Source organism: Emys orbicularis, chromosome 4 (genome assembly GCF_028017835.1).
Source record: "Emys orbicularis isolate rEmyOrb1 chromosome 4, rEmyOrb1.hap1, whole genome shotgun sequence".
In the NCBI taxonomy this organism is placed as follows: Eukaryota; Metazoa; Chordata; order Testudines; family Emydidae; genus Emys; species Emys orbicularis.
In genome coordinates this window covers 125,077,611-125,148,213 of record NC_088686.1, presented here as the reverse complement: position 1 = coordinate 125,148,213, position 70,603 = coordinate 125,077,611, and the positions used below count along the sequence as shown (strand labels likewise).

General features: G+C 50.7%; 3 protein-coding genes across 3 annotated transcripts; all 3 read left to right on the top strand.

Moving 5' to 3' along the window:
• Positions 1-3,849: 3,849 nt before the first annotated feature.
• LOC135877827 (olfactory receptor 9G4-like) lies at positions 3,850-4,830 on the top strand. Its single transcript, XM_065403370.1, is given in 1 exon segment — positions 3,850-4,830. A coding segment is annotated over 1 exon segment (981 nt).
• A 41,963-nt stretch (positions 4,831-46,793) lies between these two features.
• Positions 46,794-62,180, top strand: LOC135877569 (uncharacterized). Its single transcript, XM_065403057.1, has 7 exons — positions 46,794-46,852; positions 50,557-50,723; positions 53,309-53,428; positions 54,827-54,883; positions 56,097-56,249; positions 58,023-58,142; positions 58,592-62,180. Exons 2-7 carry the CDS (start codon positions 50,568-50,570, stop codon positions 58,598-58,600), a joined length of 615 nt encoding a protein of 204 aa, XP_065259129.1. The 5' UTR covers positions 46,794-46,852; positions 50,557-50,567; the 3' UTR covers positions 58,601-62,180.
• Positions 62,181-63,870: 1,690 nt separating this feature from the next.
• CCDC86 (coiled-coil domain containing 86) lies at positions 63,871-70,251 on the top strand. Its single transcript, XM_065403369.1, has 4 exons — positions 63,871-64,175; positions 64,537-64,666; positions 67,378-67,452; positions 69,151-70,251. The coding sequence occupies exons 1-4, from the start codon at positions 63,871-63,873 to the stop codon at positions 69,268-69,270; spliced, it is 630 nt and encodes a 209-aa protein (XP_065259441.1). The 3' UTR covers positions 69,271-70,251.
• The last annotated feature ends 352 nt before the right edge of the window (positions 70,252-70,603 follow it).

The following is a 70,603-nucleotide window of genomic DNA, read 5'->3' as shown; positions in this document are numbered from 1 at the left end:
TATCTACCTCTCCCCCCAGCTTAGTATCATCTGCAAACTTGCTGAGGGTGCAATTAATCCCATCATCCAGATCATTAATAAAGATGTTGAACAAAGGATAGGAATAAATGGTAAATTCTCAGAATGGAGAGGGGTAACTAGTGGTGTTCCCCAAGGGTCAGTCCTAGGACCAATCCTATTCAACTTATTCATAAATGATCTGGAGAAAAGGGTAAAAAGTGAGGTGGCAAAGTTTGCAGATGATACTAAACTGCTCAAGATAGTTAAGACCAAAGCAGACTGTAAAGAACTTCAAAAATATCTCACAAAACTAAGTGATTGGGCAACAAAATGGCAAATGAAATTTAATGTGGATAAATGTAAAGTAATGCACATTGGAAAAAATCACCCCAACTATACATACAATATGATGGGGGCTAATTTAGCTACAACGAATCAGGAAAAAGATCTTGGAGTCATCATGGACAGTTCTCTGAAGACATCCACGCAGTGTGCAGCGGCAGTCAAAAAAGCAAACAGGATGTTAGGAATCATTAAAAAGGGGATAGAGAACAAGACGGAGAGTATCTTATTGCCCTTATATAAATCCATGGTACGCCCACATCTTGAATACTGCGTACAGATGTGGTATCCTCATCTCCAAAAAGATATACTGGCATTAGAAAAGGTTCAGAGAAGGGCAACTAAAATAATTAGGGGTTTGGAATGGGTCCCATATGAGGAGAGATTAAAGAGGCTAGGACTTTTCAGCTTGGAAAACAGAAGACTAAGGGGGGATATGATAGAGGTACACCTCTACCCCGATATAATGCTGTCCTCGGGAGCCAAAAAAACTTACTGCGTTATAGGTGAAACCGCGTTATATCGAACTTGCTTTGATCCGCTGGAGTGCGCAGCCCCCCCCCCCCCGGAGTGCTGCTTTACCGTGTTATATCCAAATTCATGTTATATCGGATCGCGTTATATCGGGGTAGAGGTGTATATAAAATCATGAGTGATGTGGAGAAAGTAAATAAGGAAAAGTTATTTACTTGTTCCCATAATGCAAGAACTAGGGGCCACCAAATGAAATTAATGGGCAGCAGGTTTAAAACAAATAAAAGGAAGTTCTTCTTCACACAGTGCACAGTCAACCTGTGGAACTCCTTGCCTGAGGAGGTTGTGAAGGCTAGGACTATAACAGCATTTAAAAGAGAACTGGATAAATTCATGGAGGTTAAGTCCGTTAATAGCTATTAGCCAGGATGGGTAAGGAATGGTGTCCCTAGCCTCTGTTTGTCAGAGGGTGGAGATGGATGACAGGAGAGAGATCACTTGATCATTACCTGTTAGGTTCACTGCCTCTGGGGCACCTGGCATTGGCCACTGTCGGTAGACAGGATACTGGGCTAGATGGACCTTTGGTCTGACCCAGTACAGCCGTTCTTATGTTATGTTCTTATGTAACAAAACTAGCCCCAGGACCAACCCCTGGGAAACTCCGCTTGATACCGGCTGCCAACTAGACATCGAGCCGTTGATCACTACCCGTTGAGCCCGACAATCTAGCCAGCTTTCTATCCACCTTGTAGTCCATTCATCCAATCCATACTTTTTTAACTCCTGGCAAGAATACTGTGGGAGACTGTATCAAAAGCTTTGCTAAAGTCAAGGTATATCACATCCAGCGCTTTCCCCATATCCACACAGCCAGTCATCTCATCATAGAAGGCAATCAGGTTGGTCAGGCATGACTTGCCCTTGGTGACCTGGACCTTGAATGGTTCCTTAGTATATGTGCTAACTACTTATGCTAAATTATCTGTTCTACCTTGTATTTAGCTATGACACTCTGTGTACCTTTCCCAGACCTGAGGAAGAGATCTGTGTAGCTTGAAAGCTTGTCTCTCTCACCAACAGAAGTTGGTCCAATAAAAGATATTACCTCCCCCACCTTGTCATTCCAATGAGAGACAAAAAGGTGCTCAATCTGTTCAGTTTATCAAAAAAGAAACTCCAGAGTTTACTTGATTATAGTGCAGGGGGGAGGCAACCTATGGCACGCGAGCTGATTTTCAGTGGCACTCACACTGGCCACCGGTCCGGGGGCCTCTGCATTTTAATTTAATTTTAAATGAAGCTTCTTAAACATTTAAAAAACCTTATTTACTTTACATACAACAACAGTTTATTTATATATTATAGACTTATAGAAAGAGACCTTCTAAAAACATTAAAATGTATTACTGGCACGCAAAACCTTAAATCAGAGTGAATAAATGAAGGTTCGGCACACCACTTCTGAAAGGTTGCTGACCCCTGTTATAGTGTATAAGTACTTTCATGAGGAGAAAATTCTGGGTACTACAGGGCTCTTTAATCTTGTAGCGAAAAGCAGAACAAGAACCAAGGCCTGGAAGTGAAATCCAGACCTATTCAAATTAGAAATACACCAAATTTTAACATTGAGGGTGACAACCACTGCAACAAACTACCAAGGGAAGTGGTGGATTCTTCAAGCCTTCAGATCAAGACTGGAGGTCTTTCTGGAAGATGTGGGTTAGTCAAACACAAGGCACTGGGCTCAACACAGGAGTAACTAGTTGAAATGCTATGGCTGGTGTTATACAGAAGATCAGATTAGATTATCTTCTGGCCCTAAAATGTGTGACTATTAAGATTAGAGATGTGTTGGTGAATTGTCAAAGGGAAAATGGATGCATATGCCCCACAGATGTCCAGTTTAGGAGAAAGAACAGGAGTACTTGTGGCACCTTAGAGACTAACAAATTTATTAGAGCATAAGCTTTCGTGGGCTACATATGCATCCGAAGAAGTGGGTTGTAGCCCACGAAAGCTTATGCTCTAATAAATTTGTTAGTCTCTAAGGTGCCACAAGTACTCCTGTTCTTTTTGCGGATACAGACTAACACGGCTGCTACTCTGAAACCTGTCGGTTTAGGAGAGCACAGCTGAGGAAATTAATAGGATAGTCTCCTGCTTCCATAGCTTTTGCATGACCATCTCTGGAATATTGGGTTCAGTTCTGGGAACCAAGGTACCCAAAAGATGTTGACTGACTAAGCAGAGTTCAGAAAAGATTATATATATATATTCAATAAGAGTTGGATCAGACCCTAGGTAGAGGCGTGAAATATTTGGGGTGAAATTCTGGCTGCACTGATGTCAGCGGAAAAATTTCCATTGACTTCAGTGAAGCCTGGATCTCACCCTTAGTGGATGAATTTGTAAAGGTGCTGAACACTTGCAGCTCCCATGGGGGTTGTGGGGGCTGAGCACTCCTCAGGGAGTGGAAAAGCCAAAAAGGTAAGGCTTTGCAGAGGGTGACATGGGGGACCATAGATAAGAGTAGCGGGAAGCAGTTTAAGAAGATTTAGGCTGGCTATCAGATAAAATTGCTTAACAGTGAGATGAAGTAGGCCGTGGGGGAAGCCCCATCATTTGTGGTAAGGCCTTAATATCTTCAGAGCACTCTACAGCATGAATTAATTAAACTGGACACTTCTAGGAGGTGTGCATTGATACCCCCAATTTACACAGGGGCAAATGAGACACTGAGAGGCAAATCCAGGACTTGCCCAAGTGACACAGCAAGTCCGGGGCAGAAACTGAAACCAGCTCTCTTTGCTCTCAGTCTCTTGCCCTATCATCTAACCTGCACTCGCCTCTCTGTATATGGGGTTGTGATGGAAACTCTGGACCCAGACCCTACAGCTCTTAGGAGTAGCTCCACTGCAGTCCACACCCCACTCTCTGTTCCATGCTGGGGATGGGGAATGGGCATATCGTGAATGGCTTCTTGAGTGGCTCATGTATTAACATGCTTCTGCCTTCCCATCCCAGTAGGCAATGCCTATGGAGACCACGGAGGAGGGAAGCAACTGCACCCTGGTGACACAGTTCATCCTTGTGGGTTTCACGACAGAGCCACACCTGCGGGTGGCCCTCTTTGTGCTCTTCCTCATCTCCTACAGCCTGACGCTCGCAGGGAATCTGGGACTTATGACATTGATCTTCCTGGACCCGCGCCTACACACTCCCATGTACTTCTTTGTGGGCAGCCTCTCCTTCCTGGATATCCGGTACTCCTCAGTCTACACCCCTCAGATCCTGTCTGACTGCATCACCAAGAGCAAGGTCATGTCCTATGCCGGCTGTGCTGCCCAGTTCTTCTTCTCCGCTGGCTTGGCCTATAGTGAGTGCTTCCTGCTGGCTGCCATGGCCTACGACCGCTATGTGGCCATCTGCAACCCACTGCTTTATGCCTCCGCCATGCCCAGGAAGCTCTGCTTCCAGCTAGTGGCCAGCTCCTATGCAGCTGGCTTTGCCAACGCCATCATGCACACAGGCAACACCTTCCGCCTGCGTTTCTGCGGGGACAACACCATCAATCACTATTTCTGTGATGCACCACCACTGGTGAAGATGGCTTGTGATGACACCCAGGTCTATGAGCTCATCCTGGCCACTGTTATCGGCTGCAACGTGGTGGCCACCACCGCTCTCATCCTGGGCTCCTACACAGCCATTGGGGTGGCCATCTTGCGCATCCGCTCGGCCACTGGCTAGCGCAAGGCCTTCTCCACCTGCTCTGCCCATCTAGTCTCTGTCACCCTCTTCTATGGCTCCATCCTTTTCATGTACGCACGGCCCAGCTCCCAGCATACTCCAGAGTGGGACAAGGTGGGTGCTTTGTTTTACACTGTGGTCAACCCTCTGGTCAACCCCGTGATCTACAGCCTGCGCAGCAAGGATGTGAAGGAGGCACTGAGAAAGCCTTTGGGAGAGCCACAGCATGCAAGTGAATGGCGGCAGCAAAGGCGGGTCTGAATACACAGATGAGTCAGAGTTCTCTGCAGTGTCCTTAGTTATTGATTTAGGCATGAGGGACTTGCCCCACTCAAGGAGGCTGAACTGGCGACCCCAGGTCTCTGGCAGTGGGAACTCTACCATCCTGTGTGCTCCCATGGACAGCTCCTTGCCCAGTTCCCAGCCCACACCTTGCCACGAGCAGAAGCATGGAACAAGTAATAGTAGGACAGCAACACAGAGACAAGAGAATAATAAACATGCCTTGATGCAACTAGTCCAACTGCTTGGTTCTGTCATTCCTGACTTATGAGGAGAGGCTGAGGGAACTGAGAGTGTTTAGTCTGCAGAAGAGAAGAATGAGGGGTGATTTGATAGCTGCTTTCAACTACCTGAAAGGGGGTTCCAAAGAGGATGGATCTAGACTGTTCTCAGTGGTACCAGATGATAGAACAAGGAGTAATGGTCTCAAGTCACAGCGGGGGAGATTTAGGTTGGATATTAGGAAAAACTTTTTCACTAGGAGTGTGGTGAAGCACTGAAATGGGTTACCTAGGGAGGTGGTGGAATCTCCTTCCTTAGAGGTTTTTAAGGTCAGGCTTGACAAAGCCCTGGCTGGGATGATTTAGTTGGGGATTAGGTCCTGCTTTGAGCAGGGGGTTGGACTAGATGACCTCCTGAGGTCCCTTCCAACCCTGATATTCTATGATTCTATGTGTTACTGAAACATGTTGTAAGGTTGAAAACACCCACAAGCAGCCTTTCAGGTACAACAGTAAAAAGGCCAAACAATGTTAATGGCTTATTGAAGAGATGCACACAAGCACAAGGATTACCCAAGGAACTGTGTACGATAGAAACCTCTCAATGGGAACTGTTTGACCCAGGTCATGGCAAAAGAGCTTTCCAGCAAGTGGGAAGAAGATATAAAAGGGGGACAATGACATCATGATGGTATCTCACTTTCCCTACAACAACACACCTGGAAATACCTGAGGAACAAGGACTGAACTGTGGGAAGTGATGATCCCAGACTAGAGGGATTTTTAGCCTTTGTATGAAAACCTGAGACAGCCAAGATAGCTTGTGCCTTAAGAATCCATCACAGGGGGGAATCTGACTCATGATTGGTATCTCACTTTCCCTACAACAACACACCTGGAAATACCTGAGGAACAAGGACTGAACTGTGGGAAGTGATGATCCCAGACTAGAGGGATTTTTAGCCTTTGTATGAAAACCTGAGACAGCCAACATAGCTTGTGCCTTAAGAATCCATCACAGGGGGGAATCTGACTCATGATTTTTGCACACGGGAGGCTGGCAACACTTGGGGTCCCCTCCACGGTGGGGCCTGAAGGAAGCAGTTCCCTCCTGTTTTGTGCTTGCAGGTTTTTCCCCCTGTGCACAATAATTAGGCCACCAGCCCCAACCCCGCAGCCCCCATGATGTACTTCCTACACCTGCCCTTTGCAAGCACTGTAGCTCCTTCCCTTTGAGCCTAACATCCAGGCAAGCCACACAGATCCCTTCCCCAGGCTCTGAGGGAATGAGGTATATGGGGTGCCGGGAGCTGCCATAGTTTTTCAGGTTGCTGCCCCCTTGAGAACCATGTGGGGGAGCTGCCCTACAGCCCCCTTCTTATTCCACTCTGGCTGCAGGGCCTCCTCCCTCAGTCTCTATTGCTTCCTCACAGGCTCTGTGCAGGCCTGTATCCTGCCTTTCTGTGCCTCTCCCAGTCTCCTGCTGTTAGGGTTGCCACCCCTCCAGGATTATCCTGGAGTCTCCAGATGAATCTTTTAATTAAATATTATGTCACGTGATGAAACTTCCAGGAATACGCCCAACCAAAATTGGCAACCCTACCTGCTGTTACTGGATGCTCCAATCTAGACACTTCCGCTCTGGTATACCCCCGGGACAGTCTCTCTGCTGCCATACCCTATCAAACTGTAACCCTAGGAACACTCCAATGCCAGTTGGCAATTGGCTCCCTGATATGTAAAAGTAAAATTCAGCTGGCCTGACCAACTCAGCACACCTCACACACTGTTGTCGTGATATTCATCTCAAAGGTCCCATGTAAGGGATTATATACCACAGTGTTGCGCAAACTTTTCCAGTTGTGCCCCCCATTACCAATAAGGGAATCTGTCTGTGCCCCCACTCCATTACAAGGCTACCTCAGCAGGAGAACTTGGGCTGAAAGAGGAACTGGGGGTGGGAGAGGAGCTGGGCTAGAGGCAGAGCTGGTCTGGAGGCAGAGGGGGAATGAGGGCAGAGCTGGGCTGGGGGCAGAGTGGAGCCGTAGCTGGGGGTGCAGCAGAGTTGGAGGGTGGAGTGGGACTGGAGGCAGATATGGTCTGGAGGTGGAACAGGACTGGGGGAGTTGGGGGTGGAGCTGGTCTGGGGGTGGAGCCAGGCTGGAAGTGTGGTGTGGCACTCCCTCCCCGCCCCCTATGGGGGCTAGCTCTGGCCCCACAGCATGCTCCCCTGGGGGGGTCAGTCTGGAATAAGTGCCCTAGAGCTGAGATGCTCTGTGTCCCATGCTCACCCTTCCCTGCTGTCCCTGCAGTTACACTGGTGACTACGGAAGCAAGGGGGTAGCTCTGATTCTCTCCCATCTGGCACCCTTTGAACATCACCTGCCAGGGACAGTAATGTCCAGGATGACAGCAGCAGTCTATCAGGCCTTTGTCTTTATTGGTGCATCAGTGTCACATGACATTCATTTAACAAGGAGCTTGCCTTTGCTGATGGCCTTTCTCAGGGCCTCCTTTACGTCCTTGTTCCTCAGGCTGTAGATGATTGGATTCAGGAAGGGATTCAGCACCGTGCAGAGGAGGGAGGCCACCTTGTCCTGATCGAGTAAATAGCTGAAGCTGGGCCTCATCTAAATGAGGAGGAGGAACCGTAGTACAAGGCGATGGAGGCCAGGTGGGCAGTGCCTGCGGAGAAGGTCTTGCGCCGGCTCTTGGCTGAGCAGATTAATAGGCCAGCAGCTCCAACATAGCCATAGGAAACCAGGATAATGAGAATGCTGACGACAATAGTGCCACTGACAAAGCCAAAGAGGATGGCCTGGTAGGTGTAGCTGGAGTCACAGGAGAGGGCCAGCAGTGGTGGCACATCGCAGAAGAAATGGTTGATGACATTGGAGCCACAGAAGTCCAAACAGAAGGTGTTGCCTGTGTGGGCCACAGCATTGAGGAAGCCACCCGTGTAGGACCAGGCTACCAGCAGGAGGCAGAGCCCTTTGGACATGGTGGTGGCGTCGTGCAGCAGGTTGCAGGTGGCCATGTAACAATTGTAGGTCATGACCACCAGGAAGATGCATTCTGTGTCTGCCAAGCCAGCTGAGAAGAAGAACTGGGCAGCACAGCCACCAAGGAGATGCCAGGATCCAGAAGGACAATCTGCCAGTGAAGAAGTCCATGGGGGTGTGGAGGTGCCTGTTGGTGCAGATCAGCATGATGAGGCCTAGGTTCCTAGGAACACCAGGAAGAGGACAACCTGCACTTTCCCACTGGTTGTGAATCCCAGGATAAACTCAGTCATGATGTGATTCCTGCCTCTCATTGAGTTGGAATAGGCCACTGCTGTGTTTGGTAGGATCAGTCACATCTGTAGCAATAGTGCTTAGGGTGCCATTGCATTTCTGTGTGAGGGGGAGGATGGTCCATGGGCCATATGTGTCTCTGGGTCACCCATAGGAAATTACACACTTTCTGTTACCCCAGCCACCTAGTTGTTTGTAGCCCCTAGGAACATAGGAACTACCACACTGGAACAGACCCACAGTCCATATAACCTAGTATCCTGTCTCTAACAGTGCCCGGTACCAGCTTCAAAGGAAGGTGAAAAAAAAATCCATGGTGGACAATTATGGAATAATCTATTTCTTCCTAACCCCAGGTAGTTACTATTTGGCTTTTGCCCCGAATCACCTGAGTTAGAGCAGTGTAGGAACTGGAATTTCCATTCTATGAAAAATGTCCCGATTTTGAAATTTGTTTTTGTTCTGAATTGGAACAAAACCAGAAAATTTCCTCTATGTGAAATTTTCAACAACAAAAATTTTCAGGTGAATCAAAATGTTTCGATAAAATGAAATGTTTCATTCCAATTTCAACCTCTTTTTCTTTAAAAAAAAATAGAAATGTTCTAAATGAAAAGTGGTTTTGAAACAAAAAATCGAAATGGTCCATTCTGATAATACTGAAACAGAACATTTTGACATCATCAAAATGCTTTGTTCCAATTTTTTTCTAAACAAAATTCAGTCAAAAGTGAAAGTTCCCCCTGAATCTTTCGATATCAACTAAACAGCATTTTCTGACAAAAAAGAACATTCAATTGGAAAATTTTTGACTGGATCTAATGCGGGTTTTTATCTCATTATAATACTTTTAAATCATTTTCATTGTAACTGTGGACATAATCTCCATATAAATGTCCTTTCCATTTATTGAAGGCTGTTAAGCTCTTGGCTTCTATGTTAGTTCTTGTGGCAATTAATTCCACTGGCTAGTCGCGCATGCTTTTTTAAAAAGTATTTCCTTTGATCAGTTTGCTTGCTGCCTTTCTGTTTTGCAGAATGTCCCCACCACAGGGTGACTGACCCTTTAAACGATAATGGCTCCAACCCCACTTGTGACTCAGTCTGCCCTTCTTCCCAGTTCAGATAATTAGTATTATCAGCATCTGCGCAATGTGCCCAGCTATTTGAAGGCTTCATCATCAGCCAGAAGGAGAGACAGTAGCCAAGCATCAAAATAAGCCCGTGAGCCCTCGTCAAGGATATGTGACAGTCTGAAGCTGACCGCAGCTGCATCGAGGGTCATTAGAAAAACTCAATTTAAAAAGATTGGCCGCAGTTGCCCTGTCTTGTTCTAAACTTGTTCTAACAGAGTTGACCACAGGTGACTTGGCAGATCAAAAACTGGTGGACAAATGGTTGGGTCAGTGATGACAGAGTGATTAACCACCATTGTCACTGACCAGTTGTTGCCTAAGTTCCCTCTAAGCTGCTCGGCCATGCAGCAGCCTATTAAGCGCCATGCAGGCCCTCAGGGCTACAGCGAGGAGAGATGCCTCTCCCGCGGCCCCAACCCAGCCCAGCCCCGGACCTGCTGCAGCCAGGGGAGAGGCACCCAAGCCCAGCCCTGGCCCAGACCTACCACGGCCGGGGGAGAGGCACCTCTCCTGCTGCCCCAACCCTGGAGCTGCCGTGGCGGGGAGATGCACCTCTCCCCTCCATCAGCCCAGGTGCTGCTGTGGGGAGAAAAAACTTGGGGGAGTCCTCGTTCCCCACCATAGCCCTGGGGCAGCCTGCACCCCAAACCCCTCATCCCTGGCCCCACCCCAGAGCCCGCACCCCCAGCCCACTCCCCATGCCCCAACCCTCTGCCCCAGCCCTGAGCCCCCTCCCACACTCTGAACCCCTCGGCCCCACCCCCATCACATGAATTTTGTTATATGCATCAGTATGGAGGTGACGTGTCGCACATCACCTCCATATTAGTGCACATAACAAAATTCATTCCGCACATGCGTGGGAAAAATTACAAGGAACACTGGTTTGTTGCCCCAAGCAGATTCCACTGTCATGTCCTGTGGTGGCATAAATGACATCTAGAAGATGGGTGAGTGATTGAAGAGGTCTGCATCATGCTCCCCATCAGTTCCTGGCCTGGGCCAGGGAAGCTAATGATCATAGAATATCAGGGTTGGAAGGGACCTCAGAGAGGTCATCTAGGCCAACTCCCTGCTCAAAGCAGGACCAATCCCCAGACAGATTTTTTTACCTCAGTTCCCTAAATGGCCCCTGCAAGGATTGAATTCACAACCCTAGGTTTAGCAGGCCAATGCTCAAGCTGCTGAGCTATCCCTCCCCCCAACCAGCAGACCAAATTCAGTGATGAATTCTGGTCACGTGCTGTCTGACTGGAATAATTAGTGTCTCCCTATGACACATAAGTCATGTGGCTACATCAGTCCAGGGCTGGAGACATAGGTGCTGGAACTAGGGGTGCTCCCACACCCCATGGCTTGACATGGTTTCCATTATATGCAGGGTTTATAGTTTGGTTCAATGGCTCTCAGCATCCCCACTATACAAATTGTTCCAGCACCTCTGCCTGGAGATAGACGAGAAACCTCCCGAGAGGAACTCAACTTCTTCCAGCCAATGGGGAAGGGACCATGTTGAAAGGGCCAGCTCAGAGAAGCTGAGGGAGGGCTACCGCTGGCCTAAACTCTCAGCACAGGCCCCAGAAGCAGGGCTGCGGGACTCCTGAGTGAGGAAGGGAAATCTAGTCCAAGTATCACACAGGCCCAAAAGGCAGCCTGTGGGACCCCAGATCAAAGGGAACAAGGGTTGGACTTGACGGATGAAGGAACAGCTTGATCGATAGGTTTGTAAGAGACTTAATAAATGAGGCCCCACAAAGGGGCGGGATTGTATTTTAAGTATGCTTGCTGAGGCGTGAGTTCCTACAAGAGCCAGAAGAGGGAGCTGAGGGCAGTTCACCTGCAGGGCTGCGTCTTACCTCAAAGAGGCGCCGTGAGAAAGCTCCCTGCTTTTGTCTTAGGAGACAGGGAATAGACATTTCCAATCTACCTCCTCTATCCCATCCAGAGGCGATGCGTAGGGGGAGGAACATGGCGGGGGGGGGGTCAAGTGCACTCTTAGATTGGGAGTGCCAGGGGCAGGGAGGGAGAGGGGCTCTACCTTCTCTCCCTGCGCCTCCCCCCACCTACCATTGGCTGCTCTCCCTGGCAGCCGGGAGGGGAGCAGGACAGAGCCATATCTGCCTGAGAGAGCCTGGCTGGGAGGCAGCGGCGGCCTGCTCCCTGCCTGGGCTCAGCTGCAGGGAGAGGGGACTCCAGCTCACTCGGCCCCTGACCCCGCAGTAGGACCTGGGCAGGGGACAGCCTGCTGCCACCCCAGCTGCTGAGGACAGGGGCCAAGCAAGCCAGAAACATGCTGGGGGGGAGGGGACTCTGGCTCGTTCACCCCGTCCCTGGCAACTGGGGCGGCAGGGGGCAGGGGCCCAGCAAATCAGAGCCCCGCTCCCTCCCCCAGCAGCCGAGCCCCGGCTGTCTCCCAGCCAGGGTCTCTCAGGCAGAAGCAGCTCTGTCCCGCTCCCTGCCCGGCTGCCAGGGAGAGTGGGTCGAACGTGGGTTGAATGTGAAGTGGGGCAGGGGCGGGGGAGTGTCAGGGGAGACATGTGGGGTGGTCACATGTCCTCCCTTTTAGCTTGTGCCCCCCCCAGTCATAACTTGCCCCCCCCCGGGGGTGGGGAGGACAGTAGTGGCAGTGTAGGGATTGGATTTAGCCCTCTGAGTTGGAGATAGAGGGTCCACTGGCATTTAACAGAGGCGCTGGTGTCTTAACAGGGGCACATCAACTCCCCTCGCAGACACTTCGCCTCCCCAGAAGGCTTCCATGGTATTTCCTCAGCTGTGCGGATCCCACGTCCTTGTGAGCACGGGAAGGGTGGCTGGGGTTAAAACAATGGAACAATGAATGCTGCGACATTTGGCAGGCTGGGACCTTAACTGTTGACATCATCTCCTGCCTGGAGCGAGGAGAGGAGCCCTTTGTCCTAGCTGCCCAGGGCCTTGAGGAACCAGAAATCCTGAGCGGCATCTACACAGGTGAGGGATGGGATAAAGCACCTCCGAACCCATCAATGAGTGTAATGAAATGTTGGGACCCTGGAAAAGCAGTGTGAGCTCTGCAGAACAACAAAAAACAACAACCTGTCTTAGAGGAGAAGTGAAAGCATCTATAAAAAATACAATACATAACATATGAGCGAAAATATAAATTAGATGCTAGGACTTGTAGAAAATTGCTAAGGGAAGCAAAAGGACACACGGAGTCCTTGTGGCACCTTAGAGACTAACAAATTTATTTGAGCATAAGCTTTTGTGGGCTAAAACCCACTTCATCGGATGCACGCAGTGGAAAATACAATAGGAAGAGATATATATACACCGAGAACATGAAAAAATGGGTGTTGCCATACCCACTATAACGAGAGTGATCAGTTAAGGTGAGCTATTATCAGCAGGAGAAAAAAACCCACGAAGGCTTATGCTCAAATAAATTTGTTAGTCTCTAAGGTGCCACAAGGACTCCTCGTTCTTTTTGCTGATACAGACTAACATGGCTACCACTCTGAAAAAAGGACACAAGGAGCTTATCTATGGCCAGCTGAGTTACGGACAATAAAAACACATTTTAAGAATATTCAGAACAAAAGGAAACCTAACAATGGTATTTGTCCATTACTAGGTGGAAATGGTGGAGCTGACAATAATAACGTAGAAAAGACCAAAGTGTTCAACAAATGTTTCTGTTTTCCATTTGGGAAAATGCCAGATAATGTATTCATGTCATATGATGGTGAGAAATGCTTTCTGTTCCAATAGTGACTAAGAAGGATGTTAACAGCAGCTACTTTTAAAGCAGCAGATCCAGATAACTTGCATCTAGGAGTTTTGAAAGAGCTGGCCGAGGAGCTTGCCCACCCATTAATGCTGATTTTCAATATGTCTTAGTACACTGGGGAAGTTCCAGAGGACTGGAAGAAAGCTAATGTTGTGCCAGTATTTTAAAAGGGTAAATAGGACACCCTGGGTAATTGTAGGCCTGTAAGACTGGCATTGATCCCAGGCAAAATAATGGAATGGTAGATATCCAACTCAATCAATAAAGGAGGGTAATAGAATTAATGCCAATAGCATGGGTTTATAGAAAATAGATCCGCTCAAACTAACTTGATATCTTTTTTTGATGTGATTACAAGTTTGGTTGATAAAGGTAATAGCGTTGATGTAGCATACTTAGAATTTTGTGAGGCATTTGACTTGTTAAGACACAACATTTTGATGAAGAAACTAGAACAGTATGAAATTAACATGGTGGCACCCGTTAAATGGATTAAAAACTGGCTGGGTGACAGGTCTCAAAAAGTAACTGTAAACAGGGAATCCTCATTGATGGGTGTGTTTCCAGTGGGGTCCCACAGGGATTGGAGCTTGGCCCTACACTGTTTAACATTTTTATCGATGACTTGGAAGATGGCAAAAAATCATCACTGATCAAGTTTGCAGACGATACAAACATTGGAGGAATGGTAAATAATGAAAAGGACAGGTCACTGATACAGAGCGGTCTCGGTCACTTGGTAAACGGGGTGCAAGCAAACAAAGTGTGTTTTAATATGGCCAAATGTAAATGTACATTGTGACGGAGTAGGGAGTGGGGCGGATTGACCGGGGAGTGTTGCGGGGGAGTTTTGTTGGGACTGTCTGCATTGGTGATGGGATACCAAGGTGTGACTTCACTTGAGGGATGATACCTGAGCATGTAACCTGAACCAAGGTGGGGGGTTGGGGCCAGGTGACACCTTTTGCCCGGGAAACTGGACAAAGGCTGGAGGAGGAGCCGGGGGGAGGCTGGGTGAGACTCCTGGAGGGGGTTTCAGTTTGGAGCTGGCTGGGGAAACGGAGGGAACCCCAGGACTGGGGTCTAAGCTCCCTGCCCCCCAGAAGGACTTGACTGAGGAGTCCTGGTTGTACCTACAAGTTCTGTTTGGGACTGTGTTCCTGTCGTCCAATAAACCTTCCATTTTACTGGCTGGCTGAGAGTCACGGTGAATCACAGGAAGTGGGGGTGCAGGGCCCTGACTCCCCCACACTCTGTGACATACATCGAGGAACAAAGAATGCAGACCACACTTACTGGATGGGGGGGCTCTATCCTGGGAAGCAGCGACTCAGAAAAAGACTTGGAGATCATCTTGGACAATCAGCTGAACTTGAGCTGCCAATGTGACACCCTGCCAAAAGGGCTAATGTGACAGGACCGGCTCCAGGCACCAGCCTGGCAAGCAGGTGCTTGGGGCGGCTGCTCCGGAGAGGGGCGGCACGTCCAGATATTCGGCGGCAATTCGGCAGACGGTCCCTCACTCCCGCTCGGAGCGAAGGACCTCCCGCCGAATTGCCGCCGCAGATCACGATCGCGGCTTTTTTTTTTTTTTTTTTGGCTGCTTGGGGCGGCCAAAACCCTGGAGCCGGCCCTGTAATGTGATCTTTGGATATATAAACAGAGGAACCTCGAGTAGGAGCAGAGATGTTATTTCACCTCTGTGTTTGGCACTGCTGTGACTGCTGCTGGAATCCTGTTCCCGTTCTCGTGCCCATAGTTCGAGAGGATGTAGAAACATTGGAGAGATTCAAAGAAGAGCTGCCAGAATGATGAAAGGATTGGAAAACCTGCCTTACATTGAGACTTAAGAAGCTCTATCTATTTAGCTTAGCAAAGAGAAGGTTAAGGGGTAACTTGATCATAGTTTCTAAGTACCTACTTCAAAGCAGAAATTTTATAATTGGCTCTTTAATCTAGCAGGCAAAAGTCTAACAAGATCCAATCTTTGGAATTTGGAGCCAGACAAATTCAGACCAGAAATAAGGTACAATTTTTAACAGCCAATGATTGTGGCAGATTCCCCATAACCGGCAATTTTTAAACCAAGCCACTCTCTGAACTGTTTTGTAATGTATTGTGGGAGAACTTGTCTGTCCTCGGCCCGTGTGTAGAAGTGTATTTAGCCCACCAAGTCAGCAAACAGGAACCATGTGAGGAGCTTGCCCGACCCTTGAGCCCAAGGACGCAGGGAGGCCATACCAGTCCAGAAATGGGTTGCCATTGCCATATGGAATCTGGCCACCCCAGACCGCTGCAGGTTGGTGGCTGGTCAGTTTGGTGGTGACAACCAACCGTCAGTGTTGTGGTGATGGAGGTTCGGGAGGTGATTATTCTTGTGGTTTGCACACGGGTGGTGGCGATTACTAAGGGCCCCAAAATACTGGCTGGCTTTGAGCAGATGGCCTTCCCAAGCTGTGTAGGGCAGGGGTAGTCAATTCTTTTTTGTCAAGGTCCAAATTTTTTGGTCAAGGTAGAGTCAAGGTCCACACGCCAGAGAAAATTTTAAAAAATAATAACAATTATAATGATAATAAGTAAGTAGAAAGATTTCAGGGTCTGTTCAAAAGCATCTGGCGGTCCAGATTTGGCCCACAGTCCACCTATTGACTACCCCTGGTGAATGGACCTTTGCTGGCACTCCTGTTCCCATGGTCTGCCTAGCACAAGGGGCACAGGAATTTGGCAGCTGGAAAGGATACTGCTCCCTTGTTATATAGCCTTTGGTCAACCTCAGAGTGGGGTTCACGGACACAGCATGGGATGCACCCGTCAGGCACATGGTGCCAGAGCATTTCAGAGATCTAACCTTTACCAGTTTGGACAAGAAGGGGTCTTGGTCCCCTCACCTGATACGGCTATAGATGGAGTGTCTGTGCCCACTGTTGTGTGGGTGGCCATGCCTAGCCCCTGCCCTGGCTTATGAAGCTGAACCCTGATGAGAGAGCACCTGGCAGCAGAAGGCTCAGCCACTCCCAGAGCAGTTGACGGATGGTGGGGGAATGTGCCTGGGGCAGGCTGAAGGCAAGAGAGTGCTGCCTACAAACCCATCGCTTGTTCCCAGGGGGTGCTGCGCACTGCACAACATACACCAGGTCGCAGGCGACAGCTGTCCCCAGGCAGGGGTCGATGCCTGTGCTGGATTACAGATGCAGTGCAGGAAGCCTGACAGTGGCCTCTGCTCAGTGGGGCTGGGTCTAGGTGAACCAGGGACGTGAGGGACGCCCTGTGTGCCTCCAGCCTTGCTCTGCAGGGGGAGATGAGATCCCATGGAGATACTGGCTCACCTGTACTGTCCATAGCAATGTCTTTATCGTTTATCTGTGGCTCTATTAAACTTCCCACCCTTCAGGAGATATTGGAGTTAGGTGCCGTTTCTTCAAAAGGGTGTTGGGATGGGATGCATCATCAGCCCATCACTCAGGCCCTCGCCTCCCTGGGGTTAGTGGCTCCTGCCAGGGGCACAACGAAGTGGGGAAGGGTAGCCCCAGGGCCGGTCCAAGGAAATTTCGCGCCCTAGGCGACACTTCCACCTTGCACCAACCCCCCCCAGCCCTGCTGCATCTCCCCGCCCCACCCTCCGCCCTGAGGTGCCCCTCTCCGCAGCAGCTCCCCCCCCCCCCCCCCGCGCCCTGAGGCGCCCCCGCGGCAGCTCCCCACCCCCCCAGCCCGGGGAGCCGTGCGGCACCTCCCCACCCCAGCTCACCTCTGCTCCACCTCCTCCCCGAGCACACCGCCCCCGCTCTAATTCTCCTCCCCTCCCAGGCTTGTGGTGCCAAACAGCTGATTGGTGCCGCAAGACTGGGAGGCGGAAGAAGTGGAGCAGCGACAGCGTGCTCGGGGAGGGGGCGTAGCAGAGGTGAGCTGGGTTTGGGGAGCCCTGCGGCAGCTTCCCCCCCCCCCCGCCCTGAGGCACCCCCGCGGCAGCTCCCCACCCTCCCGGGCCCGGGGAGCCGTGCGCCAGCTCCCCACCCCAGCTCACCTCTGCTCCACCTCCTCCCCGAGCACGCCGCCCCCGCTCTAATTCTCCTCCCCTTCCAGGCTTGCGGCGCCAAACAGCTGATTGGCGCCGCAAGCCTGGGAGGCGGGAGAAGTGGAGCGTCGACCGCGCGCTCGGGGAGGAACGCTGTAAAAAAAATTGGGGGCACTGCTTTTTGGCGCCCCCAAATCTTGGTGCCCTAGGCAACCGTCTAGTTCACCTTAATGGTAGCACGGGCCCTGGGCAGCCCCCCTCCCCTTGGCCCTAGACTCTACTACACATTCACAGTGCCAGTCTCTCTGGTGGGAGGGAAGGGGGGAGACGTTCTGACCAGGCCTGGTCTGTCTGATGGGAGGGTGTGATGAAGTGGGAATCTTCTTAATGTTTTGTCTGAATAGTTTGTATGCCTCAGTTTCCCCTGTGTGTTACTCAAGTATCTAGGTGGTGGAACAAGGGTGTGTGATCATTGCAGAGACCCCTAGTGGCCAGGTGTGACTGCCGGCTGGCTGCCTGGACACAGACAATGGCCGACACTCTGTATTCTGGCAACTGAGGCAAGGGCCTATCCTCTGAGAGACTCAGATGGAGGTGTTGGAGAACAAAGCCAGAGGTGGAGGCAGGGGGCCTGCTTTCCCGGGAAAGAGAAGGAGGACGGAGGACGGCAGCTGGGCGTGACTGAGGCTCGGCTGCTGGAAGCTGGTCCGTCTGCAGTTGGGGAACTTGTGAGGGGAGAGCTCTGGGCTCGGAGTTCCCCGCCCTCCCCCCAGGATGGACTTTGCTGAATGTTCCTAATTTCTGTGCTTATGAGCTCTGCTCTACGCAGTGTTCCCGACCACTGTGTTACCCGCTGGCTGGAGTCACTGCACTGCTGACTGTGGAGGTGGGGTGCATGGCCCCTTTGGGGGGGGAGGTGAGGCTTCCCCAGGCGTCCCATCCAGGGGGACTCCCTGTGGGGAGCTCACCGCATGGAGTAGGGTGCTGAGCGCTCTGAAGTCAGACCCAGGAGGCTGCCCTAGGTAGAGTGAGCCCTGAGGAGTGTCACGCTGCAAGAGGGTCCTGCCTGAACCTCATTCAGAGCGGTTCCGGAGCACCGAGCCTGTGCACCGTGACAGAGGGGAGGGGGAAGAGTTTCCGGGGGAAGGGGCAGAGGTCCTGGCCAATCTCCGTCACCTGGGGCTGGCCCTTGGAGATGAGGAAGAAGCAGCAATTGAAGCCACCAGAGACTAGTACAGCAGAAATGGGAGCAGCGGCTCCTCCTGGGGCTTCAGCCCCTGAGAGCCTCCAGACCCGGCTCCCCGTTTCCCAGAACCCTGGGCCACCATCTCCTCATGCTGCTTCCTCTAGCCCTGCTGCAGCTGGGCCCGCTCTGGGAGGAGAGGCAGTGGCTTGGCAAGAACATACATGTGTCACGTGATGATGGGAACGGGGGGGGACCCCTCAGGACACAACACATGCATAAAGCAGGAGCCCACTGAGGAGGAAATTGGGAACGTAGTGTGTGCAACCTAGGTCCTGTCCCCAGGAAAATTTTGGGTGCCATACCCTGGAGCTGAACTTCCCTGACCCAGGACTCCTTGGAGGAGCTGGCAAATGCACACTGGAAGTGAGGGCTGCTGGAGGCCAACGGCCAACTGCACGGGAGGCAGCGCTGGTGTTACCCGATTTCTCTGCGGGGTCTGAGCCCAGGGAGAGCTCCACATTATGCAGGGATAGGGTGATTCTCTCTTTGTGGGGGTGACTCAGCAGAGGCTGCCCTTACTCAGGAGCCGGCATGGTGCTCGGGGAGCTGTGCTCCTGGGAGTGCCACCCTTGGGATGAAACCCTGAGTCCCTGTGCCTGGTAGCTCACTGGGCATGATGCAGGAGCCAGAAGTGCCATAACTACCCAGGGGCAGGGGTGGGGCTGGTTCTGCGCATTGTGGAGATAAACTACGGCAGGGGTTCTCACAACACATTTTTTGGTGGCCTCAGAGTGCGGCCACCAACTCTTGCTGGTGGCCTCTCTGTCAGTTTTTCCTAAAATACGTAATTAACTTTTACAGACTCAATAATACAAATAATGCACAGTTGTCTCTATTCTTTCCTGGACCTACACAAAATAGAAACACAAATAAGGTGCTTTGCACGTTCTTGTCTTTTTTGTAGTTGCTTTTTTGGTTGCTTTTTTTTTTTTTTTTAAGACTTGCTGGCTAGTAAGTCTGCTGTGAAAAGTGATATTAACATACAAGTATCACTTTTCACAGCAGCAGACTTACTCAGCCCTGGCAAGCCCGGGGACAAATTAAGCCCTGGATGGGGAGGTGGGGAGGGAGACAGCAGGGGCCAGGAGCAATAGGAGGGCTGGAGGCTGGGGACGGCACCCGCCGCTGAATGGCTGAGGCCCAAGCCCAAAGCCCCATGGCTGGATTCCAGGGCCCGAGCCCAAAGCCCTGCGGCTGGGGGATGGACCCTGCCACCACTTGGCCGAAGGCTGGGGCCAGAGGCAATGGGGAGGGTGAGCCCGGGGCCAGAGCTTGCCACTGCATGGCCGGGGGATTGAGCCGAAAGCCCATGCCCAGGGATGGGGCCCAGGGATAGAGCCCGGAGACGAAGCCCGAAGCCCCAAGGCCAGAGCCTGGGCCCTGTCACCCCAGGGCTGACGTCCAACTCCACTGCTCCCGGGAAGATGGAGAACTCACTGGCTCTTGACTTCTCCAGCATTTGTGTCTCCAGAGGGAGCAGGGCCCAACCCCTGCTGGCAGCCCTGGGGGAGGGGCCGCCAGGACCGCCCAGAGGATTCAGGGGGCCTGGGGCAAAGCGGGGGAGCTGCGGCGCTTGTACTCACCCGGCGGCGGTCCGGGTCTACGGCGGCACTGAAGGACCCACCGTCGAAATGCCGCTGAAGACCCGGAGCGACTGAAGGGCCCCCCACCGCCGAAATGCCGCCGAAGACCCGGACCGCCGCCGGGCCAGGGCTCACGGGGCCTGGGGCAAATTGCCCCACTTCCCCTCCCCTCTGGGCAGCCCTGGGGGCTGCTGCTTCCCCCCCCCCCATCACCGCCCAGGAGGCTGTGGCCGCAAGAAACACCTGCCCCCACCTGAGAAACGCTGAACGAGGGGATCACGAATTTCATTGCATCTGTCGGCCAAGCTCATTGCCTGCACTAGGTGCGCCTTGCATCCCTCCACCCCTAGCCAGGGTCCCTGGGGACTCCTCTGCCATCTACTCTATTTCAGGGACCCTTGCAACTCCCCCGTCTCCCCCATACCAGTCCTCTGTGCTCCCATCCATGCCATGGCTCCCCCATTGCCCCGCTTACCAGTGGCTCTTGTGGCTCTCCTTTTTCGCCCTCCTCCACAGTAGCTTTCTTGCCCCGCCCTTGCTGGGAAGGGAGGGGCAGACGGCTGGCACCCCCTCTATCTCTCCATCCCCACGGCGCAGGCTTTGGGGAGACAGCGCACTGGGAGGGAGGGAAGAATGAAACCTCCTTTAATCTCTCCTCCCATTGCCCCCCACCCCCTTCGCTGGCTGAGCCTCTGCCCGACAGCTGTCAGGCAGAGCCCAGCAGGGAGAACAGGGAGCAGCAGTTTAAGGCTTCTCAGGTTTTCCAGTTTTCACCAAAATCACTCAAGTTCTGCCCATTGATGCCTAAAACATTTCCCCAAATGGCGGACTGTATCGGCTGGGGTGTTACTGTCCCGGATCCCCGGTGTCTGGGCTGCGCCCCAGCTGTCAAACAGTCCCTTGGAAGAGTCTGTCAGTGTGCCAGCCTCTCACATGGCCCCACTGTTCCTTAAGGGCAGGCCCCGTAGTCTCAGCGTCTCTGAGATTGAGCCTTCGGGCTCCAGCCCCCCTGCTTCACAGCGGGAGCTCTGCCCGGCGAGTCCCACGGCCATAGACTCCTGGTCAGAGACTGCCACGCTCTGCAGGGACTAATGCACCGCAGCAAGTATTCGCAGGAACCGTCACGCCAAGCAGCGTCTGCAAAGCAGTCTGGTTCAATGGGCAGCTGGAAGCTAGCCCGGGAAGTCCCCAGCTTAACCTGGAGAAATGACGCTTAAAGCATCCTCCAGCTGGCCAAGCCACAGCAGGCCGCAGCCAAGCGGGAGTGGCTCCATCTTAGGCTCTGTCCCTCTCTGACAGGCCCAGGTGGGAGCAGCCAGCCTCTTCCAGATGCCCACTCTTGCTGGAGTCTCTGCGCAGCTTCTCTGCTGAGAGGTAGCAGGGAGGGAAACCTCCTTCCTCCCGGTGGCTGGTTGCTGGGTGTGAATATTCTGGGATGCTGATACAGAGTCGCTTTCAGCAGGTTCCAGCCAGCACCTTAGCGGCCCATCCATTGCGCCCCAGACTGTGAGGCGACCCCTACACCTCACGTCTCCTGCGCCAGCCCAAACCAAACTTAACCCTTCTCCCTCAGCTGGGGGAAAGTACAGTGGGAACCTGAGGCATGCATTGGCATCATAAAAATATTCCAGAAAATCCTCACTTTGTCACAGTTCCATCCAGGCTGACAAAGCAACAGAGAAATGCTGTCAAGTGGAGTCAGTATTAACTTGGTCTGTTAAGATCTGTGACCGGAGGAAGGGGATTCAGAAACACACAGAGAGACATTCAGCCTTTTGGGCACATTTAGCCCAATCCCTTCCCAAGGCAGATGCACTCCTTACAAACCAGGGTTGGCGTCTGCGTCCCATGGGGGATGTGTTTGTAGGACTACAAGGTTTGCCTTGGTGGCATTGGCACAATCTCCCTTTCCCCAGAGATGTACCACGCGCACTTACTGGCTGCTGTCCACCCTCCCTGAGGCGGCTGCGTCTGTTCCAGGTGTGGCGATCCTGCAAGTTCCTATGCAAAGAAAGATTATCCTGCTCTGAGCGGTACTAGGCCAGGCGCCGTCATATCCCTGGGCAAAGAGCCCCTGCTGCCCCTGAGCTGACACCTTGTTTCTGGCTCTCCTGTCTCGCTTCTGCCAGCAGGGGGAGCGCAGAGCATAACACACACCCCTGCCCCGCGAGAGGGGAAGCTCTGTCCTGCAGCCACCTGGACGACGCTGCGGAACTTCTGGGCCCGGTCCAGCTCCTGGAATCCTGCAGAGAGAGGGAGACTGAGCCCAGGCTGCTGTTAGACCCTGGGTGGGGGCAGCGGGGACATGGCACCACCTAGAGGAATTTAATGAGCAGGGCGTCATCTTGGGCAGAGAAGCAGATGATGCAGTCACCGCCCTTGGAGAAGCCAGACGTTGTTCCCACTGGGTGGGGCCCAGCTCCGTTCCTGCCAGACAGGGGTCCCCATCTCAAAAGCTTCAACCCCATCTGTGCTAACCACCCATCCTTGGCAGCCTCAGCAGAGCGGCATAGTCTCTGCCCGGAGCAGGTCCCCCAGGGCAGGCTGGTGAGGAGCATTGGCAGAGGGTGAGGCGGGAGAAGTTTGATCTGCAATCAGTTCCATCCCCTGGAGGTCTGTCTATCCGTGGGGCTTGTCCTCCTCCAGCCCCCCGCGGCCTCTCCCTAGACTGCTGTCCCAGATCTTTTGAGCCTGCAGAGTCTGAACAGAGCTCAGACACTGTGGTCCCTGAGCACACACTCGGGGCACATAGCCTCTATTCAGCACCCCATCCGGAGAGCTCTGACCATGCAGCCCCCTGCCCAGCCCCTAGAACAGTGGTCCCCAAATTTTTGAGAGTCACGCCCTCCCTGTCCCCATGTTCATGCCGCCCCCGAGCCAGGGCCAGGAGCAGGGCCAAGGCTCCCAGGGGAGCAGGGGGAATGGATGCAGACAGGTGTAAGGGGGCCGAGGCTGGGGCTGCGGCTGGGGATGAGTCTGGGTCTGGAGCCACAGCCAGGGGCTGAGGCTGAGGACGGGGTCAGGTTCAGGGCTGGGACCTGAGTCCATGGCTGGGGGCAGGGCTGGAGTAGAGCTGGGGGTGGGGAGGACCAGGGCTGGGTGGGTGTTCCCTCCCGCCCCCCCGTGGGGGCTTGGGTTCTGAAACATGGATCCATCTCTCCTCCAACTCACCCCCTAGGGCTGGCCCATCCCCTTCCCCTCTGCTGTCCAAACTCCCTGTATGTGCCTCTCCAGCCTCCCCCAGGAGTCCATTTATAACTCCCAGCTTAGTCATCCCTCTCTCTTTGTCCTCCTTGGGGAATTTCCACTCCCCAAAACCCCTGCAGATCAACTTGGCCAGACTGGTTTCCCAATGAGAGCACCCTTCTTAGTGTAACTATTGCATGGTCAGAGCACAGTCAGTCATTAGAGTTAAGTACTCCCCATTGCCCTTGGTCTGGTGTGGATCCTGTCCACAATGGTGAATACTAGGGCTGTCAAGCGATTAAAAAAATTAATCATGATTAATCACGCGATTTAAAAAATTAATCAGGATTAATCGCATAATTAATCACACTGTTAAATAATAATACAAAAATATTTAAATAAATGGTATTCTATGTTTTCTACATTTTCAAATATATTGATTTCAATTACAACACAGAATACAAAGTGTACACTGCTCACTTTATATTTATTTTTTATTACAAATATTTGCACCGTAAAAAACAAAAGGAATAATTGTAGCAGAAATATGCCAGAATAATGTAGTGGCCATCCAAAGGAAGAGTGACCAGCTGAGGACAGTTAGAATAGCACAAAGCACAGAACAGGTATTTAACGTTAGATGCAGCTACATGCGGCAGCTTGGTCATACAATTGAGGAGAAGGGGGAATTCCAGAGAGTGCTGGACCATGTGATAAGTGCCATGTGACGGGTTCGGTCACAGAGACGCCCTTGGGACTGTCACCTGATGTGCTGAGACTACCTCTGAGCCCGTTTTCTTTGCCAGCTTGGGACTCCAGAACCCTGCCTTGTTGAGCCAGATATGCTAGCCAGCTGCAAACACAGACCCAGGTCTGGTCCACACCCCCAAAGCTGCAGACTTTAAACCAAAAACTGCTTAGCAGGTCACCTATCTCCAGCACCCAGACACCCAGTTCCCAATGGGGTCCAAACCCCAAATAAATCTGTTTTATTCTGTATAAAGCTTATACAGGGTAAACTCATAAATTGTCCCCCCCTATAACACTGCTAGAGAGATATGCACAGCTGTTTGCTCCCCCAGGTATTAATCACTTATTCTGGGTTAATTAATAAACAAAAGTGATTTTATTAAGTATAAAAAGTAGGATTTAAGTGGTTTCAAGTAATAACAGTCAGAACAAAGTAAGTTACCAAGCAAAATAAAAGAAAACACGCAAGTCTAAGCCTAATACATTAAGAAACTGAATACAGGTAAATCTCACCCTCAGAGATGTTCTAATAAGCTTCTTTCACAGACTGGACTCTTTCCTAGTCTGGGCCCAATCCTTTCCCCTGGTACAGACCTTGTTAGTTCCAGCAGGCATCTTAGGTGAAAAGCAGGGGATTCCACATGACTTGGACCCGTTTGTTCTGTTCCACCCCCTTTTATAGCTTTGGCACAAGGTGGGAATCCTTTGTCTCTCTCTGGGTTCCCACCCCTCCTTCTAAATGGAAAAGCACCATGTTTAAGATGTAAAAAGCAACAGAGGGTCCTGTGGCACCTTTAAGACTAACAGAAGTATTGGGAGCATAAGCTTTCGTGGGTAAGAACCTCACTTCTTCAGATGCAAGGGAGGTTCTTACCCACGAAAGCTTATGCTCCCAATACTTCTGTTAGTCTTAAAGGTGCCACAGGACCCTCTGTTGCTTTTTACAGATTCAGACTAACACGGCTACCCCTCTGATGTTTAAGATGGATTCCAGTATCATGTGACATGGTCACATGTCCTGTGAGACCCCAGCCTTCATTCTTCCAGCGCTGGCCTGCATGTACCCAGGAAGTTTTGCGAGTAAACAGAGCCATTCACAACCAATTGTCTTAGTTAATGGGAGCCATCAAGATTCCAAGCCACCATTAATGGCCCACACTTGCATAATTACAATAGGACTTCAGAGTAATACTTCATATTTCTAGTTTTAGATACAAGAATGATACATACATACAAATAGGATGAACACACTCAGTAGATAATAAGCTTTGTAATGATACCTTACAAGAGACCTTTTGCATAAAGCATATTCCAGTTACATCATATTCACACTCATAAGCATATTTCCATAAACATATAGAGTGCAACGCCACATGCCATACCGCAGGCTGAGTGCTTGGTTATCAGAGACGATCTCCACGGACGTGTGGCAGAACACAGTGAGGGCTTCAACAATGGTCACGGAGGATGAGGCTTTGGAACAGAAAGCGAAGCTGGTGAGGATATCTTAGAGTTAGCCAAAGCCCATGGCCTGAGTCTTGCCAATACAGACTTTGTAAAGAGGGGGAAGCTCTTAATTACACACCAGGGTGGTGCCAACACATCCCAGCTCAACAGCTTCCTAACAAGAGGAGGATCTCTAAAAAGCCTGAGACTGACAGGTGATGCCAGGAGAGCAGACAGTGGAGCAATGTAGACAGTTTGTAATGAATGTCCGGGTGAAAAGTCTAGGGAAGGGCAAGAAACAAGCTGTGGAACAAAGGACAGAGTGGTGGAGGTTCGCGGACAGCGAAGTTAGTCGAAGATACAAGGATGAGGTTCTGCGGAGGTTGGACAATGACCACAACAATACCAACGAGGTTTGGGGGGGAAATATCCAAACAGATTATGGGAAGTGCACAGGGGGTTCTGTCCTTCTCTCCTTGTGCCTCCCCCTCCCCCAAGCAAGTTTGACCCACTCTCCCTGGCAGCTGGACAGGGAGCAGGACAGAGCCGCTTCTGCATGAGAGAGCCTGGCTGGGAGGGCTCGGCTGCCGGGTCCTTTCCCCAACCTGAGCAACATGGCTGGGGCCGGGGCAAGGGAAGCGGAGCGGGCTGGGGCTGCGTTTCTCCGCTTCCCACTGCCGGTGAATGCGGGGGGCAATCCTTTCCCCACACTCACCAGCGGCAAGAAGCGGAGCGCCGCGGCTGGGAGCTGGCAGAGTAGAGCGGGCTGGGGCCGGGTTGCTCCACTTCCCGCCGCTGTCGGTGAGTGTGGGGGTCACTGGGGGAAGAGGTGGAATGAGGACGGGACGGGGGTGGAGCAGGGGGGGAGGGTAAGAGGCAGAGTGGAGGGAGTTGTCCGGGGCTCCACACACACCCAGGGATGGCCCTGCCCTTTGCAGGGGGGGCCAGCCGAGGGATAGGGCTGGTCGCTGGGGCTGCCGCGTATGCAGCACACAGCTGCCTAGGGCACCATGACATTTGGGGCAATTTGGTGCCCCAAATGTCATGGTGCCCTATACAGCTGCGTATGCTATGTATGCCTATGGACGGCCCTGCCCTCACCCCCTCCCTGAGTGATTTCCCTTTGAAGTCCCACAGCTGGAGCAGCTTTTCCCGCCCAGCCCAGCTGTTGTGATGACAAAACCACCCAGCACTGCTCAAGCTGAATTTTACTTTAGGATCTTGAATTGGGAGCTGCTGCCTAAAGCATTTGGAAAAGGGAGAAAGGGCAAGTGAGGCGAGAGGGGAGGAGAGGTAGGCGGAAAGGCAAGGAGAAGTCTGGAGTGGGGGGAAGAGAGGACTTTAAACTGCTCTCTTGTCTTGTGTCTCCTGAGCTTTGATGGACCAGGTGCCATTTTCAGCTCTTGTTTCCTATTGAAAAATCTTTCCTCTCCTTTCATTCCGCCCTTCCTCCTATTAGGGACTATTTTTCCTGGAGGAAGGACACATTAAATAAACCTCCCCCCCAATTGTTTTCTTAATTAAACTATCTTTTTTGATTAATGAGCCATATTCTAGTACCCACAAGCTACAGCAAGGGGTAGGAGGGCACGATCCTACTTCACAGGTGGTTAAAAACGAAAGACCAATGATGAAGCCAACCAGTAACTTATTATTAGCACCTTATCTATTAGCTTTTCATATATACATAGGTATAGAGCTCTCTTGTTAACAACCAGGCCAGGTGCCTGCAGGCCCCTTTCTCAGATATCCTGTGGGGCCAGAACTAGCTTCTACAAGGCTGCAAGTCCTTGTCAGGCCCAGAACCAAGTACAGCTGGTAAAATAAGGTGGGTTCTTTTTCCAAAGATAATTTTAATTTTCAGCCGAAATTTGAATACCAACACATTTTGTTTGAAAACAGAAAAACAAAACAGCTGAAAAGTGAAAATGTTCAATTTGGAAATGTTGCCCCTGTGCAGCGGGGAGTTGTGGTTCAGACACCTAATGCTCCCATTCTCCTCCATAGGCCAGGTCTCCTGATTGGTCTACATCTCCCATGTTGCACCATGGTCTCCACTCATCATGAGGGGAGGCAGTGCATCATGGGAGTCTCTGGCCCTGGTGCATCATGGGGGATATACTCCAACCAGGGAGCCCAGCCCATAGAAGACATGAGGCAACAGAACATCCGCTCCCACGAGGCACCTTGGCAGCATTTCTAAATGGCAATATTTCCATTTTTGGCCAAAATATTGTGGTGTTTGAGGGCATTTGTTTTTCCAACCAAAAAAAAAATCAGTTTTTCCATAGAAAACAGACACTTTTTGTGGACAAATTTCATTTAGTCAAAACCCCCAATTTTCCATTCAAAACAGTTTCAATGGAAAATTTCCCACCAACCCTTAGGCTTGGTCTACACTTACCCCCCAATTCGAACTAAGGTACGCAACTTCAGCTACGTGAATAACGTAGCTGAAGTTCGAAGTACCTTAGTTCGAACTTACCTCGGTCCACACGCGGCAGGCAGGCTCCCCCGTCGACGCCGCGGTTCCCCCGTCGACGCCGCGGTACTCCTCTCGTCTAGCTGGAGTACCGCAGTCGACGGCGATCACTTCCTGGTTCGACTTATCGCGTCCACACAAGACGCGATAAGTCGAACCCAGAACTTCGATTCCCAGCCGCCGAACTAGCGGCTGGGTGTAGACATACCCTCAGTGTAAGATGAGGCAGTCAAACCTGTGGCAGTTAAGCACCCCAGCCCAATGGGAGCTGTGAAGAGTGACCTGAGAAATCCCATGATCCAAGCCAATGAAGAGGGAAAAAAATGTTAGAAAATACAGCAGCATTGAGACTTGCCGCATCCTTGCTACAGCTTGGGAGAGTCTCTTGGTCATTGCTCTGTTTCTGGGGAGCTTAGTCCAATGCTCAAAAGGCAGCAAGTATGATTATCCAGGTCCCCGGGAGTTTGCTGGAGTGGGCGAGAAAAGGTGAGTAGAGTTTATAAAATTGCTGTCGTTTTAACTGACTGCAGTGAAAAGACCCTATGAAAGCGACATCAGTTAAGGTTTGAAATGGGGGTATGAGACTTTTACGTAGACCCATGCTGAGAATTTTCAGAGAACATTGTTTTCATCAAACAGTTGTGACAACGGAGTTAAAACTTTAGAGATTTCTAAATGTATTTGTTTATAATTATGGTGCTGTTCCCTTCTCTCTTGTGCTCAGCATGGGGAATGGACCCAGGGGTACTCACTACATTAAAGGCTAACGAGCTGCCATGGGCATTGATCGAGACAGCAGCTACAACTGGCAATGACTGAAGTTACTTAATAGTAAGTTTCCAGACTTGGGAAATGAGTCTCCAGGAGCATTGTTAGGCATCTGGGAGGACTCTGCTGGGGAGAACACTCAACTCATTGCAATAATGATGTCTGAACTCCTATCCCAGCTCATACAGTAATATCATTCACCAACACACTCCATTCCTGACCTGCAGTACCCATGCTAATCCCGACCTGCCCCTAACCCCCACACTGCTGATTCACCTTATTTCTACCCCTCAGCACCCTGTGCTATTCCAACCCTGGGACCCCCCCAGCCCCATCCCAGCTCTGCCAATAACCCTATCCTGACCCACAGCCCCCTGCTATCCTAGCCTTGGGCTCCCCATCTTAACTCAGTCCTGACCCACAGTCCCCTGCTATCCCAGCCCTGGGCTTCCCACATACCCAGCTCTGGTGATGCCCCTCAATCCTGACCCATGCCCTCCTGCTATCCCAGCCCTGGGCTTCCCAATTACCCAGCTCTGGTGATGCCCCTCAATCTTGACCCATGCCCTCCTGCTATCCCAGCCCTGGGCTTCCCACATACCCAGCTCTGGTGATGCCCCTCATTCCTGACCCATGCCCTCCTGCTATCCCAGCCCTGGGCTTCCCACATACCCAGCTCTGGTGATGCCCCTCAGTCCTGACCTGCACCCCCGCTGCTACTCCAGTCTTGGATCTCTGCACACAGTCAACTCTGCCACTACCCTTCAGTCCAGCCCCGCAGTCCATCCTCCACACCTGCACTGGTCCAGTCCTGGGCCTCAACCCATGCATGCAGCTTCCACTTCCCTTGGGCTTTGGGTGTTGGAGAGAGGGGAAGTTTGGGTTTGTCTGAGCTATCTTGACCTGCACGAGCTGCCCTGCATTTCCTCAGGTCACTAGGAGCAGGACGTGGAGCTGAGTTCAGTGGATGGTGGTCCGTGCCTGCCACCCTAAAGAGTCTTCCAACGTGTGTGTTTTGGGGAGAACTAAACCACCTTTACTTGTAGCACCTAGAGAACAAGCAGCCTGTAGAGAAGAAAGGTGGACTTGGGGTTAACACACTGGCCAAAGACTCAGGGGACCTAGGTTCGCTGCCTAGGTTTGCCACAGATAGTGCAGGATTTGGGTGTGTTGCATAGTTTCTTTGTGCCTCGCTTCCCTTTCTATAAAACGGAAATAGTGAAAGAATGCTTCCTTTTACTTCTCTCTTATCTGTTGTGCCTAGTACACTGGGTGCCTCTAGCTGCTCCTGTGAGGATAATAGCTTTCATTTAGTCAGTCATTTGCTTGCATGTGACAGATCCCTACACTTCATAACACAGAAGCAGTGGAAGCTGATAGGGCCGTTGCCCCTTTTCTGCCAAGTGGCTAGTCAAAGTTTGGAGCCCTCTGGGCCTAGAAATTGGTGCTAGCCAGGTGTTTCTTTGATGCAGCTTTGTTTCTTTACAAGGAATGTTCAAAGTCCTGTGTCTCTGAACACACAGGGAAGCAAATAGCAGGAAACAGCTTCTTTTGCTCACAGCAGTCTGCTCCCTGACCCAAAAAAACCTCTTTTCTGGTGTCTGCCAGGGTCAGCCACCATGCGTTCAGCTGCTCCTTCAGGCTGTCTGCCTCTCTCTCAGGGCATGTCTACACTACAGCAGCACTGTACTGCTGTAGCGCCATAATGTAGATGCTTCCTACATTGACGGAAGGGGTTTTTCCATTAATGTAGGCCAGTGGTTTTCAACCTTTTTTCATTTGCGAGCCCCTAAAAACTTTCAAATGGAGGTGCACCCCCTTTGGAAATCTTAGATGTAGTCTGCGGACCCCCAGGAGTTTGGGGACCACAGGTTGAAAACCACTGATGTAGGTAATCCACCTCTCTGAGAGGGTAGGTCTTCTGCCAACCTAGCTACATCTACACTGGGGGTCCGGTACACCTAACTATAGTACTTAGGGCATGACATTTTCCACAGCTCTGAGTGATGTAGTTAGTTCAAGATTTAAGTGGAGACCAGGCCTCAGTCTATTCTTGTCTGACCTCAGTTTCTGTGTGATCTCTTTCTTGCTTACACACACAAACATGCACAAAACAATACTCAGCCAAAAGCTGCGGAGCGGCTTCATATACACCTTTTGTCTTAGGTGGGGCTTATACTTAGAGTTATGTTAACTGAAGGGTGAGTTCACACCTACCACTCTTGATGTGGTTTTAACTCTACCCAGCACAAGGTTTCACCCAGCTCATAACAGTATGTATGAGCAGATGCAGGAAGACAGATACCAAGGGTGTGGGAAATCGGAATGCAGGACAGACTCCCAGGAGACGTAGCTTATACCAACATGAATATGAGGTGTATGCGAAGATATGCTGATGTAAATAAGCACCTGCACTGTTATCTCCTCCAGCCCCTGTCCCTCAGTGCTGCCGAGATTAGAGGTGGGTAGAAACTGGTTCCCAGTCTCTAGCATTTGGACTCCCTACATCCTATCTCTGTCAAAAATGATCCAATTCTTAGCAAGAAGGCTGCCCTCAGCAAGTGTCTCAGAAACACAGAGGGTATCCCTCCTGTGTCTCCATGTGGCCCTGTGCCAAAAAATTAAAAATTCTGTGCCAAAAAAATTAAAAATTCTGCACACAATATTTTACAATTCTGCAAAATTTTGCATATTTTATTTGTCAAAATAACACAATATAATCATGCCAGTTTCAATTATTCTGGTAATGTATTTCAAAATACCTATCAATGAGTATGTCTGTAATAATAATACAAACAACAAAAAAGATTCCGGAAATGTTTTTTGACAAATAGATAAATAGGCATATTACTACAGAATTTCGAGTAATAATTCATTTAAACTACAATACACAAAAGCCATCGGATTGGATTCAAGGAGCTAAGGAGGAAGTAACTTTCTGTCCAGGCTGAGACTTGATTATGCAAGTCATCTCTTCTCCCCATCCTGCCGGTATTCATCAGTGGTGCAACATCCTGCTAGAGCAGGCCTTGGGGCAAATACATCTCCTCTCTTCCCTGACTGACGTGTGGTCCTCCCTCCACCACAGTCCTGAGAAGTGAGGTTCAGTGGGAGTCCGAACCAGCTCTCCCCCATGGCACTAAGCAGAGTATGGGTCCAGTGATCCCATGCCCCGAGAAACAGAAGTATGAAAATCAAGACCAAGTCTCACTCCAGCCTTCCTAGTGCTCCCTACCACCATCAACCTGGGCAATGATATGGAGGCAAGAGGTTGGGTTCTGGTCTCTCCTATGGCAACTTCTTGCTGCCAAGATATAAAGCCCCCAACATGGCACTGATTCCTCTTCTTGCATTTCCTGGAATTGCCAGTGGATAGAACCAAGCCCGATCCTCCTGGATTTAATGATATACTGAAGCATTTAGTTTGGGCACAGCCCTTAGGGTCTGATCCAGAGCCTATTAAAGTCAATGGAAGGACTCCTGTTGACTCCAGGGCCTTCTGGCCAAGATTTTCAAAGATGAGTAGTGATTTGGGGTACCCAACTTGAGACATCTGATTTTCAGAAGGTGGGTCTTCAGCACTTTCTGATCAGGCCTCTTTAAGGCATCACAAGCTGGATACCCCAAAACCACTAGTCAGCTTGGCCCAACCTCCTTATTTCCATATTCACACCCTCACCACGGACCCACACGATGGCAGGAGAAGGGTTCCTCTCCAACCATCAATGTTTGTTAATGAGAGAGGGGCTAATAAGCGATACAGGACAGGGGAAGTGTGGTTCATAAGGAATCAAAGCACTCACTCGGTTAAATACTCTTTTGAAGCTGCACAAGCCAGCCACAGGATCGTGTTGCAGCACTGACAGGAAGCTGAAAGCCAAGATGTGGTTGTGCTTGACTTTGTTACAGTTACACCCCTGAAGGCTTTGGCCCATGCAGGTTGACAGTCAGTTCCCATTGCACTTTTTGCAAGCGTCAGGGTGTGAAACCCACAGCAACGTTTTTGTCTTGTTGCAATCACAGCTAGAGTCACTCTGTCTAGACCTGAGTGGTTCACAAAGGCTTAGTGGACGCACACAGCCAAATGTAAACAAGCCTGTTCTGGTATCCAGGACAAATTCCAATTAGAGCTACACTCTACCTTCTGTGCAAGAAATTATTCTTCACTTCCCCTCCTAAAAACAGTTGCATGATGTTGTAGTGCGCTGTTAAACAGCTACCATGATCCAGCCCAGAGGTGGCTACATTTCAGTACTGGGTTCTACATTATGGGGCACAGGGTGCTTGCAAGGATCATCTGGGGATATCTCACTAAAGCCAGGGCCGGCTTTAGGCCAATTCCACCAATTCCCCCGAATCGGGCCCCACGCCTAAGAGGGCTTCGCGCCCAGTGGCAGGGCCGCCGAGGGGTGGGGAGAAGAAATGGCCGAGAATCCCTTCCCTGGCTAGAGGCTCCTTTTTAATTTTTACTCACCCGGCGGCGCTCCAGGTCTTCGGCGGCACTTCGGCAGCGGGTCCTTCACTCGCTCCGGGTCTTCGGCAGCACTTCGGCGGCAGGTCCTTCAGTGCCGCCGAAGACCCGGAGCGAGTGAAGGACCCACCGCCGAAGGCTAGGAGCACTGCCCGGTGAGTACAAGCCCCATGTGTTTTTTTACGTGGTTTTTTTTTCAGTCATTCCTGCCGGGCCCCCGTCGAAATTGTTCGAATCGGGCCCCGCACTTCCTAAAGCCGGCCCTGACTAAAGCAATTCTGTGCCATTGCTGGGGCCTTGGGCATTGGTACACCTCGGTTCTCCTTTCTGTTCTCTGCCCGTGTGGCATACAATAGTTTAGTCTCCTGGGGGCTGTAATGCTTTGGTCTAATTCTGGCTGTTGGGGGGGGGGGGCGGTGACTGGTGGTGTTGGTATCATGTAATATACAGTAAATAAGATTAAATGTCCCTTCTAGCCTTCAACTCTGAGTGATAACTTGGATTTTGTGGTGTGTTTAAAGCTCTATAAAAATTACAAGCTCTCACTTTAGAATCGGGGTTTCCTGGTCCTGCTTGCAAGCTAGGGGCCTCTGTAGGGACCTGTGAGAGTCAGTCCACAGAGAGCCAGCCTAGAGCAAGGTGGATGTGTTGTGCTTCACTGCATGGGCGGCAGGTATAAGAGGCCTGGGGAGGCTAAGCCTCCCCCAAAAAGGCTGGTCATGCAGCAAGGCAAATGCTGTGGATGTGGTGTGGTCACCTCCTTTTGGAGGCGTGCCGGCCCTTTGGAGTGCCGGAAGCAAAGCTCCCTAGAAGTGGGGTGGCCACCGGGTCCCAGACCATGGCCCTGCTCATGCTCTGTCCAGAGGCCCCACCCTTGCTTGGCCTCTTCCCCTGAGGATCCCCCACCCGCCACTCACTCCTCTCTACTGTGGAGAGGAGCGAGCAGTGGGCAAGTGGGGGCACCTCAGGGGAAGAGGCGGAGAGAAGCAGGCGGGTGGGAGGCTCAGGGGAGGGGCAGAGTGGGGGTGGGAAGAGATGGAATGAGGCCTCGGTGGAAGAGGCAGAGTGGGGGCGGGGTCTCCGAGACAGGGCCATGGTCCGGGCGCCAGTGGCCCCCCACACTTCTAGGGAGCTTCTGGCACTCGCGTGTAAGCCTACCCAAACGGAAGACTTAAGCCTATGCATCACTGCCTTATGGAGCAGCCTGCTTTGTTTCTCTCTGGTTTTGGTTCTTGTGTGTTAGGGTTCTGGAGACTAAGAAATAATAAGTCATGTTAAAGTCATAGGTGCCAAAAAATTAGTGGGTGCTCTGCAGCCAAGCTCCCCTCACCCCCCTCCCCACCTCCTCCTCCTTCTCCTCCCCCTCCCCTGGGCACTCCACGTCCCCGCTCCTCCACCTACCTCCCAGCGCTTTCTCCTGGCCGCCACCAAACAACTGTTTGGCGGTGTGCTGGGAGGGCGGGGGAGGAACAGGAACGTGGCGCACTCAAGGGAAGAGGCGGGGCCAGGACAGGGATTTGGGGAAGGAATTGGAATAGGGGCAGGGAGGGGGTGGAGTTGGGGCGGGGACTTTGGGGAAGAGGTTGAAATGAGGGCGGGACGGGGGTGGGAAGGGATGGGGCAGGGGCGGGGCCGCATGGAAGGGGTGGAGTGGGGGCGGGGCTGGGCTGGGCTGGGCTGGGGGGAGAGGGGGGTCGAGCACCCAGGGGAAAGCGGGGAAGTCGGCACCTATGGTTACATTGCAACCTTCCAGCAAGAGTATTTTATGTTTTTAGCTAAATTGCCTATGTGTATGCTGTGAAACACATTTGGAACAGGCACAGAGGCACAGACAGCGAGGGGGGAGAGAGAACAGACAGAGACACACAGGGTATGGCACCTCTGCAACCATGGGCAGTGATTCCAGTTACTGTAGACATACCTGAGTTAGCTTTAGCCTAGCTAGCTTGGGTACTGGAGCAGTGAAGCCATGGCAGCCCCACGAGTTATTACCCAGGGTTCCAAGCAGGCACTGCTGCAGCTTCCCACCTCCAGTACCCAATCTAGCTAGATTAAAGCTAGCTCAGAGATGGCTTCTCAGAATATGCGTACTCTGCTTGAGGAGCAATTGCACCACATGACTGCAGTACATACCACAAACAGGCTGGTCAAGATGGAGGGTTGGGCACAGACATAAAGGGGAAGAGAATGTCTCCCAGCAGGCCTGCAGCCTCCAGCCCCCTGAGTGGACTGCTGTCATTATCGCCAAGGTCACTTCAGTTCCATCCTCTTCCCAGGTTATTGTCTCATGTGAGCCTTGCAGCAAGGCCTTTGCCTGCCCAGCCAACTGGCCTCCTTCCCCAGGAGAGCCCTGTGCAAGGCGTTCTTCAGGCAGTAGATCGGGGATTTAGCATGGTGGTCACCACCGTGTAGAACACAGAGGCCACTTTGTCGGTGCCCAGCGAGTAGCTGGAAGCGGGGCTCATGTACATGAAGGCTAGGGTGCTGTACAGCAACCCCACACCTGTCAGGTGGGCAGCACAGGTAGAGATGGCAGGGTGCAGACCCCCAGCTGAGGGGGGAGATCTTTAGCACAGCAGCAGCAATGGAGCCATAGGAAGCCAGGATGGTGGAGATGGTGGCCACCAGGTTGAAGTCCATGAAGAATAAGATGTCAGCCTGAGTGGCCCATTGTTACTTGTGAGAGCTGGGTGGGAAATCGTTTTTCCACCCTGCAAATATTTTTCAAGAGTTAGAAATTTTCCCCCGTCTTGAATCAGGACAAAAAGTTGTAATCTCAAAAAAAGTTTGCAAACAGAAAAACTAAAACAGTTCATTGCAATTTCAACTTCTTTTCTTTTCTTTTCTTTTCTTTTCAGTCCAGTTAGCTTACATTTAAAAAACAAGTCATTTTGAACTGGAAAACCAGGATTGTTGTGCTGAGATCAACTGTCGATCATGCTGACCAATATTTTCTCATTGTTTCCTTGTGCTTCCCTATCTGTCTGCATCCATCTGTTGTCTCTTGATCTTGTCGTATACTCACACTGTCAGCTCTCTGGGGCAGGAACCATCTGTTGTGTTTTGTACTGCGCCTAGCACTATAGCGTCCTGGTCCACAACTGGGGCCCCTACATGCTATTATAATAAAAATAATTTGTGACTTGTGGGCACCTTTATCTGTGATACTTCTGGAATCACATGATGAGCTACCTGCAATTCACAGTGTGTTTGTTATTACATTGCTACTTGATGTGTTGTGCAACATCTCAATTTTTTTTAATTCAGTAGTTGTCCACTAATAATGGAGGATCATTCCCACTTAATTCGAACAGATCTGTACCAATTTTAAACCAAAGGCAAACAGAGATTCTTGTTTCCTCAGCTGACTGCAGATTCCACACTAGGATACCTTATCTTCAAAGGGGCATTCCTGCCTGGCTGCAACATGGCATCTCGGGCTTTGTTCTTACACTTCTCCATACTCAGAAGAGCACTGTGGATAATGCTTAGTATTTGTGATCTCACGCTGTGTGGCATCATAACAATGATGTCCTTTGGACAGAATCCCATGAGATGCAGAAATTCCATCACTGTATTCCCAATTGGATTTTGTGTTTGGAAGGACCTGGGGTTTTTTACATAGTCCATCCATCTAGAATTACTCTCTCAAGCTCTGATAAGATTCAGGCTTTGGCTACACTGGTGCTGTACAGTGCTGCAACTTGCTGCGCTCAGGGGTGTGAAAAAACACCCCCCTGAGCGCAGCGAGTACAGCGCTGTAAAGCGCCAGTGTAATCAGCGCCTGCAGCGCTGCACGCTCGCTCACAGTGCTGCAAGCTATTCCCCTCGGAGAGGTGGAGTTCTCGCAGCGCTGGCGGCGCGACTACACTCGCGCTTCACAGCGCTGCCGCGGCAGCGCTGTGAAGTCCCGAGTGTAGCCAAGCCCACAGTCATTTATCTGTGCCTCTGGGCTACCGAGCTGTGCCCTCAGTTACTCTGAGTCAGAGCGAGGGCTCTTCTTAAAAGTCTCTTTACAAATCACAGACCCTTCTGCCCCGAATCAATTTTCAGTTTAACAATAGTACTGCAGATTTTGAGATTAACAGCCCAGCCTGTTCATGAGACAAACACCTACAAGATCTTTATCAAGCATTCGTAAAACTACAATACCCACCTGCTGAAGTGAAGAAACAGATTGACAGAGTGAGACTGGTACCCAGAAATCACCTACTACAGGACAGGCCCAACAAGGACAATAACAAAACACCACTGGCCATCACATACAGCCCCCAGCTAAAACCTCTCCAGCACATCATCAGCGATCTACAACCTATCCTGGAAAACGATCCCTCACTCTCACAGACCTTGGGAGTCAGGCCAGTCCTCGCTTACAGACAGCCCCCCAACCTGAAGCAAATACTCACCAGCAACTACACACCACACCACAGAAACACTAACCCAGGAACCAATCCCTGTAACAAATCCCGTTGCCTACTCTGTCTCCATATCTACTCTAGCAACACCATCAGAGGCCCCAGCAACATTAGCCACACCATCAATGTTTCATTCATCTGCACATCTACTAATGTGATATATACCATCACGTGTCAGCAATGCCCCTCTGCCATGTACATTGGCCAAACGGGACAGGTTCTACGTAAAAGAATAAATGGACACAAATCAGACATCAGGAATGGTAACATACAAAAGCCAGTAGGAGAACACTTCCATCTCCCTGGACATTCTATCACAGATTTAAAAGTAGCCATCCTTCAACAAAAAAACTTCAAAAACAGACTTCAAAGAGAAACTGCAGAGCTACAATTCATTTGCAAATTTAACACCATTAATTTGGGCTTGAATAGGGACTGGGACTGGCTGGCTCACTACAAAAGCAATTTTCCCTCTCTTGGTATTGACACCTCCTCATCAATTATTGAGAGTGGACCACATCCACCCTGACTGAATTGGCCTTGTCATCACTCATTCGCCACTTGTAAGGTAACTCCCTTCTCTTCATGTACCAATATATTTATGCCCGCATCTGTAATTTTCACTCCATGCATCTGAAAAAGTGGGTTTTTTACCCACGAAAGCTTATGCCCAAATAAATGTTAATCTTTAAGGTGCCACCGGACTCCTTGTTGTTTTTGTGGATACAGACTAACATGGCTACCCCTCTGATACCTGTTCATGATGCTTTCTCTGGACACAGATCTCTGGGAAAAAAACAAGGGAAGGTGAGTGAAGTCATCTCCTTAATTCCTTTGTTGTACAAACATGTTTTCATTGTCATTGTTTCTTGGTTTTCTTACACATTTCTACTAGCTGAGCAGACCTCACTTGCTCTGAGTCTGCCTTTGCCTCACCTACCCCCTTTTTCCCATGGGAACTCAGCACTCTTAAGCTGATGCTTCCTTTTTCCCCATGGGAATGTTTTCTTTCCTTCTTCTCACATCTGCTTCCACTATTTTCTTGCTGGGTGATTTGCATTCACTTATTGTGGCACCACCCTGACTGAGCCATTTCTAGTGGCTATTGCCAGTTCCAGGAGGGCAGAGTTAAGGTTGTGTGGAGAGGGTATCATGTACCATAACTCTTAATTTCTTAGTTTTCAGAGGTTTAAATTTAATCTCTCTCCATGATCTTGAAGGGCACGAGGCACTACTGAGCAACCTTAACACTGCAATAGCAAAGTTTTTTGGCAGTTAATTTTCACTAGCTCATGTTGCTGTGCTGGTTGGATTTGCCTGGTCCAGCGCTAGCTCAGATATTGGCTATGTTTGTTCTGAAAGCTCCTTGCTGAAAACCCCAGCTACTAGACAATCTCTGCTGCACAATGTCCTTGATCATGGATACCAAAGCCACAATGCTCTGCTTGTTCATGTAGAGCTTGGGCAAAGGCTTCCATGTTTTCTCTGCACCCTATTGTGAAAGCTCGTCTGTTTGCGTACAGCGTTCCTTTAGAGAATGAAATGCTTGTCGGGCTTTTGAAGAAGGATGTGACACATTCTTATTTCCTTCCTTGGCAAAGGCAAATGATTTTCAGTCCCCATTGCATAAACTAAAACTTAGTGTTACCCTTCTGTGATGCATGGCTAGAAAGGGTTAAACATCCTGCAAAATAAATAACCCTCAAAAGACACTGGGGAGATAATGTTTGTGTTTTTACATATGTATGAGTAGGGTCCGACAATGTAATCAACAGTCCCTGTCTATGCTGTATTCTGATAATTCAGAGGTCAAAAGAAGATCCTTGCATTTAAATTAATTGTAAACACGGGATATCTGGGTATTCATCTCTCTTTGAAATGTCCTGTGAATGGTGGAGGAAAAAGCAAATGGCCTTATGTTAATTTGTATAGCTAAGTACCGGTGATGGACCTCCTTCAAAGTCATCCTATTGACCTTTTGTTCCCCGAGGAAATCCCAACTTGTCAAAAGACATTGTATAAAAGATCCTTGAGTCCTGATTCTGTCATCTCAGATCTGCTAAGACTTCATCAGGGGAAGTTTGAGTCGCAAGACAGGTCCCAGTTATGCTGGTACGCCCTGAATATGCGATTTGGACATTGGACTATGACCTATGAACTGAATTCTAAAGGAACTCTTTGCAACTACAAAGCTCACCATCTCTGCTGTGAATCTGAACCTCAATGAATTGAACTCATGTCTGTATGTATATTGATCTTTTAACCGTACTCTCTCTCTCTTTTGTTTTTTAATAAATTTTAGTTGAGTTAATAAGAATTGGCTGTAAGCGTGTATTTTGGGTAAGATCTGAAACACTCATTAACCTGGGACATAATATGTCCAATCCTTTGGGATTGGTAGAACCTTTTATTTTCTATGATGAAATAAGATTTACAAAAATTTTCATCATATTTGACATGGGTATCTGGATGGAGGCCTGAGGCTGGATCGCTTTAAGGGAACTGTGTTGTTTGGACTTCTGAGTAACCAGTAAGGTAATAAAGAAGCTGTTTTACACTGGCTTGATGAATCTAAGTATTGGAATATCCACCAACTTTTGGGGGTTTGGCTGCCCCATTCTTTGCAGTTCACCCTAATTGAGTGACCATAGCTGGCCCCCACTAGGACCCCGGTCACACCTTCTCTGGGTCACTGCTCTTTGATGGGGTCTGGAATCCAGGGAAGAGCTCCTTGCACTCATGTCATTCCAGGGACTCATCAAAGTCTGGTGGAGGATTTGCATTTTCATCAACCTCTTCTTTAGGTTGCTTCAAAGTGAGTTTGACATCTGGCACCATCTCATGTGATGAGGGGAAAGGATCCTGGAAAGAGCTGCTTGGTTCAAACACTGAACAAGGAACTTTATTAGAATAAGGGAGGCAATATCATCCCTACAGCTACCCTGTCCCTCCCATTGCTTCACTGCAATGCATCTATGTTCCCTAGCCCCAACTCTCTTGCTAGGCTTCCTCCTGCAGAGTTAAAGAAATAGTACGCGCATCCTCACCTGTCTACCATGAGCCCAGTCATATGACAGGAAGAGGGAAACATCCGTAGATCGAATAGTCTTTCCAAAGAGACCCATGTGGCAATATTGCCGACTTTTAACGACCATGTTGCTTCTTAACCCTGCAAGACATTGCAGCACAGTTGCAGGAGAGGAAACTGCTCTTGAATGTCATCTTTTTAGATCAGCCTTAATGTGCTCTGATAAATCTTCCTAATTACTCATTTTATTAGTTGATTTAACTGTATCGCTATGGCTCGGACTCAGGGCTCTAACCCCACTTTGACAGAAAGAGAAAAATTGACCAAGTTTAACTAGCGAAACCAGAACAAACCCCTAATGCAGATGTAACCCACTGATGAGAGTATTACAGGGTCCCAACGCGGTGCCTGATCAACAAAGGTTATGAGCCTCATCACACAGCCCTAGTGTGAGAGCCTTGCCTTGTTAGCTTAAACTATAGCAGTTGATGTTCTTAATTCTGGAGGTCCCCAGTTCAATCCCCAGCATGTTGGCCAAGCTGGTGGTTGCCACTTAAACCAGTTTAACACTCACATTGGGATTTGCCCATGCAGGTTAACTCAATGTGTTAAAAGCAAAGGATTAAACCAGTTTAAATGCATCTATTCAAGCAGATTGCACTGATATGATGAGATTGGTTTGAAATAGATTAAGCTAAACCAATGCAAGACAAACAGAAATGGGCTCTAAGTGCCTGTAACAGAGTGTAGGTGGGCAAATGAAACAGATATCCCTAATGAAAAGCTCATATATTTCCCATCTATAACAGCCTCCACACATCCCTCACTCCCCCTTTTGGGAGAACCCTTGGGACATAGATGAGCCTTCCAGCATGGAAGGATTCCAAATAGATCAACAGATCTGGGGGCTTGAGGATCCAGGAAGGAGGAGCATGTCCCAGAATTAAGGACATATTCTGTGCACACCCCCTTCCCATTTAGACCAGTGGCTAGTGATATCAGAGGGGAAGGTCTCAAACCACATACGGCTTTAGAGGTCAAACACAGCCTCCTAAACTCCCCCTGGAGCCTAGTCAGAAGCCAGTACATCCTGCACACTAGTGCGCTGGGATGCCTGCATGAAACATCACTTGATAAGCAGGCAGCTGCATTCTGCACTAAAATTCAGCTTCTGAATGGTCCCAAGGCTCAGGCCCATGTTGCACACATCACAATAGCCCAGTCTTGCCTTGATAAAGGCATCGGTAGCCATTGCCTTCTTCTCACCCAGTGTAGAGAAAGGTCTGTAGACCACAGCTGCTACTCGAGCATTCAGCAGCAGCTAACAATCCCACAGGTTCCCCCATGGCCACAATCCTCCAGTCAAGGGGGTGATATAATCTTCACTTCTTCCTACAGCTGCTTTCCCCACCATCTGAGCACGATTTCAGTCTGATCTGGGTCCAGCCTCATCCAGCAACTGGCTGAGTAACTCAACTGCATCAGCCTGCTCAGAAAAAAATAGAGACACAGAGCTTGTGGGTGTCATCAGCATATCCTCTGCACCATTGCATCCTCATAACAGCCTTATACACATATCAAACAGAAAGACCGAGGAGAGAAAATTGAAGGACGCCCTACAGTAGAGACCCCTCAAAGCAATGAACTATCAGCTGATAGGATCCACTGGGCACTTCCAAAAAAAGGGGAACAGAGCCACTCCAGTGACTGCTAAGGACCACAGATGCACCACCGGAAACTCATGATCAGTGGCAACAAAGGCATCTGACATATCTCAGAGGATCAGTACAGATCCCTGATCATCAGCTATTAGTGCAACTTCTCAGCCTTATATTGGCCTCCAGTCAGAGTAATTGGAGTCATGCAAATGATTAGCATTACTGCATTCCAGAAGCCTCCATAGGCCCCAAACAGGAGCGGGACCCCATTGTGCAAATACCCACCTGAAAACCCAGTCCCTGCTCCACAGAACTGACACTCAAAGGGCCTGGCCCAAAGCCTGTTGAAGTCAGTCGAAGGGCTCCCATTGACCTCCAGAGTCTTCGCATCCAACCCTAAGAAAGCTGAGGACTCCGGGCATTGTCAGAGCTGCCTCACCACAACGTTCTTAGCGAAACCTGATTGTCCACATCACATGGTCGGTGTCTAGAGCAGAGGCCTAACAGTCTTCCAAAGGGCAGCAGCCCAAGGACTTTCTCCCCGAGTGCTGGATTTTGCCTGCTGTCCTTCACCAGCCAGGAAACTTGAGTCCAACCCTAGATCATAGCCCAAAGCTCCCCCAGCACAGGCTGAAACTCAAGCAGAGAAGACCTGGCATTTCGTCCCTCCAGACCTTGCTCTGCCCTCATGCCGGGAGACTTCTCAGTCCAGATCTGAGCCAACCTATCCACCATATTACATGGAAAATCCTCTCAGCAGGACACAACTGGATTAGCCCGATGGAGAAAAATGAATTAGCCCAGTCCCCATGTCAGGCCCTCCCTCTGGGATTTCCACCATGGCTTGCTGGAGGCAAATAAACCATCCCTGGCCTCTGTTACAGCCCTGGCTGAGTTCCCTTCTAGTGGCTGATCACCAGCCAGCTCTATTGGACCCAATGTCAGGATTCCCTGTGCTTTCCAGCCTGCTGGCTCTGAGCAGCCTCCTGATACTGTCTCTAGCTCTGAGCTTTCACGCACACTCCCAGGGTGCAGATGTCCTCTCTGGTGCCCCTTTTGGCATGTGAAATCCCACAGTCCTACTGCCCTCCAACCCAAGAGCAGTGCTGAGCCCCCCAGGCCTCCCACCAGTAGCTTATGCATGCTGTCTCAGAGTTCTACCCCCATGTACCATCAGGAGTTTAACTCGTAGGGGACACATGGCAGATAAAGCAAGGAATACAAGATTTGCAAAGGAACTTCTTAAACACAGACCCTGTAGTCTTAGACAGCACAGGAGAGATTCAGATGTAGACAAAACAATGAACATCTGAATGCAGTTCACCACCTTTACCTCCTTGGAGTTCTCATCCCCCCTGAGAGTCCTTGGGGCTTTGGCCAGTGTCCTAGAGGAACGACAAGGTGCCTCTTGCCCCGATGCCTCCAGCTATGTCTTGTCTTTCTGGCAGTGAACTGGCTCTCCTTCCTTAGAGAGCATGTCTCCTTTAAAAGCGGACTTTTCCTGACACCATGTCAGGTGGTGAGCTGGAGAAAAATTGCAGCTCTTTAAATCATGGGCCAAGATTGGGGAGTGGGGAGAAGGAAGGAATTCCAGCCTCCTCTCTTCTCCCCCTAAAAGGTCTCTGGGAAGAGGTAAGTCCATTCAAAACCCCATTGTTCAAACAGAGAAAGCCACTCACTGCTGATGGGGCCAGAGAGCCAACGCAGCCTTGATTGCCCCATTTCCCAAACATAGCTTCCTCCTCACACACCAGATGGATGATCTAATTCACAAGGACCATTACAGTCACAAATCATGGTCAACACCACAGTGAAAGGTAACTGGACACAGACATATTCCCTAGACCTGGCTGGAAAATGGAAATCCCTTTCCGGGACAATGTCGCATTTTTGAAAAACTTCCAAACGAGGAGGAAAAGACAAACATGTGACATTGTTCGCAGGGAGGGATCTCAAGTAAAATTCCTTTGGAGTTTTTCAGCTGCCCGCCTGGAAAACACTTGTTAGTTTTTGAAAGTGAAACTGACAAGAGCCATCCTGCCTAGCTGCAACAGATAAAGAGCCCCACCACTCACCCTGGCCCCTGGCTCCTGGCTCTGGCAGCCAGAAAGGGATTGAGCCCAGCCACTCAACCTTCCTGATTCCCCCATCTCCGAGAGACGGAGCAGCAGAAAGCCAGCCAGGACATTCAGCCTCTTCGGCCCCATAGCTGGGGAGGAGGTAGGGAGGCTGAGAGCTGGGGCAGCACAGAGTCAAGGCACTATGATTGGGCAGCCCCTCTGCGATGGCTTTTGTCAATTTCACATTCTGAAATTCAGATGAAATTCAGGCAGTGAAACTGACATGAATCTTGGAGGCCGGCCAGCCTGGGAGCCATCCTGCTGAAAACTCCAGACTATGCAAAAAGGGCATTTTCCCAGGGAAAGTTCCCGAGCAGCTTCCCCAAAACCCCACAGCTTCTGCAGCAGATTCCGGCCATTGTCAGCCACAGGCCGCTGGTGCCACGGTGCTATGAGGAGATGAGGCTGAGGACAAGGGCATGCAGGGGTCCCGCTCACCCCCAGAGGCAGCCATTCCTTCCAAGGCAGGGCTGAGGCATGTTGCCAGGGCTGTGTGAAGGAAGTGTGCCTGTCACCCAGGGCTGAAAGCATCTCACTACCACCTGCCCTTAGCATGAGGGAGCCTTGTCTGTTCCTGGTGGGGGTCAGCTCCCCAACTCCATTAGCCACAAGCAACACAATCACTCCCCTCTAGGCCTTCCAGGTCCTGCAGTCTCTCTACAGGCTAGCAACAGGTACCCTCCAAGCCCTCCAAGCATCCCACTGGAGTGCCCACCCCCTGGCCCTCTAGACACTCACAGACTTCACCAATCTGCTACTTCCAAAGAAGCCATACGGCCCAGCTTACCAGTTCCACCTCAGACCACCACTCTGCTCAATTCACACCACTTCGATTTGTTTATAGTGAAATCAAATACAAGTTTATTTACCAAAGCAGAGAGATCCTAATAGTAGCAAGTGGAAGCATTGGAAACAAATGGCTACATATAAAACAAAATCATAACATGCATTCTAGAACCTAGCCTTAATTCACAAGATACTCTCATGTCTTGTAAAATATTGCTCGCCTGAAATCCTTCTAGAGCAGGAGTCAGCAACGTTCGGCACGCGGCTCGCCAGGGTAAGCACCCTGGCGGGCCGGGCCAGTTTTATTTACCTGCTGATGCGGCAGGTTCGGCCGATCACGGACCCCACTGGCCGCGGTTCGCCGCCCCGGGCCAATGGGGGCAGCGAGAAGCAGCGCGGGCGAGCGATGTGCTGGCCGCGGCTTCTTGCCGCCCCCATTGGCCCGGGACGGTGAACCGCGGCCAGTGGGGGCCGCGATCGGCCGAACCTGCCACGTCAGCAGGTAAATAAAACTGGCCCGGCCCGCCAGGGTGCTTACCCTGGTGAGCCGCGTGCCAAACGTTGCCGACCCCTGTTCTAGAGTTTTACAGCCAGGCTGGTTGGGACCCTCCTTTCATGAGAAGAATGCAGTCAGTTGGCCTCCTTGGTGAAGAATTCAGTGTGTCTCTTGCACACCAAGATATACCAGGTCAATCCTTTATCTTTATTCATCAACAGGCCACCGCCACCCCTGCTGCTTGTTTCTCCTTCTTTTTTGTAGATTTCACAGCCTCTCAATTCACACCTGGCTCAGTTTGCAAATAGACATCCACTGAGAGGCGCACAACACACAAATGGCCAGACAGGGAAATAGGTGTCTATTACCTTCTGTCTGAAAGGAACATCTCCGAGGTATGTCACTGCCTGGTGACTGGCTTTAACTCCAAGACCTTAAGAACATAATTTTTATTATAGATACATGACTCTTTAAATAATATTACCTGTACGTACATTGCACAATGACCGTGACAACCAGTAGGCTACTGGCTCTCGCTAGAGACTTCACATGCCACCCTTGGGTGAACTATTAGGCAGGTAGCCAATCCAGGGGATCCCTGTAAAATCCTATGCTCCCCTGTGCCCTCTGCCAGCTGGCATCAAGGGCTCCCTGGGTCACAGGGCCCATGTTGTATACAGAAGATATACTGGGGATACAGAAGGGCCTCCAAGTGCCCAGGGCTGTGCTGTGGGCACCACCGATGCATACTTCATGAAAATACAGAGTAATTAACGTTATTTTCTCCCTGCGCACGGTCTTTGTCTCTGGTCCATGTTGTCTCTCTTACAGGCACCCAGATCCACAGAGGTGGACTGATCCTCCCTCTCGCCGCCCCCTGCTTCCCTCCCCGGCTCTGGGAAACAGGCCAGAATGGGAGACTTGGGAAAGAGGAACCCTCACAAATGTGCACAAACAAATTTCCTGTCTGTGCGGAGCTGCCAGAATGGCAACGAGTTCCTCTGACATTCTCTCTGCATTCCCGCCCACCACTGGACTCTGGCCAACGAGGTGGGGAAAGCTGCCAAGGCAGCGAGAACCCTGAGGCTTGCAAAACACAACACACGGCGTCCCACCAGCCAGACAGCTAGGCAGAGTAAGTGAAGGCAGCGGGTCAGCCCCCTGCATTCCCCCTGACAGACACTCGCTGAGCCAGGGAGACCCTCAGGGTGTGGGGCTGGGGGGAGTGGGAGATCCCCAAGGGGCTGGGGGGCGATTGTTAGATTGATTGGGGGGGAGTGGGAGATCCCCAAGGGGCTGGGGGTGATTGTTACATTGATGGGGGGGGGAGTGGGAGATCCCCAAGGGGCTGGGGGTGATTGTTAGGTTGTGGGGGGGGCAGGGGAGTAGGAGATCCCCAAAGAACTGGGGGGTGATTGTTAGGTTGGTGGGGGGTGCGGGAGTGGAAGATCCAGAGCCATCCTTAGGCATACGCAGAATACATGGCTGCGTAGGGCACCTAAAAATTTTGGCCACCACTGGGTCTTAGTGTCCACCCCTTGGCTCTTCCTATCCCTGTTCTGACCCTTCCTGCAAACTCCCACAGCTGGCTGCTGCAGCCTGGTGACTCTTACTCCGGAGGGGATCTAGTAGTAAAAAGTGAAAAAGCCTCCAGCCTGCCAGACCTATTAGCACAACACTGAAACTGTTAAAGAGCTATTCAAGTAGTAATGAAGCCATTTAACAGGCATTTGCCAAACCCCAGGTATATACTGTCAGTTTCTGAATTACTGACAAAAACAGTTGTGCGTTACTGTAATGGTTCTGTTGTAGAGCTGTGATGCATGCCCTGGAATATTGCAGATTATGTATTCCTTACGCTATTGCAGTGGCTATTGCAGATTATGTATTCCTTACGCCACCTGATCTTAAACTGAATTTTGCACCCCCTCGATAATCTGTACGTTATTCCCTGATCACCAGAAACTTCTACGCCTAAACTCTGTACCGTACCCTTTTTTCTTTTTTTAACATCATCTTAATAAAAAGTTTACATTTACTCAGAACATGTTAGTCTTCAAGACCTTAGTTTAAAATTTGCTTTAAAATATTTCATTAATGAATTGATGAAGATTATGAAATCACATCTCTAAAAAATCCTTGCATAGACTTTTAGATGCACAATCATCTTTAGCCTTAAATGCTTGGATCTTCAGACATAGAGTTTTTTAAATAAATCCTTCAAAAACCACCCTTATCTAAAATACACATTTTAATTTTAATTACTATAGTAAAAAAAACTTGCTTCCAAAGTCTTCCTGTCAATCCCTTTCTCCCTCTCCACACCCCCCCCCACCCCCACCCCCACACCTTGAAGAGAGCCCTTAAAGGGACAACAGCCCTTTCCTTCCAGATAGCTGGACAAAGAGTTTCCCTTTCTTTATTTCTGACTATCTGTTGAACTAGTTTTAAGAACCCTCCAGCAAAATCAGTACCTTAGTAAGATATAAAATCCTTTGTTATGCCTAAAATCTTTGGAAACATATTTTTTCAAGTTGGTGAAATTTCATAAACATGTGTATTGGTATGGAGATCACATAAAGTAAATGAGTGTTCCCTTTTTCTAAAAGCAATGAACATTGTTATGAACACACTAAACCTCTGTGACTGATTAATTTAAAATAATGTCTGTTTCAGTGAGTTAAATATGTAGTAATCTGGAATGATTACTTTATGAAGGCTTAAGAGTACATTTAAAATATAAAAGCAATTTAGAAATACTGATTAAGAAAATGTAAAACAGAGAAGAGCTGCATTATGTATTTCATAATATTTAATGTTGTATTCAGCAAGACTGCTGACTCGCCCTTACTACAAAGTTTTTGCAAATAAATGTCCGCAAACTTCAGGGCATATCAAAAAACCTGTGACTGACATTTTTTATTCCCAAGTTTAGTGCTTGTAATTAGGTACCTTCTGCATGTCCATTCTGCATGAGGAAGAGGGTACGGGGGTCTCTGTGGGGAACTGTGACTCTCTGCCACCGTGAGGTGGGCCGGGTGTCTCGCTATCCTTTGCTGCCTTGTTCCTCCCCCCGCATCCTCCCACCCCCGGGCTGTGAGCCCGGGCTGCCATCAGGCATAGGGGCACCAGTTTAATAATACTGCATAGGGCCCCATAAATCCTAAGGACAGCCCTGGGGAGATCCCCAAGGAACTGGGGGGTGATTGTTAGGTTGGGGGGCTGGGGGGAGTAGGAGATTCCCAAGGAACTGGGGGGCAATCGTTAGATTGGCACTTGCATCGTGGTAGTTTTGAATCCATCAAGAGTCCTGAACAGCAGGAGTCAAAATGCGTCTCTGCCGATTTCCCTCTCGCTGTGTCTCTCTGAGTCCATCATTTCATTTCTCCTTCCATCCTCCTTATTCCCCATGTGCTTCTCTCTTCCCCCTCCCTCTTTCTGTCTTATCTTTCCTCCTCCTCCTCTGCATCAGTCACTCTATCCCTCCCTCCCATAGGGAGCTCGCCTGAAGATCCCCATGGTGAGCACAGCCTTGGGATCTGGTCTCCCAAATACTTTGTCCCTCCTCCTCACTTTTTGTCCTTCCCTTTGTTTCCTTCTCCCTCCCTATAGCTTTTCTACTGTATCTTCCCCTTCACACCAATTCTGTTTTTCCCTCTCACTCTCTCTCTTCCTGTTGTTTCATTTCTCACCCGCCCCGCATCTCTGTTTGGTTCTGTTGTTCCCCAGGCCCTGCTTTCTCCCAGCAAATGGGGAGTGTCCTCCTTCCCTGCTTTGGCCTCCTCTCTCTAACCACGCCCACTCCCTTATCCTTATCCCCTGGGATTCCTTCTCCCTTTGCTAGGGCATTCCACCCACGTGCTTGGCATGAAGCAATCTTTGAGTGTGTCCATGCTCCTCTCAGAGGTCTGACTGCAGCGCTGTGGCATACCCGCACTAGCTTTCATCGAGCTAGTGTGGAACAAAATTGCAGTGAAGATGTGGCAGGTTTCAATGTGAGCTGTCCAAGCCCGCCCTGGATCCTGGGGACCTACTCGTATTGCTAGTCCACCAGTCTTCACTGCAGTCTACCCAGAGCGGGGTTACTCATGCCATGACCCCTTCCCCACTCCCCGAAGCCTGCAGCCTCATAACTTCCAGGTGCCTGGGACGTGACAGGGGCCAGGATCTGACCTGCTGTCCCCACAGAATGCAGCCACAGGACTGGCCTCATTAGCCCCTGCACTGCCTTTCAGTGGAGCCTGGGATTCACCCCTCCCCCGGCTCCTTCTGGAAACCCTAAGTGGTAAACCATTGGGATCATTGTACATCAAATATCCATGGGACTTCTCCCTTGGGATCCCATAGCAAGCAGGCCCCTAGGATCTCCCTTGGGATCCCCCTAGTGAGCTCATCCCCGGGGTCTCTCCTCTGGGATCCCCTTAGAGAGCAGGTCTCTGGGGTCTCTCCTCTGGGATCCCCTTAGAGAGCAGTTCTCTGGGGTCTCTCCTCTGGGATCCCCTTAGAGAGCAGGTCTCTAGGGTCTCTCCTCTGGGATCCCCTTAGCGAGCAGGTACCTGGGATCTCTCCTCTGGGATCACCTTAGCGAGCAGGCCCCTGGGATCTCTCCTCTGGGATCACCTTAGTGAGCAGGCCCCTGGGATGCCCATAGCAAGCTCACCCTTCCCCTATAGGCTATTTGTCTGAAGGGATTCCCCAGCTAGGAAGGAGTCAACTGTCCCATTCCATTGGCAGGAGGCGGAGGATTCCCCTCTGCCTGACTGCTGCAGTGGGGAGCTGCCATTCCCCTGCCCCTGCCTTGTCCTGCTGCTGACCCCAACTTTCCCGTTCTCTCCACAGCTGGCACCAAAATGGCAGCAACAGTGACAGAATCCGGGGGGGTGAAGGTCATCACAGAGGTCGTCCCGCAGACCGACCCCCGGGCTGCACAGCTGGACTCAACGGCACCACAGCCCAGCTCGGCCCAGGTCAAAGGCTTCAGGAAGGCACAGCCCAAGGCGCTGGGGGTGAGGGTCTGACATCTCTGCTGGACGAACAAAGGGGAACTGAGAGTGACCCACACACACACAGTGCACTTAGCGAGGGGCAGCTGGGCCCTTCCCCTCGGCTCTCTAGGAGACTAATGGACTCTCCTTGCCGTCACTTGCAAGGATGCTGTGGGTGAAGCCTAGAGAAGCAAGAATTAACGTGTGTGTGTGTGTGTGTGTGTGTGTGTGTGTGTGTGTGTGTGTGTGTGTGTGTGTGTGTGTCTTAGAATGCGCCCTGCACATTCAGCCCTTGCCTGGCTGCTGAGATGGCCCAACAAGGGACCCAGCTAGCGCCAGCTGAACTGTAAGCATTACCCCCCACCCCCCACTGGATGGTCACGTAGCCCCTTGCATCCCTAAAGATTCCACGCTGCAGCTCCTACAGCCACTGAAATGCAGCCACCTCTGGGGTGACGCACAACAACTGTGCCACAGCCATATGCAAGTGAAACAGCAGGAGGGAAATTTGGGGAAGGCAGTGTGTAATTACATGAGCCAGGATGCCAGATCTAGCCTCCCCCTTTGGCATCTTAAAAGACCATGAGTGACCTCAGTTTTATCTCTGCTCCAAAAGGCAAGTGCCCCACTTTCCCTAGGGAGCAGGTCTGGAGCTAACCCCAAGTGAAGAACACCCCTATTGCATCAACAGCCTCCCCTGGTGCTATTAACACAGCCTGAGCCCCATTTAGCTGGCGAGAGCTGGCAAGAGCACACCACAAAGTGCTACAGCTAAAGGGTTTCCTAGCTTAACAGCTCCCTGGCATCCAAAGGCATAAACATCTCCCTGTGTGCCCAGAAAAATGCTGGCCAGCCAGGCAATGTAAGGCAGAGAGGATTATCTCCATGGGAGGATTTTGGTGCCTCAACCCAGTTGATTTCCCCCATCTGCTCTCATTCTGCTGATAAGTTTAGGGTCTGGGGCTAACCCAAGGGCTGAAGCTGAGCGTGTGTGTCTCAGATACTGTGGGTCATCAGGAGATGAGCTCCTCCAGGAATGGAGGTCTGAAGTGGCGATGTGACGGAAAGTCGCAATTTGTTCCCTAGGCGGGGTGGGGGAAGAAAACAGAAAATAATGACAATGGCAGCAGTGGGGATGCAGCTGCTGTTCATAACGGTACTGGGGATGGTAAAGATGATGGTTAGCATTGATGGCGGGGGTGATGGCGGTGATGATGTTGGCAGGGTGATGAGGCGATGGTGATAATGTTGGTGGGGGTGGTGGGAGTGATGATGATAATTGCAGGGTGATGGAGTTGGCAGGGGTGATGGTGATGATGATGTTAACGGGATGATGGGGCTGATGACATTGGCAGTGTGATGGGGTGAAGATATTAGCAGGGTGATGGGATTGGTGGGGCTGAGGGTGGGGCTGATGGCGGGGGTGAGGCTGTTGGTGGTGGTGATGATGTTGGCGAGGGTGATGGGGTTGATAGGGGTGAGAAGGTTGGTGGGGATGATGGCGGTGATGGGGTTGGTGGCGGTGATGACATTGGCAGGGTGATGGGGTTGGTGGGGCTGATGACATTGGCATGGTGATGATGTTGGCGAGGGTGATATGGTTGGTGGTGATGATGGTGGGGGTGATGGGGTTCGCAGGGTGATGGGGCTGGTGGGCTGATGGGGGTTGTCAAAGTTAGACTCAGGACTCAGTTTGTCAGACCACCCTGTTTTATTAGCACAGTGCTCTGCTAATAACACTCAGATAATGTGAGCACCATGCAAGATTCAAACAGTCTTATTTATACAGATAAAAGGGTGCGAACTAAACAAAGGGACAGAGAGAGCAAAATTGTAAAATTTGCCTGGGGCACAATATGCATATCCTGCTTCCTTATTAACTCTTATCGATCTAAGGCTAATGCTTCACCAATCGCCCTTAAGTGGAGCAATTGATTAACAGTTAATGTCTGCTTTCCTGACACCTGGATTGCAGCATTTCTCATTTCTACTTAAAGGTACATACAGCATTCTTTAATTCATTCTATTTCTTTAATATAATTCATTTCACTTTCACAGGGTGATGATGTTGGCAGGGTGATGGGGATGATGGTGGAAGTGATGATGTTGGCGGGGTGATGGGGTTGGCGAGGGTGATAGGGTTGGTGGGGATGATGGTGGTGATGATGGTGGGGGTGATGGGGTTGTCGGGGTGATGGGGTGATGGGTTTGGTGGTGCTGATGACATTGGCAGGATGATGAGGTTGGTGAGGCTGATGACGGTGATGATGTTGACAGGGTGATGGGGTTCGCAGGGTGATGGGGTTGGTTGGGTTGATGGGGGTGATGATGATGTCAGGGTGATGGGGTTGGCGGGATGATGATGGTGGGGGTGATGAGGTTGGTGAGAGTGATGGCGGTGATGGGGTTGGCAGGGTGATGGGGTTGGCGGGATGATGATGGTGGGGGTGATGATGTTGGCAGGGTGATGGGGTGATGGCAGGGTGATGGAGGTAATGATGTCAGTGGTGGTGGCTATGGTGATAACAGTGATGCCATAGATCATGGTAATGCTGCTGCACATATTGTGTATGTGACACCAAGCTCCATCTCCTCTTCCCCTCTAGGCCATACAGATCGTATCTGGTTTCATTCAGATCTCCTTTGGGATTGCCTTGATGATAACTGAATCCCCAGCCCCAGCCCTCACCGTGGCCAGCGGAGTCTACTTCTGGATCGGCTTGCTGGTAGGCACAGACAGCTCCGGGAGCGAGAAGCTCAGCCCTTTGATCCAGTTTCAGGGGCGGCAGGGGCGTGTCTCAACAAATCTGCTCTGGCATATGCCCTGGACTATGGCACAGAAGGCAGTGAGCATAGCCAGGCAGGCTTTCAGAATAACAGGGAGTGTGCTATGCACTGAGCCCTTGGGAGGGGAGGAGAAGATGGTGGTGACCCTGCAAACACTTTGACAGCTCCATCGGGCCCCCCATGGTGCAGGGTCACGGCATGCAGATGTGCACCATCCTGGGCCAGCATGCCATCATCAGCGCTCACACACATTTTGGGTTGCAGGCCTGCAAATGAGGCTCATGGAAACATGGGAGAGACCCCTGAATGCTGCGGCAGACTGGCAACCCTACCCCTATGACATTGCTCTACCCCAATCCTGTCCCGGATCAGATCCATTCCCCAGGCTGGTGTGAGGGAGGGGTTCAGTCTGCTAGATTTCACCCCCCAATCACCGCTGCGACAGAGAGGCCCCAGCTCTGGCAGGGAAGAACTCCTCTGGGGTACGATGGAAATTCACCCCTACATTCAATCAGGCTCCACTGTGTATACACCCCAGTCTGGGAGATGGTAGATCTTTCCCCCCTCTCTAGTGGCGGCACCCCATAAGACACTACTGAAACTGATGCAGCCATCAGCAGGGGACTAAATTGGCCCTTATTCTTAGATCTAAAGGCACATGCGATTCTCTCTCTGAGTCCCAAGCTCAGGGTCAGTTACCTGTGCATATAGGCTTTAGGGTCCTGTCCATCTGTCATGGAGGCTATGGATCCAGGTGGTGACATGGAAGAAAAGCAAATCCCATCTGGAAAACTTCACAGCCACCTTTCCATAAGGAAACACCCAGCAGATTGCACTGTGGCACCAGACAATGAACCTTTAGCTTCTGAGAACTTGGGAAAATCCCAGCTCCTCTGCAGTGGGATAAAAGGGAGTCCCATGAGATGGGACTTGAGAGCCTGTGAGACCTCAATCCCACCATTGAACTCCCCAAACCTGAATTTGGATCTCTTTACACCTTGATCCTAGTGACAATGATAGAATATCAGGGTTGGAAGGGACCTCAGGAGGTCATCTAGTCCAACCCCCTGCTCAAAGCAGGACCAATCCCCAGATGGATTTTTGCCCCAGATACCTAAATGGCCCCCTCAAGAATTGAACTTACAACCCTGAGTTTAGCAGGCCAATGCTCAAACCACTGAGCTATCCCTCCCCCAATCTTGTTCCATCTTGTGGGGGAGGGCTTCCATGGTCCATAATCCTGTGGGGTTCATTCCACCCAGTTCCAACGTGCGTGTGATTTTGAGTGGGATGGGAACCTGCCAATGACTCTTCCCCATTTGCTGTTCCCTGGGCAGCTCGTGTCCTCAGGATCCGTGCTGGTGGAGACTGAGAGAAGAGAAAGCATCCGGCTGGTAAATATCCTCCAAGCATTTTCGTTCATGGGAGTGGGACTGGTGCAGGGCTGCACTACAGCTAGCCACAGCGGTTGATGGCACCTAGGAGGCCCTACATAGCCTGGATGTAAATTTCAGAAGCCCTGAGCCTGCTTTAACTCAGGCCGTTTCTACACTGCAGCTGGGAGGTTGGATTCCCAGCTCAGGCAGACGAACATTCGCTTGCTCTGCAGCGTGGCCATGGCAGCATGGGTGGTGGCCCCGAGTACAACCCTGTCCAGGATCCTATGTACATACTCAGGTTACCTGGCTTGTGCCGCTGTGGCCAGCACTGCTAGTTTTAGGTGCTAGCTCGAGCAGAGCTAGCATGTGCCCGTTTACCTGAGCTGGGAGTCACGTCTTCCAGTTGCTGTGTAGATAGACCCTTACACTAGGGGCTGGGATGTGCATGGGTGGCTTTAACCACATTTGCCCAACCCTCTCCATTCCTGCATCCACCGGAATGAAGATTTGAGCCCATGGACTTTGCTGGGAGTTGATAGGGCTCCGAGCCTCACAAAATGGGGCCCTAGGACTTTAATATCACAACTGCATAACAATATAGCCCCATCGCCCCCTGCTGGAACAGATACGCTGCATCCTCCAAGTCAACGTGCTCAGACTCTGTAGACCAGCACAGGAAGTCCATTCCAGACCCCAGAGCTCCCCAACGTAGGCCACGCAGCCCCAGCTGTTTCAGCCCATGGACAGTCGGCTCAGGTGCCTCAGCTGATTGGCCCGGATGTGGCAGTCGCTCGTCCTCCAAACTGTTACTTGTGTTGTGTGAGAGGAACTGGACACAAACTGGCTGCCTGCCTCTGCAGACAGCAGAGCCTTTAGAGATTACACCCTTATTATAAACGTGCCATGAGGATGGCTTTGTAATTAAGGCTTTGGCCTGGGGATCTGGAGAGCCGGTTTCTTTTCCCAGTCCTGCCACAGATTTGACCTCAGGCAAGGCACCTAACGTCTCTGTGCCCCAGTTCCACACCTGTAGAGTGGGAGGCGGGGGACAGGGGTTATAACAGTTCTTTCTGCCTAGTCTGTTTGGACGGTAAGACCTTTGGGGCAGAGACTGCCTCTTGCTGTGCCTGTAGGGCTGTCATTGCACTGGGGCGCTAATCTCGGTGAGTGCTGTAACGATGACAGATGTTGTGCCCTGCTCTCCTCTAATTGGCTGTGATTGATCCAGGTGAAAGTCTGCTACATTATCAGCGGCCTGGTCATCCTGGCCACCCTGACAGCTGTGATCATTCACAGCGTGGAGATCAGCCAAGACATCCCGTGGTGCAACATACATGAGGGCGGCAAAATGACCCCGCTGAACTGCTCCCAATCTGTCTACGTGGGTACCTCTTCCATTCCCCCCCCACTCCTGCAGCAATCCACAGCCTCTTTGCAGGGCCTGACTGGGTCTAGCACTCCAGGGGATCATCCCTCTCAGGACCCACTGGCTCTGCAACATGAGAAAAGAAACTCAGCAAGGGGCAACGAATCCCTCTGTCCACCTGATTGGGGGTGGGGGTTTCAATCAAACAAGAGGGGTGGGAAGCTCTAGTAATTATTCACTAGACCAGGGTGGGTCAGGAGACCTCAGCTCTGTCACTGACTTGCTCTGCAACCCCACTCTGTGCCTCAGTTTCCCCATCTAGGAAATGGGGCTAATAGTGCCTTTCTCAGGTGAGTTGGCCATCATAATGTTTGTGAAGCCCTTTGAGAGACTCAGATGCAAGCGGTGCTGCCAACTCTTGCAGATTTATTTGAGTTGCACAATATTTGGTGTTTTTCTTAAAGCCCCAGCTCCTGGACTAGGTTGATTAGTTGAGACTCTCAGCTGCCATTTAAAACCAAAAAAAAAAGTAAGGTTCCTCCAGGCTTCTGGCTGTGGGGAACCGAAAGGCAAATAAAATGAACCCCATATTTGGGGGGGGGGGTTAAATCTCATGATTTTTACACAAAACTTGCAATTCTTTGAGGCTCGTGATTTTTGCTTGCTTGAGATTAGCAATAAGTAGGGAGAGGTTAGGAACGGGCTCTTTTGTTAACGGGGTGCCTCCACAACAGCAGAATTGCCCCAGGGCTAGATGGGGCCCACACTGAGAACTGCTTCAACTCAGCACCCTGAGATTTAAAGAGACCAGTTTTTCCTTGGCCCACCGGTATAATGATACCATCAGTATGTAGCCCGGAATGGGGACTGGATCATTCAGCTGTACAGCCTTATGGGAGGAAGCTCAGGAGTGGGTGTAGGGTCAGTGTGTGGGTGTTATGGGTCCTCATAGCACCTAGTGCACAGCAGCTACTTGAGAGCCTGGCTCTTTAGCTCAACCTGTAAAGACTCAATAGTTTAGTTCTAGGGATCCCCAGTTCAGTTCCCCCAGAGGCTAGCCAAGGCTGATCCCCTACAATATAAAGTGAGTGCTTGTAATTTTAACACCATTTCCAATACACCACACTCCAGAGGCTCCAAGCCCAGTTCCTGGTGCGCCAGCCAAGATGGCAGCCATCACAATGGCCGTAGTGAGGGGAACAGTACAGAGACTATGCTTTAATGCGGGGCCCATATTGTGCCATGAGAAGCTGCCCCCCTTCCTGCCCTCCACCCTGTTGCCAAACCCTCCTCCCTCAAACATGCTAGGTGGGTCACTGAAATCTACCTGGGACCCCATGGGTGTGACCTGGCCCACGGCCCTGCCAAAGCTATGAGCGTCTCTGGTGAGCTTCACAGAGCGAGTGAGAACAAGGGGCAGGAGAAGAGCCAGAGACGAAGGAGGGGCAGGGCGCTAGACTCTGAAACAAGACAGGCTCTGCCCTGGGAGGAGAAGGGATTCCCTTTGGTTGTACTGGGAGAGTCACTGCCTAATGCAGCCAATTTGAGTCCTAGTCAGTGCCATGCAGGACCCAACACATAGTATGTCTGGCCACTGGATGGCTGGGCCCCATTGCCATGACCTGCCCCCTATCAGGGCATGTGGCAGAGAGGAGAGCTCAGGCAGTCCTCACCCCCTCGCTGTGTAGTAATGACACCTCCCAGCTGGGGCACAGGCCTCCCCCGGGATGAGGTGGCTCCGTGCACTGGGGTTGCTGGATGACTTCCCCTGGGCTTTCTTCCCCACAGATTCTGAGTCACGGGATTAACTCGATATTCATCCTGCTGTGCCTGCTGGAGCTGTGCACGGCCATCGCCGCCTTGGTGTACGGACACAAGGCCTTGAAACAGCAGGACTACACGCAGATGGTGAGGCTGGAGCCCAGAGACACTCCCTGCCCTCCAACCCTGGAGCAACCGTGCACACACAGTGCTCCTCATCTCAGGCCTGATCCATAGCCCATTGACATCAGCAGAAAGACTCCCCTTCCCTTAGCCCTTGAGAGACCTCCTGCCCCATTGCTCTGACAATGGAGCCACCAGCTGAGCCCCGTTGACGTCAATGAGGGTTTGTCCAGGGATTTCAGTGGGAGCAAAATCAGATCTCCTTGACCCCTTTCCTTGGGGAAAGGGGAATTCGTTGCCCATGTTGGATCAGTCCAGCGCTTTACCTCTATGTTGATCCACCAAAGGATTCTAACCCTCCCCTGGATGAACTACTGTCAGAAAAGGCGGAGGTGGGGAGGGGCCAAATGCCGGTTTTCAGTGTGATCCTGATGAGATGGGAAGGTGAATTCTGTTCTCTGATTATTCCCCAGGTGCTGTGATGGAGCAGAGGCTGGCTTTGCTCCTCCCACCCCCAGGTGCACTGAGAACATGATGGAGATTTCCCGCACTGGAGCCACAGCGACATGGACCCTTGGCCACTTCTTCACCTTCCCAGGCAGGACGGCAGAGGGAGCATACTCTGAGCCCCAACATCTCCTGCAGCCCACCCTACCCCCCCAACTCTTCTGTGTCTAGGGGATAGGGGCAAATGCTGAGCCAGACACCACTATTCCTGAGCCCCCAACTGAGAGATGAGAGCAGCTTTAACGCTCAAAGTATCCGCTGACTTTCCCCACAAACTCTCCTGTCTGTAACCTACTGCAGCCCATGACCTCTCTCAGGACCCTCCTCACAGAATCCCTTCGTGGACTCTGACCCCTGAATTCCCCCCCCCCCGAAATTAGGAGGCAGGAGACTCTGACTTTCTGCACCCCAAAACCCTCCCGATTCCTAAACGCTCCAGCCTGTATGGGGACGGTGAAAACAAACTGACCCACACACACCTTCCCTGGCCCCTCAAACTCACCAGTCAGTAATGGGGGAGGAGCTGGAATGAGACTGAACCCAGGCCTCCCTCTCCCCTCAAATCCTCCTATGATCCCTGGAACTCTCTGCAACCAGAGCACAAGACAGTGAACTCCAAAGCCATCCTTCCGTCCTGCTCACGCCTCTCCCCCAATTCCACAAACCCTCCCGTCTGCACAGGCAAACAAGGCGGATGGGGAAAACAGCAGGAGTCAACAGGATTATGGAGTAGAAGTTGATCCATCCCTTTTTCTTGGTCTTTACCCCCTGGTCCCCTCACACAACTTTACTACACCAAGGCAGAGAGTGGGGGTCTGTTTAATTTTTTTTTTATTTGTGTTGCAGTAAAGGAGTGCTGTAAGCAATGGGCTGTGGATAGAAGGTAACAGATTCGGTAACCAGATATAAACACTTCTATTACATGATGGAACATACAGGGCAGCGTGTGATATATATTAAAAAAAAAAAACACTAGAGACATGACATCCTGATTGTCCCAGAACATAGCAGTGATGCCATGATCTCCATGTAAATGCCACATTCAGCCCTCAGTAACTCCTGATGTCTTGGGCTTCCACCAAGAACTTGGCCCCTCTGTCTCCTGAAAATCCTCACTCGTTCTCCTTTCATGTTGTATTATCCCATCCAGATCACATGTTTTATGGACCAGCCTTTAGCACTTGACTTCTTTGCTGATTTCCAGGTCCTTAGAATGATTTCTTCAGCCATTGCTGATGCTCTCAAACAACACATTTCTGAGAGGAAGTCAAATCCTTAGCAGCCGTCAGGACTTGTAGAATAAAGCGCTTAGAACCACCAGGGTTACTGCTGTTTAAAATCACATTCACTCACCTCCTAACTTCTTCCCAATCTTCTTTGGTTTTATGGCAGTGGTCATCCAACTCTTTCACTCTGAGGATCATGTCATAAAAGAAAGATCTTCTCACTGATCTCCCTTCCCTTCCAGTATCCCAGTTGTCTTCCAGTACCCCACCACTCCCATTGCTTGGATTTTAAAATGTTTCATTCTGTAACCCACCAGGAAGGATTTAGTGCGCCACAACGGGAAAGCCACACTTCTAGGGCAATATAAATGTATCAGATTTCCTTGTTCCCTTCACAGCTCCAGCAAGAATCCACCTCTCGTGTGTTGCCAGGTTGATTCTACCGCGCAAATGCTAAAGATGCATTTTTTTTTTTTTTTTTGCTATATCAGCCTGAGCTTACAGTATTATTATAACAAATGTTCCCACAGAATGTTATGTCTATCTACATCCCTATCTGTTCATTCAAAACCAAGCTTACCTCTCGAATTTGAGAAGTGTTCACTAGAGGTTAGAACCTTACCAGTCCGGATTCTGAGTGGTACTGACTAGAGCTAGTCAGGAATTTTTCAGCAAAAAAAAATTTTTTTTTGGTGTGGAAATGCCAGTTCACTGAAACCAAAACGGTTTGTGAGAAAAGGGTGGTTTCGAGGAACTTCTTCTTTTGAAAAATTTTGGGACAAAAGAGTTAGAATTTTATTTTTCAAACAAAAAAAATCAATTTTTTCAGTGCAAAACTACTTTTTGTTTAGAAATTTAAGCTAATGATAGCAAAAAAAAGTTAATTAAAAAAGGTAAAAATCAAAATGAAATGTTTTGATTGACAGAAACTAAAAAAAAATTCAGATTTTTCAGTTTGCAAAATGTTTTGAGATTTTGACATTTCATCCCGATTTGGGCCAAGAAAAATTTCAAAATCTCAAAAATTTTATCCAGATGGGATCCGTTTTCTACCCAGTTTTACTACTGAGTACTCAGAGTTCTAGTTCACTGCACTGGGCATTGCAGATATTCAGCGCTGCTTAGGGTCAGCTGTTAGACAACGACAGCAGGAAGTGTTATATATAGACTGGATCAGAATACTAGAATTTGTCCCCTGGATCTTTCCACAGGAAAAATTCTGTTTTTAAATTTTCCGATTGGAAAACGTTGGTTTTCTGTGGGGCATTTCAAAACTAAAGCAAAAAAAACCCACACTCATTTTGTTTTGAAATGCCACTTTGAAACAAAACAAGAGATTTATTGTTGCATTTCAAAATGTAGATTTGAAATTAAAAATTTCAGTGTCTTTCAATTTATACTCTTTCATTTCAACTTTTGAAAACTGAAGAAATTGGGATGGTTACCCCCCACTCCCTTTTTTCACTTTTTCCAGTGACGAAAAATGGGGAACAAGTTGAGAAAAGTAAAAATAAAATGAAACACTTGTTCACACTTTTTTCAGTTGTAAAAGAAATTACAAATTAAATAAAGTAGCACTTTTAATGACTTTTAAAAAAACTTTTCACAGCTTTTCAGTTCAAAAGAGCTTTTCACTGTTTTAACTCTTCCGAGTTGGAAGAAGTTTAAAAAAGAGGGCAGGGGGGGATTTCAACCACTTTTTTGCTTTTTTGCTTCCTCCATTGAAAAAAACAAAGAGGAGAAAGTCACCAAAAGAGGAACTTCCAAAACATCCCCAAACCCAAAGGAAAACTGAACTTTTTCAGTATCTGAAACAAAACAACATTTTATGTCAAAAATGAAAGAATAAATGTTCCTTTAGCTGTGGAATGTAAACAAAAAGGCTTATTGCAAAATGTCACTTCAAAATACCCTGGACATTGATTCCTTAGGAAACGCTTGTTTACATAAGGAAACTAACCAGAATAACTATTTCAGAATAGCTCCCCATCTGGACATTCTATTCCAGAATAAAAGCCACTTTACTCCAGAATGTGCTTTCAAAGTGGAGTAACTATTCTGGAATGAAATCACTTTTATTCTGGAATAGTGCATCCAACTAGTCTGGTCAATATCATGGTGCCGACAAACTGCAACATAAGAGAATCAAGAAAGTGGTGACAATGCGAACTGCTTAAACAGTTTTACATACACCAATACAGAGGTAACTGGGTGAACCTATCTGGCCTAGGTTATGTAGAAGGTCAGACTAGAATGGTCTAATGCAGGGGTCTCCAACGCGGTGCCCGCGGGCGCCATGGCGCTCACCGGGGCGTCTTAAGTGCTCCCGCGTACTGGCCGGCGGACGAGCATCCGCCGAAATGCTGCCGAGAAGCAGCATCATCCACAGGCGTCGCCGCCGAAATGCCACCTATTGACGATGCCGCTTGTCGGCGGATTTTCGGTGGATGCTCGTCCGCCGCCACTGTCCTCTGTGGCTCGTCAGACGAAAAAGGTTGGGGACCACTGGTCTAATGGCTCTTTCTGGCCTTAAAAACTATGAATCTAAATCTTTGGAAAATGAGGTCCATGGGACACACTGCCTTATTTAAACTGGTAAACGGGCAAGCGTCAGGATTCTGCCTAGAGCTCACACCTTTTATTATGTCAATCACACAATGAATGTCTTTTCTGCATATAACGGGGTGGCCAACCTGTGGCTCCGGAGCCACATGCGGCTCTTCAGACGTTAATATGTGGCTCCTTGTATAGGCACCGACTCCGGGGCTGGAGCTACAGGCGCCAACTTTCCAATGGGCCAGGGGGTGCTCACTGCTCAACCCCTGGCTCTGCCCCCACTCCACCCCTTCCTTCCCCCTCCCCTGAGCCTACCCCCCCCCCCAAGCCTCCTGCATGCCACAAAACAGCTGATCGGGAGGTGCGGGGAGGGAGGGGGAGGTGCTGATTGGTGGGGCTGCCGGTGGGTGGGAGGCGCTGGGAGTGTGGTTGAGGAGCTGATGGGCTGCTGACATATTACTGTGGCCCTTTGGCAATGTACATTGGTAAATTCTGGCTCCTTCTCAGGCTCAGGTTGGGCACCCCAGCATATAATCAGCACATGGCAATATTAGCATTAGCGCTGAAGAGAATAACCGCATAATGCTGCAGTTCTGAACAACTGTGTTATCATTTCAGTATATACCAGCCTCTTCCCGTGCAATTGCCTTTTCAGATTAAAAGTGCTATTATTTTGTGAAACGCTTTGTTCCTCATTTTGCTCCCTGATCATCACCTGGAGCCTGCACCTCCTCCAGCGCCCCAACACCCAGCCCCGAACTCCTCCCACACCTCAACTCCCCCCTGGAGCCAGTACCCCACACCCTTGCCCCAACCCTGAGCCCCCTCCTGTCCTCCAAACCTCTTGGCCCCATCCCAAAGCCCCCTCCTGCACCCCAAACCCCTCATCCCCAGCCCCACCCCAAAGCCCCCATCCAGAGCCTTCACCCAACATGCTCCAACCCCCTGCCTCAGCTGAGCCCCCTCCTCCACCCCAAACCCCTCATCCATGCGGGCAGGGGACTGGACTCGATGACCTCTCGAGGTCCCTTCCAGTCCTAGATGAATCCCAGCCCCACCCCAGAGCCCACACCCCCAGTGAAAATGGAAAAGTGAGCAAGGTTGGGGGAGAGCGAGGGAGGGAGCGGGGCCTCAGAGCAGTGGTGGGTAGGTGCAGGACTTCGGGGTCGGGGCAAGGATGTTCAGGTTTCTGCCATTAGAAAGTTAGCAACCCTACCTTTTCCTCTGATGCCCCTCACAAACATGGCGGACAGGGGGTGGGCTCTTGAATGGTTCCCCTCACAATCATGGCAGACAGGGGGGTGGGCTCTTCGATGGTGCCCCTCACAAACATGGCACCTGACGTCGGTGTGCTTTGATTCTGAGCACGCGTAGATTCGGGAACGGTTCCTGTCGCGCGCGCCAATGACGTCGCTGGCACGCTGAGAGGGACGCGGCGGGAGGCTGGAGCTGGACACGTGGGGATGGAGCCGGCTCGGGGCGTCACGGCCAGGAGGCGGCTGCGGAGGAGCCGGAGGCTGCAGGCGCAGGGGCTAGAGCCGGCGCCCGAGCGACCCTGGGAGGAGCCCCTGGCTGCGCCGCTCGGCCCCGAGGACGGGCAAGCGGGTGCCCCCGGGGAGCCCGGCCGCGGCGAGACCCTGGGGGTGGCACCGGCACCGGCCCTGGCCCTGCAGTGGCGGAAACCGGCCAAGAAGGGCAAGGAGGCGCTGGCGGTTCCCAAGGGGAAACCTAAATCCGGGCGGGTGTGGAAGGATCCCGGCAAGAAGCGGTGAGGGGGGAGGCCGGGCGCGAAGGTGGGATACGGGAGTGGGGAGCCTGGGGTGCGGGGGGGGGGCAGGAGTAAGACCATGGAGTGTGGGGGAGGGGGGAGACTAGTGTAGAGTTGGGGGTGACATAAGGAGGCTTATGGCGCTGGCATCTAGGAAGGCATGTGACTTTCCCCATGATGTATTACAAACAGACGGAATTGGAGATGGGCACTAATGCTAAATGGGCACCCAGGATAACGCCTTTCCCCCTTGTAAAAGTGCTCTGGAGTCTGTTCCTGTGTGAAGCTGTCTTAATGTAAATGCTCCCCTCTGTGTGTTGGTGGCTAATGGGAATTCTTTCTCTCCTCTCTTCTTCTTTAGGTTTTCCCATATGATTCAGGACAAGCCCCTCCGCACCTCCTGGGAGCGAAAGATGAAAGAGCGCCAGGAGAAGAAAATAGTCAAGGATTTTGCCCGGCATCTTCAGGAAGAAAAACAGAGGGCGCATGAGGTAATGGGACGGGATGGTGCAACACAGCTCATTGCCCAATTATCCCAACCCCCTGTGTGTGTGTCTCTCCCCTCCCCTGCACCCACATGTTATCACAGTGGTAAACTAGGCTCCAAGAGGAGGCCTGCAAGGGTTAATGAACCCCAAAATTTGATGGTATCCTGACCTTGGAATTGCCACCCCTTTGCCTGTTGTGATCAAGTAACCTTGCTGTACTGTCTCAGTTCTTTCACCTCTAAGTCTCCAGGGCAGAAATGCCTCTCTCAGGCTATAGAAGTCTCCCCTATACACCCCAGCTCTAGTTCCCACCTCCGCTCGCCTCTTGTTTGCCTCTAACTTGAGTGTCATTCTTGAGCCTGACCTCTCTCCTTTCCACCTCCCTCCTGTCCAGCGTCTGGGACCTTCCTTGTTGCCTCCATTGCAGCATTGCTTGTGCATGCTGCTGCTTCAGCTCCACCCCGATCTTTGGCTCTCCTTTCTATGATTTCCCTGTGTTTCAGCTCTCCACATTAATGATAAATACGAGGGGATACAAATCTGAGGTGCCAAGCCTGCTGTGTCAGGATCTAAGCTGACCACTAAGAACAGCCTGGGCTCCAGGAGAAACTTCTGTATGGGGAGGTTGTTCCATATGTGGCGTGTGGGTTGTTTGCACCTTCCTCTGCAGCATCTGGTGCGGGCTGCTGTCAGAGACAGGATATTGGGCTGGATGGATCTCACCTCTGATCTGGGGTGGCAGTTTGCATGTGCAGACACCTACTGCCATGTGCCGATCCCCTCACTTCTGTCCTGAAACAATTCCACTGGTTTTCTGTTCCATTCCTGATCCAGTTTTGTTTAAAAACCTGCCACATCCTAGCTCCAGGCTATCTCATGGACTGTCTCCTCTTTGCTCTAGCCACCTTCTCTCTTCCTTCACACCATGCAACTTAATTGTATTGCCTCTTCTTCTGACACCAGCGTCGCTCCTCTGTTGGATGGTAGCAAATGTTTGGGGCCTTGCTGGTTATTTTTCCAGTAGAGGAGAAATCAGTGACATAGACTGGGTATAATCTAAGTGTGACTTTGATGTAGTTATGCTATACATAGGTTTGGCAGAATTCAATTTTTATTTTTTTTATCATTTTGATGGATAATATGAATGTTTATTTTTAAACATTTTTTTGTTTTTTTATTTAAATGTTCACAATTGTATGAAATTATGGGGGGGGGGTCAGACAATAATTATTTAGTGACAGTCAAACACTGAGATTCAATGAGCTAAAGCTTTATGGCTGTTAAAACACAAATTATCAACATCATGTCAAAATATGCAACGTAAATAGCTTTAAATCAAACCCTAATAAGTTCTCAAGCAGCACTTTTCTTACTTTGCCTATCTGTACCTTTCAATTACTATCGCTAGAAATATTTTTTCATCAATTTCAGCGTGTATGGTGAAATCAACATTTACTGATAAATATCTAATACTTCCAAGCTTACCCATACACCAGTTCTGGAACAGAGGTGGTCAAACAGCATACAGGGCAAATTTATTCTTCTGGGAATTTCTGAACCGCACTAGAGCCTGGTTCCCAGGGAGCAACTCTGCCCCCAGAATTGGCTGATCAGAGCAGTGAGCAAACTCTCCCACCATTGATGTGGCTTCCTCCTTCCCAGGATCACTGCTCCCAGAACCTTGCATAACCCAAAACTAAATGACCCAGCATGTCTGTCTAAGAGTCACACTGTTTAAAGGGACGGTCTCCAATTCCAATATGCTACACTTCAAGCCACTGCTTGATCTTCTCTTTATCAGTCTGTAGGTACTTGCATAAGGAACAGAAATTTGATAATAGAGGGCTCTTTAATGTAGCAGACAAAGGCATAACAAGATCCAATGACTGGAAATTGAAGCTAGATAAATGCAGACTTGAAATAAAGTGCAAATTTAAGCTCAGACTAGATGATCACAATGGTCTTGTCTGGCTTTTAAATCTATAAGACTTGTGCACTAAGAAAAAGAATTTGGGAAAGTATAGAACAGTGCCACCTGCTGGCACCACTCCAAGGAATTAAGCCCAACAGCTGGTACATAAGCTCCCTCTGGTACATAACACTGTAGCCCAACTGCTCAGTGGCACAGGTCCCCACAAACTCGTCACCCCAGTTTCCTGACGTTTACTGTCTTTTCTGCCCCCCCCCCCCCCATTGGATACAGAGTGCAAAGCAAGGGGTGTGTCCTGCTATTCAAAGCCCTGTGTAGGAGTGTCTCTGGCCACCTGAGATCGCCTCTCCTTCCTGCAACTCCGATCCCAGCATTCCACTGAAGCAGTGAAACACCCCCCCCCCCCCCCCCCCCTGTGAGAGAGGCTTATGAAGGGAGGCAGAACTTCCATAGCAGAGGTCCCTAGATTATGGAGCTCTCACCCACTCGTGTTGATTCCCCTGTCCCCCAGGAAGGATCTCTACGCACAGACACACAACTAATTATTAAAGTACCTAGAGAGAACCTCACTGGGCCTGGTGCAAGAGCCTTCTCCTCTGCAGCTCTTGCCCTCCCTGTGCTCTCTTGCCTCGCTGATTCCATCTCTCTTACGATCTTTGCTGTGGACCTCTCTCACCTTTTCTGCCTCTTCCCCCTCTGCTCCCGTTCCTGGGCATGACTCTAGAATGCAGTTTCCCTGAATGGCAGGATATAAAATCAAAGCTTCACTCTGCTGTTTCTGCAGGAGAAAAAGCAGCGCCGGGAAGAGAACTTGAAACGACGCCTGGAGAACGAGCGGAAGGCAGAGATCATACAAGTGGTGAGTGTCCTGGCTTTTTAGCATCTCCTGCAGGGAGACCCAGAACCCACCTTTCCAACATGGGACGGATTCATTTGGGGGTTCCTCCTCCCGTACTCACTGTGTCCTGGTTGCTGCTTGGAAAACCATATTTGTGTTGAGGGCTGACACATGCTCATGTCAGATTTTTGTGAGTTGCTGGGGTCAACCCAGTTTTTCTCCCTGCAGAGAATGGTTCTTGTTGAGTGCCCACGGCAGGGACAAGAGAGTGAAAATGAACAGAGAGAGAGAAATCCAGATGGATAGTTGGAAAAACAGCCTCACACTGGAATCTATGAGCCTCTGAAATAGTCTTTTGTTGCGTGTGGAGCCCATCACTAAAACTGTTCAGAGCTAGACTAGGCAGAGCCCTGCTGGCCATACTTTAGGGAACAGCCCCGCTTTGGGCCCCGAGATGCATGCCTTGCCCCAGTGCAGTGGTTCCCAAACTTTAACAGCCCGCGAATGCCTTTCACTAAACTGTGAAATCTCATGAACCCCCTCCTAAAAATGAATATTTTCAGGGATTTAAGTTTAAATTTCCTCAGTGTGATGGATGCCCCAACTGCCTGGCCCCGCTCTTCCTGGGGCTCGGACTGCCAGCCCCGGGTGGAGCGCTGGGGTTTGGGCTGCCAGCTCCCTCGTTGACAGGGGCAGGGCTCGGGCTGCCGGCCCCGCTCTCCCTGGGGCTCGGGCTGCTAGCCCTGCGTGGAGAGCGCTGGGGTTCATGCTGCCGGCTCCCCCACTGACGGGGGCAGGGCTCAGGCTGCCAGCCCCAACTGCCCGGCCCCGCTCTCCCTGGGGCTCGGGCTGCCAGCCCTGCGCGGAGCGCTGGGGTTCGGGCTGCCGGCTCCCCCACTGACAGGGGGCAGGGCTCAGGCTGCTGGCCCCAACTGCCCGACCCCGCTCTCCCTGGGGCTTGGGTGGTCAGCCCCGCGCGGAGCGCTGGGGTTCGGGCTGCCAGCTCCCCCGCTGACCGCCGGGACTTGGGCTGCCAGCCCCAACTGCCCGGCCCCGCTCTCCCTGAGGCTCGGGGTGTCTGCCCTGCAACCGGGTCCCACCTGCTGTCTCCAATGCCCAGGGTCCTCTGTCCGCCACTAGTGAAATTTTTCTGGCAAACCCCCTGTAACGTTCTGCGAACCCCCTGTAACGTTCTGCGAACCCCAGTTTGGGAACCACTGCCCCAGTGCTATGGGTGGCTGAAAACTTTCCACTGAAACTGTTTTTGACTGAAAATTGGAGGATTAACTTTTTTTTTTTTTTTTTTTTTGGTGAGAACTGTCTTTTTTTTCATTTGAAAAACTGAAATGTTTCCATTTGGAAAAGCTGCCATGGTGCCTCCTAGGAGTTGTAGTTGAGTTACCTCATGCTCCCATTCTTCTCTATGGGCTGGACTCCCCAACCAGACTACATTTCCCATGATGCACCACAGGCAGGACTGCCCATTATATACAGTTTCACAAAGGGACAGTGTGATGCATCATGGGAGATGTAGTCTGACCAGGCAGCCCAGCCTATAGAGGAGAAGTGGGATTATGAGGCACTTGAAATACAACTCTCATGAGATACCACAGCAGCATTTTTTTTCTGACCAGCTGTCCCCAAGAGGTGTTTTGTCCTTGGTCTGTGTTGTTCCATGGCTGAGATTCACAGCTTTTCTCTCTTGTTCCACCCCTGCAGATCCGGAATCCGCTCAAGCTGAAGCGTGCCAAGAAGAAGCAGCTGCGCCGGATCGAGAAGCGGGATACGCTGGCACTATTGCAGAAACGCCAGGCGCAGCGCAAAGAGGCCAAGGAGTGAGGCTGCAGCGGGGAAGGGGAATAAAGCCTCAGGACAGCTGATTCTCTGGGGTCCATCTGTCCTGACACTGCTTTCCCAGCTATCCTGCCCACCGCCTCCTTATGCCTTTGCTGGGGACTCCCCATCACCTCTCCTCCCTGCTGTGGGCTGATCAGCCGCACTGAGTACACGCTGCTGGCTCACACGCAAGAGCAGGGGGTTATACAAACCCACAGTCTGCACGGCTGCTCTTAAATGGAAACCTGCATTGTCTTCTCTTGCACCAGCGAGGCAGGATGCCGCAGTCCACGGCGCTGGGAAGTGTCATAAGCCCCGATGGGACAGGGATGAGGTGTCCTCATACTGCCTGACTTGGGGCAAAAAAACCAAAGACCATGGCAGCTGAGCCAATGTGTGAACCGGAGCCCCTGAATCCTGGTGTTAAAGGCCCTGAATCCTCTTAAGCAGCACACACTCACTTGCTTGTGGAGCTGGTGGGAGCAGGGAGCTGCTTCTGGTGTCTGTCTTGGCCTGTGCCTCAATAATTTGATCTTCTGTTAGGAGGAACAACGTGGAAAAAGATTTGGATTTGTAGTGACCTGGGTTGTGGGCTGGGTGCTGTGTCTGTTGCTATCTTATATTTTTAATGGGCTGTCGCCTTGGTCTGCGGTAAAGGACAGAAGTCCCAGCTGCCCAGAGTAGGCCAAGCTTCTCTCCCATCAATCTGCCTCTTCCCCAGGTTTGAGGTGGGTGTTCGTCCTTCTTGCCTTAGCCAATTGTTGGCCTTTCTGCTGAGACTAACAACGGGAGAGTGGGTTTTTATTTTGCTGGACTCCCATTGGAAGTCAGCCTGAGGTGACCCACTAACTCGTTGAAGAGGTTCCTGGCAACAGCTAGGAGAGGATGATGAGGGTGGATTGCTCCCAACCACATCATGGCTGTATGTGAGAAGGGATTTGTTGATCCATGCAGAAATATTGCTCTGGCCAAAGAAATGAAACCGAAAATACCAGCCAAGCCTGTGTCCTGTTCTCTCCTTTTCATCCAGAGGAATGTAAGGCGCAGGGAGTGTCCACAACAAACTGGTGGGGATGGCGGGAGGGAGCCAGACACGCTGTGCAGGAGCCATTCAGCATGGGGAGAAGGTTTGCGGCCCTGAGAGGAGCAGCGGGTATCCGTGCACTGCCCACCCCCACAAGTGCCATCCATGCAGCTCCCATTGGTTGCAGTTCCCAGCCAATGGCAGCTGTGGAGTCAGTGCAGAGGAGCAGGGGCAACGCGCAGAGCTGCCTGCCTGTCTACCGGCAGGGAGCCACCTGTGGTAAGCGCCTTCCGGCCAGAGCCTACACCTCAC

What these genes read in the sequence shown, in the direction of transcription:
- LOC135877569 (XM_065403057.1), top strand. Translation starts at nt 50,568, where the DNA reads ATGGCAGCAACAGTGACAGAATCCGGGGGGGTGAAGGTCATCACAGAG. An exon ending in ACTTCTGGATCGGCTTGCTG is followed by an intron (nt 53,429 to 54,826) that starts GTAGGCACAGAC and finishes TTCCCTGGGCAG; the next exon opens with CTCGTGTCCTCAGGATCCGT. An exon ending in GAAGAGAAAGCATCCGGCTG is followed by an intron (nt 54,884 to 56,096) that starts GTAAATATCCTC and finishes TGATTGATCCAG; the next exon opens with GTGAAAGTCTGCTACATTAT.
- CCDC86 (XM_065403369.1), top strand. Translation starts at nt 63,871, where the DNA reads ATGGAGCCGGCTCGGGGCGTCACGGCCAGGAGGCGGCTGCGGAGGAGC. An exon ending in AAGGATCCCGGCAAGAAGCG is followed by an intron (nt 64,176 to 64,536) that starts GTGAGGGGGGAG and finishes CTTCTTCTTTAG; the next exon opens with GTTTTCCCATATGATTCAGG. An exon ending in AGGCAGAGATCATACAAGTG is followed by an intron (nt 67,453 to 69,150) that starts GTGAGTGTCCTG and finishes CCACCCCTGCAG; the next exon opens with ATCCGGAATCCGCTCAAGCT.